A 60,948-nucleotide genomic window follows, 5' to 3' on the forward strand; every position below is an offset into this window, starting at 1 on the left:
TTCTGGTTGGAGATCTCGTCACATGGATGCCCCGTGTGTCTCTTTGGGATGCGTCTCGTGTCTGGGGATGGTTCTCGCTACCTAGAAGATGGTTCTGGCCTCGACTGGTGTTGGCAGCTGTTTCTCTGAGGACTTGACAGTTCGATAGTTCATACAAGTCTACCTGAGTTTTAACTAACTTAACTCCATATTAACATCAATTAACATCTACTGTTATGCTGAACTGTCTGCTAACTAACACACAGTATGAATGCAGATCAATTCCTGCTCTCTGTTTCACCCAGATGAGGATGGGTTCCCTGTTGAGTCTGGTTCCTCTCAAGGTTTCTTCCTATTATCATCTCAGGGAGTTTTTCCTTGCCACTGTCACCCTCGGCTTGCTCACCAGGGACAAACTGACCATTTTGATTCATACACATTCAAATTCCATACAAACTCAAATAATTCTTTTGATTGTGTAAGCGCTATACAAATAAAATTGAATTGAATTGAATATCGCGAGAAGAGAACACGGTGTTGAGAAGACAAACGTTTGGCGGGCGTGTGGAAAAGGTAAGCAGGAATTAATTCCCATCTTTCTAAACAGAAACGAAATACTGAACATAAATGTTACCTGCTGTTTAGCGATGTTTAGTCACGTTATTTTGGTTTAAGCTATTTCTTGTATTTTTAATCACACTTAAAATACCGACGGTTATATGCGCGTGCTTAATCTGCAGTTCGGTTCTGGTTTTGGTCTGTTCTCATGAGTTGTGAAGCGAGAGGAACAAAGTATAAATATTGTTCATTTGATAAATTAAGTATCATGAATTTTAATTGAATCTATCTCTGTATTTTTTCACAGCAGTTTGTGAGTGAAAGTGTCCTGTCTGCATCTGACTTCAGGAGTTTCCTGACCAACCGTCTCTAACGGTCATATTTAAAGGTCATAACGTACAGTTAAAGTACAAAACGTTTCTGTTGGTGTTTAATTTTTTTTTTCTATGATTAATACTTATTTGTGGTGTTTTATGTTTTGTACATCTTTTTAAATTGAGACCTCATTTGTAAGTTGCTGCTGGTGTAAAACAGGGTTTTTATTAAATATAAAATAAAAATCTCTGTTATATCCCGTTTGTCTTATGCTTCCTTCCTTCAGGGCTTGAAATATAGGGCTGAAAAATTTGTTGTACCAACCCTATTCATTTTTGTTAATAGTATTAAATTATGTTGGACGCAGCTGTAGTAAATAAGTTAAATGAACCTAATAGAATTAATTTGACTGATTGATTTTTTTAAATTAAAATTACATTAAACATTTGAATAATGTAAGCACTAAGAAATTGTTAGACCTTTTAATGATAATGGAGTATCATAGACATAATTCAATTACATTACAATTGCACAATCAATTGCTATTACAGTAAAAATGATAAAGATTATGTTAAGTCAACATGAATCTTTCACACTAATTTAACATGAATGAAATACTTTGGTTTAGCAGGTTTAGGTTGGTTTCAAATTTTGATGATGTGGGACCGATGTACACATTACAATCAAGTAAATTCAAAGGATTATTTTTTTCAGTGTACTTACCTTTAAGTTTATTATCAGTTTAGTATCAAAACTACTGAGCTTGTATTGGCTCACAGTAGCGTTAAAGTCAGGGTTCTTCAAGTCCAATCCTTGAAGGCAAGTGTCAAGTCCAGTTTGGTGATTCTTCTGCTTAAACACAGCAGATTTAACTATCCTGTTAATTGCTAGGTCATGTGGGTGTATATTTATGTGTCTGGTTGGAGAAATAGTTCTCCAGGCTTCCTGAAGGATGTTTTTCATTTCTCATTGTTTGCAAGTTTCTGTCTTCCATTTTCAGTCTAGTCCATGTACCTGTCCAGGCTCAGGATTTTTCTACAGTACTGCACCATACACATATCAGTGATGTGTTCAAATGTATAGCATTTGAAATAATATCACCACCTTATGACTTTATACATAATCTTGTGATTTTCATTCCCTCGTTGAAAAGTCCAATCATGTAGTAGGTTTGAAATCAGCATAGAAATATATATTTCTATTATATATTTAATAGGGCTGTAGTTAAGTAGAACATATACTGTAGTTACTTGTTGTGACTGTAGTGTAGTGGAGTATGTAGTGGAGTAAATATTCCCAGAAAATTAAAACTACCAAGTAAAAGTAAAGGTATGTGAAATTGTAAGTGTTATTTTTAAGTCTTGAGACCATGTTTTGCCTCGTATTTATTAAAAGTATTTGGCACTGTCTGTGGACTAAAAAATCAATAAAGTGGAGAGATGGAAGAGCACGGTTTCAGGATTTAGAAATCAATGTGGACATGCGTAGTGGACATGCCCTCACTTTGGGACTATGTTGCAAAAATAGTGTTTTGGAGTCCATCTCTCTGGCTGAGGTTACCATTACTCACGTTCTCTCACTTCCAGTATCAACCTTTTTTCTGGTCAGGGTCATGGTGTATCTGGAACCTATCCCAGGAAGACTAGGTATGAAGCAGTAATATAATTAAAATGATGATCAGTTCATAGCAAAATCTGAGGTTCTTGTGGCAGTTAAACACCTTTATAAAAGAAAGGGGGGATGAAATTTGGATTGGGTCTTTCAAGCCATGTGTTTCAAAAGTGTTCTGTTTTTGCGTTATGCAACACTAATTACGTTTTTTATTTTGGATTTTGGGTAGGGATTATTTCTTAGTGTCAGGTGTAGCAATTTTGATGTGTTTTTAAACATACCGAATATATTTGTATATTTATATACTGTACCTAGCTAGTTGGCCTGAGTGCCACTCAATGGTGCAAGTGAAGCAGTCGATTATTAGGCTTGAAAAACAAACATGTCAAACATGGTTGTTGATCCGGTCTCCAAATTCCCCAGATCTCAATCCAAACAAGTGTCCATGGAATGCACCAGACAAACAACTCCAATCCATGGAGGACCGACCTTAAAACACACAGCACTCAGGATCTGCTGCTACTGTCCTGGTGCCAGACACCAGAGTACATCCCAGAGGTCTCCTGGAGTCATGACTCAGTCATGAACCTCACAGGGTTGGCCTTTGTCTACTAAAGCTGGCACAATCTCCAGATGCCCCGGGATGGGTAGAAAAGTACAGAACAGATAGAGAGAATTAGCGTAGTTGCCATTCAGGATAGGTGTACTGGAGTATGAAGTTATGGGATGAGTTACGCGTATGCCAGATTAAAGAGATGCGTCTTGAGTCTACTTTTAAACTGGGAAACTGTGTCTGAGCCCCGAACATTGCCTGAAAGGCTATTCCAAAGTTTGGAGCTAAATTTGAAAAAGCCCTACCCCCTTTTGTAGAATTTGAAATTCTGGCTAACGACCAGAAGCTTAGCTCTAGCTTTTCTAGAACTAGCTTTTCTGCATCAGATACGGATAAGATGCTCCTAAGCTTTTTTATTTCTAAAATGGAAAAAGGCTGTGTTTGTGATATTGGAAATGGGATTTTCAAAGGACAAGTTACTGTCTAATATTACGCCCAGGTCTTTTACTGTCGAGCTGGTATTTACAGTACATCCCTCTCTGCAGGCCCACCCCTCACACACCCCTATACTCTTCCCATTACCACTACACTATTTAATATGGACTGCACTACAATGTACATACCTGTTCGAAAATACAAATATCCACGCACAATACATTTGTAAACTTCTGATTGAGTATATATTCGTCTATCTAATTTTAGGTGTAGTTAGGCGAGCCACTGTACTAAATAAGAACTTGTTTTGGTTTCTTGCTATCAGTTGGCTAAGATGCTTGGTCCTAGCAGTTTTTAGAGCCTGTCTATAGCTGCACAAACTGTCTTATACGCAATTCTAAAAACTTCTAATTTAGTTTTCCTCCACTTTCGCTCGAGGTTACGGGTTGATCTCTTTAGGGCGCGAGTATGACTGTTGTACCATGGTGCAAGTGTTTTATCTCTGCCTTTTTTTAATCTGATGGGAGCAACAGTGTCTAATGTACTGGTAAAAATAGTGCCCATGCTGCTAGTCACATTATGGGGTCTAATAAGGAATTGGGACAGATCCGGCAGATTACTTGTGAATCTGTCTTTAGTAGTCGGATTCATATTTCTAACAAATTGATAACGTGGGGAGACACAGCTAATCTGTTCTACGGGTAGAGTATATATCAGGAGGTGATGATCTGTGATATAATCACTTTGAGGTAAGATCTCTATATTAGAGACATCTATACCATGGGATATAATTAAATCTAGCGTATGATTAAAGCGGTGAGTGGCTCCATTTATATTTTGTTTAACTCTAAAGGAATTTAGCAAATCCATCAATGCTAGGGCTAAAGCGTCGTTAGCATCATCTACATGAATGTTAAAGTCTCCAACTATCAACACTTTGTCAGAGTTAACCAATAGGTCTGATAGCAGATGTCCAAACTCTCGATTTTCTCTTTAAGAAAATCGACATATGACCCCGGGGTTCTGTACACGGTGGCCATTGTAAAATATAGCAAGGGTTTATTATGTATTTCACTGAGTGCAACATTAATGATAAGCACTTTAAATGAGTTAAACCTGGGCCTTCACACTAAAAAATGCTGGGTTGTTTTTTCTACCCAAACGCTGGGTTGCCTCTGTTGGGTCATTTTTCTGGCTTATTTACAGATATTTGGGTAGTTTTTGTGTAACCCAGCTGCTGGGTTGAAGTTTGCTTGGCCCCTCCTACAAAGTTCACTGGTATATTCAGCGGCTGTCAGCTTCGTGTCTTCTCTTTTGAGCGCTGATGACGGTTCATCCTCCTCATGCATTTAAGGGAAAATGACTCGCTCACCTAAGTCACATAGGACTGAAAAAGTATTAGGTCTGAGGTATGATAATTTAGCTGACAATAGCTGCTACAGTTAGCCAAAGATCCCCACCTGTGTATGAAAGAAACAGCTAAGATGTCTGAGCTTTTTATCTTTCTCTGTAGAATGTTTGCAGAATTTAAAGATGAAGTGATGAATGAACGCTAAACTGTTAACTGTAGTGCTAGCATGACGCAGGCATTTAGTTAGGTTGCTAGCGTTAGCAACCACATTAACTAGTCTGACTTAAAAAAAAAAAAAAAAAAAAAAAAAAAAAATATATATATATATATATATATATATATATATAAGCTTTATCCTAAAAGCCATGCTTATTTTTCTTGTTTTATTTTTGGTAGTAGCTGTCCCCATAGTTTTGTTTCAGGTTACCCAAACCCTAGTTTTGTCATTTTTTATTTAGTATCAATCCTATTACACACTAAATTAATAGTATGATTCAGTTTAAGCTTTGCTATTCAACTATTTTTTTTCTTTCTTTTATTTCTTTCTTTCTAAGGTTGGCACTAACATGGTGGAATACCTCCACAGGCTGAAGTGTCAAGGCCGTACCCCTACTGTACATCCTGACGTTGGGAGAAAATGACCAGCGCTGCTCACAGGCATTCGTCATTCTGGTGGGACAGGCTCTGGAGCAATGCACACTACTTGGGGTGGTTGATGTGCGCTTCAAGGCATTTTATATTTTAGACATTAACTATACAAAGCAGTGTGCTCCTGTATAGGACTTTTTGTAATGTTGCTATGAAATATGGAGGCCTACTTGAAAAGTCATAGACAGTGTTTGTATGTTAAAACGGAACCAGGGCTGGATAGTTTTGTTCTGCAGAAAAGATATCTAATGTCACAAAGAGATCCTGCTCTGTAGAAGCTGTCTCAGCCTATCTGTGTTATTACTCCATTCTGCCCTTGTGAGTAATAGTATAGTAATGATGTCGCTGTTGATTATCTGCTCTTGTGCTTTTAAAAAAATAAATGTTTTTTCTATGAACATTTAATAGGATTTTGTTTTATTGCATATATGTATGGTTTGCAAAACTTGGAAGTTTTTTTGTAATAGACCAGTATATCAAAATAATTTAACTGTTTAATAGACATGGGTAGGAAAGGCATACATTTCTTCTATTTTAATTGACAATTTTAATGTTCCTCTATCCAACCAGGTCAAAAGCTTGGGAGTCATCTTTGATCAAACACTGTCATTCCAAGCCTATATTAATAGTGTTACCCGTTCTGCTTTCTTCCATATTAGGAATATCAACCATTTACGTCCCGCCTTTTTAACGAAGAGTACGGCTATTCTTGTGCATGCTCTTGTTACAACTAGAATTGATTATTGCAATGCTTTATTTTATGAGCTTCCTTCAAAAGTACTTCATAAATTACAGTTTGTACAAAATGCTGCTGCTCGGGTTGTATCCAAAACTTCTAGTTCTCAACACATCACTCCCATTTTACAAGATCTGCACTGGCTTCCTGTTAAATGCCGTGTAAATTTTAAAATACTACTTTTAACCTACAAAGCACGGTAACAACTTGGCACCTTCATATCTTTTGGACCTTCTCGATATACATATCCCGTCGCGTAACTTAAGGTCTGCTTCTGCAGTTACACTTGTTCTTTCACGTGCACGGACAGTTTCTATGGGGTCACGAGCTTTTGGTTATGCGGCACCTTTTTTATGGAACAGACTTCCTGTCGAGTTCTGCAACAGTCCAAGTCCTCCAGTTTTTAAATCTTGTCTAATGACCTGTTTGTTTAGACAGGCTTTTATGTAATTCTATGCAGTGTCTGCACTGTAAAAACTTATCTATAGAATTTACCCAATAATTTACCCATATGTTCAACAGCTACCTACTCATTAAAACTAGGTAAAATTATCTCTTCAAATCCAAGTAAATTAATATCAGTTAATAACAATTACTTATTCAGAGAAGGTAAAATGTACCCAGCAAAATGGGTTAAATATTCAACCCAAATGCTGGGTCATATTTAACTATAATGCTGGGTTAATTCTACCACATAAATTGGTCAAATGATCTACCCAGATGTTGGTTCATTTTAACTGGAATGTTGGGTTAATTATACCACACAAATAGGTTATTATTATTTTCATGTTTAACAGTGAATCTGTAAAAAAAAAACTAATGTCTTTTAAACAGTTAAATTACTTTAATATACTGGTTTATTACAAAAAAACTTAAAAGTTTTGCAAACCATACATATATGCAATAAACAACATCCTATTAAATGTTCAAAAAAACATTTATTTTTCAAAAGCACAAGAGCAGATAATCAACAGTGACATCATTACTATACTATTACTCACAAGGGCAGAATGGAGTAATAACACAAATAGGCTGAGGCAGCTTCTACAGAGCAGGATCATTCTGTGACTTCAGATATCTTTTCTGCAGAACAAAACTATCCAGTCTTGGTCTCATAAGGGCCATTATGTTCTTCTAAGGATTTTCTTTTTATTAAGGCCCAAGCACTATGAACATCAGCCCTGGTATACTACAGTTTGTGAGGGCCCCTTTTGTTTTTCTAAGAATTTGTTTATTAATAGGGCCTAAGCACTATGAACATCAGCCCTATTACGTTACAGTGTATGAAGGGTTCTTCTAAGGGTTATTGTAATTAGGGCCCAAGAACCATGATATCAGCCCTATGTCATCATAGTGTGTAAAGGAGCCTTATGTTCTTCTGTTGTTGTTATTGGTCTTTTGGCTGCTCCCGGCAAGGGGTCGCCACAGCGGAATACCCTGTCCGCACTACTTGGCACAGGTTTTACTAGGATTATTATTTTTTAAGAGTCCGAGCACTATGATATCAGCCCTATTACATCATAGTGTATGAAGTTGTTTTTATAAGGATTTTTTCCAGCCTCCAGGTCTTTTTGCTTTTCTAGCAAAGTTGCGACACTGTACAAACTATGAATAAAAACAGAATGCAATGAAGTAGAAGTTTTAAATTTCAATATTTAATCCATAATAGAATATAGATAACATTTCAAATGTTGAAAGTGAGACATTTAGATAGGGTGACATACAGTATAAGAGTGGAGGCAGAAGCACTCAGGTAGACTACATCTTGTGTCGACGTTGTAATCTGAAAGAGATCAGTGACTGCAAAGTGTTGGTAGGGGAGAGTGTAGTCAGACAACACAGAATGGTGGTTTGTAAAATAACCCTGGTGGTGAGGAAGGTGAAGAGGACAAAGGCAGACCAGAGGACAAAGTGGTGGAAGCTGAAAGGAAGAATGTTGTGAAGTCTTCAGGGAGGAGTTGAGACAGGCTATGGGTGGTCAGGAGGTGCTTTTAGTTGACTGGACAACTACAGCCAATATTAGGGAGACAGGTAGGAGGGCACTTGGTGTATCATCAAGTAAGGGAAAAGTGGACAAGGAGACTTGGTGGTGGAATGAGGAAGTCCAGGAGTGTATACAGGGAAAGAGGCTAGCTAAGAAAAAGTGGGACACTGAGAGGACTGAAGAGAGTAGACAGGAGTACAGAGAGATGCAGCGTTAGGTGAAGGTAGAGGTGGCAAAGGACAAACAAAAAGCATATGAGGAATTGTATGCTAGGCTGGACAGTAAGGAGGGAGAGGTGGATCTGTACAGGTTGGCAAGGCAGAGAGATACAGTAGAGATGGAAAGGATGTGCAGCAGGTTAGAGTGATTAAAGATAAAGATGGAAATGTACTGACAGATGCCAGGAGGGTAATGAGAAGATGGAAGGATTACTTTGAGGAGTTGAGGAATGCGGAAAATGAAAGAGAGCAAAGAGTAGAAGGGGTGACTGTTGTGGAACAGGAAGTAGCAAATATTAGTAAAAGTGAGGTAAGAAGGGCATTGAAGAGGATAAAGAGTGGAAAGGCTGTTGGTCCAGATGACATACCTGTGGAGGTATGGAAGTGCTTAGGAGAGGTGGCAGTAGAGTTTCTGACAAGTTTGTTTAACAAGATCTTGGGGAGTGAGAGGATTTCAGAGGAATGGAGGAGAAGTGTATTGGTGCTGATTTTTAAGAACAAGGGAGATGTGCAAAGCTGTGGCAATTATAGAGGTATAAAGCTAATGAGCCAGACAATGAAGCTGTGGGAAAGAGTAGTGGAAGCTAGGTTAAGGGCAGAGGTTAGCATTTGTGAGCAGCAATATGGTTTTATGCCTAGAAAAAGTACATCAGATGCAGTATTTGCTTTGAGGATGCTGGTGGAGAAGTACAGAGAAGGTAATAAAGAGTTGCATTGTGTCTTTGTAGATTTAGAGAAAACGTATGACAGGGTGCCAAGAGAGGAGCTGTGTTGTATGAGGAAGTCTGGAGTGGCAGAGAAGACGGAAGACGGAATACATGTGTGTTAATGAGAGGAGCCCAAGAGGAACGGTGAGGCTACAGGGAGCAGAGCTGAAGATGTTGAGGTTCTCTTTGGGAGTGACACGGATGGATAGGATCAAGAATGAGTTCATCAGAGGGACACCCCATGTTAGATGTTTTGGAGATGAAGTCAGAGAGGGCAGATTGAGGTGGTTTGGACATGTTCAGAGGAGAGATTGTGAATATATCGGTAGAAGGATGCTGAGGTTGGACCTGCCAGGCAGGAGGTCTAGAGAAAGATTTACGGATGCAGTTAGAGAGGACATGAAGTTAGTTGGTGTAAGAGAAGAGGATGCAGAGGATAGGGTTAGATGGAGGCAGATTATTCGCTGTGGCGACCCCTGAAAGGGAACAGCCGAAACACAAAGAAGAAGTATAAGTGACTTAAATGTAAGTGATAATATTGATAATTTAATGCGTCCACTTGGCCTCTGCAGCTCAGGTGGACACACATTTTAGAATGGATTTCGAGTCAATAGGTCACATGACCTGGAAGGTATTGAAGTAAAATGCATAATTATTAAATATTAATTATTAATAAAAATGAAAAGTGATCATATTAACAAAAAGAAAGTTGTGCCCTTTTCAGGACAGGTGGACACACATTTTGGAATAGATTTTGAGTTAATAGGTCACATGACCTGGAAGGTATTGAAGTAAAATGCATAATTATTAAATATTAATTAATACTCAATATGAAAAGTGATAATATTGACAAAAAAAGTTTGTGCCCTCTGCAGGACAGGTGGACACACATTTTAGATTGGATTTTGAGGCAATATGTCACATGACCTGGAAGGTATTGAAGTAAAATGCAGAATTAGTACATATTAATTGTTAATCAAACTGAAAAGTCATAATATTGTAGCGTTTTTACGCCGGGAAGAATGCTGGAGAGACGAGTGAGCTTATTTGCTACCCAATGCAATGGCTGGGAGTACTTTATTAAGCACACAGCATGTAAGGCATGAGCAGCACCTTCACTCAGGAGCCTACATCCAATTCAGCACTAGCTTAAACTGGAGCACATTTCACACGTCACACACCCCTCACACAAACAGGGCCGAAGCCACCAACCCAAACACCTTTCCCCATCATGGTGAACACACCGACATCCCCGCAAGGCATGCTGGTCGTTAGCCGCCGCCCCGCCCACGCCACACTGCCCCCACCCGAGCTGTGACCGTCCCTGGTCACCATGACGAACTCCGTTTTGGAGGCGTGGAGGCGGTTGGCGCTGGCGGTGGGAACGCCGGCGTCCTTTGGCAGGTGAGGGGTGAACGCGAATGTAGTCCTGAGGCGGTCCGGCCTCCAGAGTTCGATGGTTCCCCGGCGTGCGGCTGTGGAGGCGCAAGACGGTCCCGGTGGGGCAAAACTCGTGCCCGCCCTGCCAACCGCACCCGGTAGATGACATCGGAGAGCCGAGCTGGCTGTGAGTGTCCACGCCCATTCGCCCCATAGATGCCCCCACCCAAAAGTCTTGCTGCGGTGCCCGCGAGCGCTGGGCGGGGCCCTTCTGCCTGGCGATGAGCGGTTCACAGTTCCACAACCCGTGGGAAACAGTGGAGCCGGTGTCCACGAGCGCCCGCAGTAAGACGCCGTCCGGCACACAGTCGATGTAAAGCCCCGCGGGGCTCCCCAACCGTCCACCCGGCGCTAGTTTAGCGGCTGCTAGTGTACGCTGTCCCTCAGGCCTGAGAACCTTGCAGCGGTAGTCCGGCGGTCCCTGGCCTCGGCGTCGTCGCGGAATCTCGGAAGCGGTGTCGAGGCCTAGCCGCGACGGGTAGCCCCGCCCCCGGCTAGGTTCACCTACCAAGCGCCACTGAGCTGCGGGTGGTCTCTCGGCTCTTTCACCGTGATGTGCCGCCATTATGGGCTCAGCGCGCTTGACCTTGCGCAGCGCCTCCTTACGGTCACCCGCGCCGTCGCCTCGCTGCGAAACGTCGGAGAGCTGCTCGTTGCCTAGCCGCGACGGGTAGCCCTGTCCCCGGCTAGGTTCACGAACCGAGCGCCACTGAGCTGCAGGCGGTCGCTCGGCTCTTCCGCCGCGATGTGCCGCCAATATGGGCTCAGCGCGCTTGGCCTCGCGCAGCGGCAGTTCGCTTTGCCGGCTAACAGCGCACGGAGCTGTATCTTGCTCCGGCTCTTGCGCAGCGCCAGCCTCCGCCCCGAGATCCAGCGCCGGGATTTTCTGCTTCCCGCTCCGCGTTGGTTGAAGTGGTGTGCTCGCGCTAGCTCCTGTTCTTTTGCGCGAGTAGTCGCTCCGCTACTCGGCGGCCCGCTTGGATTTTTAAAAGGTCCTCCTTTGTGCGCTCGAACCCGTTATTCTCCATCCCACTTCTGACACCAATGTAGCGTTTTAACGCCGGGAAAAATGGTGGAGAGACGAGTGAGCTTATTTGCTACCCAATGCAATGGCTGGGAGTACTTTATTAAGCACACAGCATGTAAGGCATGAGCAGCACCTTCACTCAGGAGCCTACATCCAATTCAGCACTAGCTTGAACTGGAGCACATTTCACACGTCACACACCCCTCACACAAACAGGGCCGAAGCCACCAACCCAAACACCTTTCCCCATCATGGTGAACACACACCGACATCCCCGCAAGGCATGCTGGTCGTCAGCCGCCGCCCCGCCCACGCCACAATATTGACAAAAAAAGGTTGTGCCTTTTGCAGGACAAGTGGACACACATTTTAGATTAGATTTTGAAGCAATAATTTGTTTATTTGTTTTAAATACCAATGTTTATAATATTAATATTATCCGTATTTCAGTCGGACAGTAATTTGCAGACGGTCAGTGGTCAGTGTTTTGTAACACCCCAGCATTTTATTGTCTCAAACAGTGAGATTAATAAAGTTCTAATCTTAATGTGTTTGCTAACGCTAGTAACCTAACTAAATGCTAGCGTCATGCTAGTACTACAGTTACAGTTTCTTTACCCTGCAAACATTCTACAGAGAAAGATAAAAAGCTCAGACATCTTTGCCGTTTATTTCACACACAGGTGGATTTTTTTTTGTCTAATATAGCAGCTACTGTCAGCTAAATTATCTTACCTCAGACCAGCCTGAAAGTTTGAGTGTAACCTTCACACGGTAACAGTAATAAATCTTACTTATAGTAATAATTTTTCAGTCATATGTGACTTAGGTGAGTGAACATGTGTATACAGACCTTGTATTTAACGTCATTTTCCCTTAAATGAACCGTCATCAGCGGTGTGGGAGCTTAAGAGAGACACGAAGCTCTGACTGACAGCCGCTGAATCCACCGGTGAACTTTGGGGGAGGAGCCAATCAAACTTCAACCCAGCAGCTGGGTTACACAAAAACTACCCAACTCTCTGTAAATAACCCAGAAGAATTACAACCCAGCGTTTGGGTAAAAAAAAAAAAACAACCCAGCGTTTTTTAGTGTGTATGAAATACCCAAAACATAGTGCAGCACAACAGCTTTACACAACATTTCAAGTAATGAACCTGTTGCGGGCTGACGCATGCGCAATTTAAAGCAAAAAACATGGTTTGGGGGTATATTTTACTGCATTTTTCTATGTGATGGTTCTTACTGTTAACGAATGGGTAGCATAGATAGAATTTACCCATTACTTAAGGATTCGTTGGCTGGCTGCAATAATCATGTAAATTTTATATGGTTTCCACAGATTATATTTACCACTCTCCAAAATCACTTTTTTCAGTGTGTGTGTTTTGTTTTTAGCCTGCATATTGAACCCTAAAGTTTGTCTTAGGCTGAGCTACAGTTCATAAATGAACATTTATGCAAACACACACACACACACACCTTATAAGAAACATTTTTAGCAAAGGTAGTTTAATTCGATTTTATTTATTTTGTGTGGTTGACAATAACCATTTGGACAGTGTAGGAAAATTTGCACTCATTTCTCCTATGATGAAGTGAAAATAAAGGTAATGGTAGGAAAGATACTGAATGGAAAAGGATGATGTAAAAGGTGTCATGGCAGGTTTAATTTATACAGTAGCTAATTGAATCATATAGAAAAAAAAACTTCATAAAATGTCTAAAAAAACAATACAAATACTATCTAATTCCATTATTAGTGAATTAAATAATGTGCAACAGTGTACAGTAGCAACATAGGAAGCTGTCTGGAGAGATTTCTCCATTCCTATTCTGTAAGAAACTAGTGAGAGATCATTGAAAACTGGAAATACATTTAGGCATTTGGCAGATGCTCTTATCCAGAGCGACTTACATTTTTATCTCATTATACATCTGAGCAGTTGAGGGTTAAGGGCCTTGCTTAAGGGCCCAACATTGGCGGTTGTGAGGTTTGAACCTGGGAACTTCCGAACCGTAGTCCAATGCCTTAAAAGCTGAGCTACCCCTACATTGCGTTACAAAAACATTTGGTCCATGCAAGTTAATGATTTAATATTTAAAAAAGATCAAAAGTCTTTATTCCCTCAGATGAACTCCCAGAGTGATAAACATTAGTTGTGCTTTTCTTTACCATGCCATGTTCATTGGTTTCTGTTTTTCATCCTCACCTCCCTTGTCTTGTTCTGTTCCCTTTTGTATGCCCTTGTCCTAAGTTTAGTCTTAACGTGTTTGTCTATGTATCTCCTGCTGTTTCTTTATTTAATTTGAGTCTTATAATGCATTATTAGTCTTAAACCCAGCCCTTTTTCCTGTTTTCTTCTTAGCTACATGTGCATTATGTTTTTTTCTGTCTTTTTACCATCTAGTTCATATTGATGTTTCTAATTTGTTGCTGTTTACCTGTGCTCTGACACCTCTTGTATCTCTGAAAAGAATTATAGTTAAGCACATGTTGAATTTAGGTACTTCTGTCCTGCCTCATCACTGCCTCCACTGGGTGTCCCGCTCCCAAAGGACAGGCATTGGCTGGTGACCCAGCTGGAGTTTGAACACAGTTGGGGCCCCAAAAGAGGCCAGTGAAGTTGTGATATTACATTTTAATTAAACCTTAATTGAACAGAGGGTTTATTTTACAGTACTGTGCAAAAATCTTAATAATTTCCCCCCTCTTCTGTTCCACCCTCTCGGCATTCAGCATCACCAGTACACTAATCACGGCCCTGATCATCTGTCATCATCTGCACCTGTTTCTCACTGGTTCATGCTTCAAGTTAGATGATGTTTTATGTGTGAATGATTCATAGATCACTGTGTGGCCTAACAAATCAGGTTCAGGTACTGGACTGAAAATGAGAACCAAAAAACTGGCCAAAATTGATTACATTAAAAATACAAGAAAGTCTGGCTCTTTAGAAGATAGAGAAATGAGGGTTGGTTCATAATTTTTGCACAGTCCTGTATGTGTTTCAGTCTGATGTTAATGTCATATGTCTAATTACATAAATTGTGTTGAGTTTTTTCACTTTTTTTTTTTTGTTAATAAACCAAAGTGATTTAGTAGTTTTAGCAATGGCAATGGAGAGTGGTTATAAGAATGTCTTTACCATCTTTTAGTAGAGTAGAGTAGTGGTTGTGGTAGTCGTAGGAGTGGTGGTAATAGTAGATGTTGATCTAGGTGGGGTTGGTGTAGTTGTAGGAGTGGTGTAAGAAAAAAATTTAAAATAAGTTGTAGGCATTGAGGTGGTAGGAGTGGTGGTAGGAGTATTTGTAGGAGTGGTGGTAGGAGTATTTGTAGGAGTGGTGGTAGGAGTATTTGTAGGAGTGGTGGTAGGAGTATTTGTAGGAGTGGTGGGAGTGATAAGACATGACATAATTGTGTAAAGCAGAGGTCTATTGGTTGACAAAAAGGGGTCACACGTTAGTGGTTGAGTGGTTGGTGTAGTGGTTGGTGTAGTGGTTGGTGTATTGGTAGGGGTAGTGGTAGGGGTAGTAGTTGGTGTAGTGGTAGGGGTAGGGGTAGTGGTATAGGTATTGGTTGGTGGGGGAGTGCTGGAGAAACTTGTTGGTCCTGGATTCACTGTAAGAAGAAGACAGTGTTAGTATTTTTCATTATGATTATTTATTTTATTGTTTTGCACTAGTCACTAGACAAGTAGACAAGTTAGCATGGATTCTTACCCTGCATGGTTTTAGGGTTGATTTCCAGGCCGTTTATTTCATTTCTGCCACTGATGGCCTGTAGAAATACGTTTTTGATCACAATGGAATTGGTTTGTCCAGAGTCAAACCTGATGGTGGCCTGAACAACCACAGATCCAGCATTGTTACTAGAGATGGAGCCAGAAAGAAAATAAAACAACTTGTGTTACTTAAGGTTTGACTACAAGGAAGATTTAGGTGGAAATTTAGGGGGGGGGGGGCGAGGGGGTGGGTGTTAGTCCTTGCTTTCCAATTACAGTACTTTGAATCGAAAAAAGCAAACCATTTTATCATGTTTTATAACAGTTAGTAACTTTAATTCATCATTACAATATGACATTGGAGGGATGAACTGGCTCGTTTTTACACATAAGCTTTACAATATAGTGTTTTTATCTGTCAACCATCATTGGTTGGTGTACTGTAAAAAAAAACCAACATGATGCTAAAGGAAGAATGAAACATTTATTTAGGGTCATACCTGAAGGTCATGGCTGTTACACCTTGATAAAATTCATATGTGTCACAAGTGGAGCAGCCGTAGACTGAATAGAACTGGGATGAAAGAACAAGTTTAAATTTAGAGATTCTTTACATGATTCTAATTACTATTGTCTTGTATGTAAATATAAAATCCATTTTTATATTCAGTAATTTGGACATGTGGCATTAAAATTTGATAAGTACCCAGATTAGATAAAGCATAATGTGTGTGCATGTCTAATGTGTTTTTGATGTTTAGACTTAACAAACCTCTTAATGAGTAAAGCAACTTATTTTTCCTGTAAGATGTTAACATTGTGAATTACTCACCACACCGCTAACTTCCTCATACATTATGTTATAGTCGTTAGACAAAGAGTTGATCAGAGAATCTGTAAATATGCGGTTTGTGATGTCCATGGTAAAGTCATATGTGGTTAATGTCTTCATGTTGGCTGCTTTTAATGCCAGAAGACTTGCACCTTCAGTAGAGCCTGCCATGGTGAAAAAGAAAAAAATCAGAAAAGGAATACTTCCCTCTGTCTTTAATATGTAATGTAATGTAGATTTACTCTTTTATGTATAATGTATGAATTCAATTAAATTTAAACTTTATGTCTATTGTATTACAATGTAAATTGTTAATATTTATATGTTTATATGTTAATATTTAACGTTATATTATTTGATATTACCTATTTTTATTATATATTTTTATATGTACTATTTTTTTCATGTTAGTACAATAATATTTTGTATAATAATAAAACTACACCTGGTTGTTGTTATAATAACTTTTGATAACAAAAAATTCTAATCACAAATTACAGTTTAATAAAGTTAAATGTGCATGTCTGAATTGTTGCTTTAAGGAAATATTTTAGCATTAGAATAAGCCTGGTCTTGATTCTGCTATTTGTATTCCAAACACTTTAATACTTAAAATGAACCCCAATACATATATCACATTCATATATACATAAAATAAAATATCCAAAACTGTATATAGCATATAATTGAAAAATACAAAAATATAACATTTTAACATTTTGTTTTCGTTTAAATATTTTTCTTAGTTAATAAAATTTGTATTTGTATTTGTATTTTTTTTTTATACTATGTAGACTAATTAATAATGATTATCAGTTTATTTAACATTGAGGAATAACTAATGTTACTTACATGTACAACTACACTTAAAACAACTTACAGTCATCTATTAAAACATTGCACAAGCTTCCCACTAACCATAAGTCTTACCTGACATCACGAATATGGTGATGCAGAGAGCCACCCATGTGAGCTGCTTTGTGAAGACCTCCATCTGGATGAAAAGCAAAGTTAGTGTTGGATGTGGAGGTGAAATATTTCTGAGATGACAAAGTCTGTAAGTTCAGCTCAACAAATCACAATTATCACAAGTGAAGCAGCTGCTACAATATATTCGAAAATCAGAAACAGGTGTGGCTAAAAAGAACCACCTACGGCTAGGATTTTTTGGGAGGTGTGTTAGTGCGTTTTACTGTAACTATGACACATTACACAGAATCATAGCTATTTTGTTTGCTTGTCTACCTCAGCTTACATAAGTAATGTTTGGAGCTTTATTCTTTTTCCGTCCAGTTAGTTTGTGTTATTAAACAAATTCTATTTTCTTTTAACCATGTTATATACTTGATAGTTAGTCTCGTACTTTGCAGTATAAGATTTAAAACATTACATTACATTGTACTGAACTCCTCTTTGAAAAGATTTGGTCTTTCTAGACTAGGGTCACGAGTATATAAATTCACTTCCTTAACCTCAACTTCTTATCTACTATGTCTATAGACGTCAAGAAACACATTGTGTCGCAGTCAAGGTGAACAGATAAAAATGATAAAGATATAAAGACAAAGATACAGCAGTGGTGGGCAAAGTATTTCTGTAGTTGAATAAAAGCAGATATGTCAAATATTATTTAACTAAAAGTAAAGGCCGCGGATTACATTTGTACATGACAAAAAGTACAAAAGTACTTACCTTTAAATGTATTTAATTTTATTTATATCTAAACTACTGAGCTTGTATTGGCTCATAGTAGCATTAAAATCAGGGTTCTTCAAGCCTAATCCTGGAAGGCAAGTGTATAATATAATATATATATTTAAATTAATAATTTAAATAATATGGTGGTGATATTATTTCAAATGCTACACACCACTGCATGAACTAGACTGAAAATGGCAGACAGAAACTTGCCAACAATGAGAAATGAAAAATGTCCTTCAGGAAGCCTGGAGAACTATTCCTCCAACCAGACATTAAAGAAAAATAGCCTCTCGCAGCCAGGGGCCTAGAGATAATTGATTTCACCCAATTACACCTATAAAAAAAAAACAATAAAAAAACATTTATTTATTATTTGTTGTGGTATGTAATGGAGTAAAATTAAAACTATCTAGTAAAAGTAAAGGTATGTGAAAATTGTAAATCTTAGTTTTAAATCTTGAGACTATGTTTTGGCTCATATTTATTAAAAGTATTTGCCACTATCTGTGGGATAAAAAAAAAAATCAATGAAGTGGAGAGATGGAAGAGCAGGGTTTCGGGTTTCAGAAATCAATGAGGACATGTGTAGTGGACATGCCCTCACTTCAGGACTATGTTGCAAAAATCCCTAGTGTTTTCTCTAGTGAGTCTATCTCTCTGGCTGAGGTTACCATCACTCACTTCCAGTATCAACCTTTTTTCTGGTCAGGGTCATGGTGGATCTGGAACCTATCCCAGAAAGACTAGGTATGAAGCAGTAATATAATTAAAATGATGATCAGTTCATAACAAAATCTGAGGTTCTTGTGGCAGTTAAACACCTTTATAAAAGGAAGTCTACACGGAGGGATGAAATTTGGATGGGGTCTTTCAAGCCATGCATTTTGAAAGTGTTCGGTTTTTGAGTTATGAAACACTAATTACATTGAGTGATACACCAGGGAACAGCTGATCGCACTTAAGCCGGCCAGCATGAGAGATCCGATTCTGTTTAGAACTCTTTACATTCCAGATGAGATATGGAGGAGGATGTTGAGAGGATGCAGAGGTGAAATAGTACGTGGAGAGAGACCGGTAAGCCCCCCTGCTGGCTGTTTACATCAACAACATGTAGTGTAACCCCGGCCATGTAACTGTTAAAGAGCATGTTTGTAATCCTGATATTAAACTGCTGGCTGTCAGACTTCGCCCATATTATTTACCAAGAGAATTCTCTCATGTGATAATAAGTGCTGTGTACATTCCCCCATCTGCGAATGCCACTGCCGCGTGTGACATCATCCCCTTGGTAACTGCCAAACTTCAGATTCGCCACCCGGATGTCTTTCTCCTGATATCCGGCAATTTCAACCACTCATCGCTGACCAAGACTCTTCCCACTTTCACTCAATATGTGGATTGTCACATTTGGAAGGATGGGACACTAGACCTGCTGTATGCTAAAATTAAAGCTGCTTAAAATGCTGCAGCACTAACCCCCCCGGGGGGGTTGGATCACGACCTAGTCGAACTCCTGCCAATATCATATGCCTCCTGAAATCTTGTGCTCCACAACTCTGTGGTCTCCTTTCTGCATTATGAAAAACATCGTGCATCGTACCAGTCCCCAAAATACCTCGTGCCCTGTGCCCAGAATGACTACAGGCCTGTCACTCTGACACCGCATATCATGAAGGTGTTCGAGAGACTGATTCTGAATACACTTTGTTCCCTGGTGAAGTCCTCTATGGACCCTCTTCAGTTTGCCTACCAGCCTTTTCTTGGAGTAGAGGATGACATAATACACCTGCTTAATCAAACCCACTTCCACCTCGACAAACCTGGGACCTGTATAAGGAAGATGTTCTTTGACTTCTCAAGTGCCTTTAACACCATTCAACCAGCAGTACAGGGGGAAAAACACTTCCTTGGTTTCCTGGATCATGGACTATCTGACCTGCCGTCCTCAGTATGATCAACTGCAGAACTGTGTATCCGAGACTGTGATCTGCAGCACCGGAGCTCCTCAGGGAACTGTACTGTCTCCTTTTCTTTTTTTTTTCTATACATCTGACTTCAGATATAACTCAGAGTCATGCCATCTGCAGATGTTTTCTGACAACTCTGTAGTTGTATAAAGGATGGCAACATCCCTGAGTACCTGTCTGTGGTGGACAACTTTGTTTCCTGGTGTGATCGTAATCACCTTCAACTGAACATCAGGAAAACAAAGGAGATGGTGGTAGACTTCAAGAACAGTAAAACCCCTGTGACTCCTTTATCTATCCAGGTGGAGAGAATACAGAATACAAATATCTGGAAGTTCATCTGGACAATAAACATGACTGGTCACATAACAATAAAGGACAGAGCCAGTTGTATTTTTTTTAGAAGGCTCAGGTCCTTTAACGTTTGCAACACCATCCTTCGGATGTTTTATGAGACTGTTGTGGCATGTGTCATTTTTTATGCCGTGGTCTGTTGGGGCTGCAACATCAAAGTGTCAGACAGAAATAGACTGGACAAAGTAATTAAAAGGACCGGATCGGTTCTAGGAATAGAGCTTGACACTGTGGTGGTTGTAACGGAGAGAAAATTAGAATTCTGTCCAAAACATGATCCATCATGAACAATCCTTCCCACCTACTATTCAGTGTTCCCTCTGACCAGAAGAGCAAATTTAGCCAGAGACTTATTACCACCAAGTGTTCTAAGTGTCACAGTAACGTGGACACTATAGAGAGAGCCTTCAGTAACAATAATATTATTACGCACACTCTAAGCGCTAAGAAGACTCTTAAAGTAAAAGTGAAGTAATTACTTTTCTATGTGTGTTTCTCGAACTGTCCCTTAGGAGTCTTCTTAAGTCGCTGCATCTTAAGTCCGACGTTACAAGGCGCTGTCTACAGTGAAGGTACTAAATTAGCTGACATCAGTTGCTCAGGAATAGATTTTTGACTCTTTTTGCATGACAGTGTTAAGAAAGACGGCACTTTTTATGTAAATTAAACTATGCACAAAATTCTTCCAATGACGTTCATTACGACATGGGTTAACTTATCAATAGCATGCCATAATAGACAAATATATAAATTAAAACACCAAACTGTCGATAATATTTTCATGTAACCTGTAGTGTCGGTGAAACGAACGCTGTGCTGATTGTATACCCAAATCATAGGTGATAGACAAACAGCTGCGGTCACTTATGTGCAACGCACTCTTAATTGCCATTGGTTGAAACCTTTAATAAAAGCAACCAACCTACACTAAATAGAGAGACGGAGAGGATGGAGAAGATGGCAGACAAGGAAAAATGGCACCAAGCTTCTCATCAGATAAACTAGAAATTTTGCTGGACGAGGTGCTCACCCACAAGGCAATACTCTTCGCCAGGTTTAGAAACAACTAGTGCAACAGCACTAAAAAAGAACTCTGGAGTGAGATTGCAAGAAAGATGGCTGCCTCCAGTTCAGGTGCTCCCAGAGACTGGCAGGATGTCAGGAAAAAATGGCACAATTTTTTCGAGCCATGCCAAGGTGAGAGCTGCTGCAGTCCGAATAGACCGGGCAAGGACAGGTGCTGGGTGCTCCACTGGAGGAGAAGGCACTGGCAGTAATGGGAGAATCAGCCTCTCATAGAATCCCTGGGGGATTGATGTGAGAAGAGGTGATGCCGAGCATGCCTCATGCTCACAGGCCAAACCATCGCCACCTCCCAGTACACCATGCTCCCCGGTTACTGCAGCACCCTCCTCTCCTGGTACCAGCAAGCCAGAAGAGTGCACTACTTCACCGCCTCCTAAATGCATGTACTTGCCAGGTTGACATCGCTACAGCACAGCACAGTGTAGTGAGGAACTCGTAAATCTAGAACATAAAAGATTGGTAGTGTTGTATAACATTAAGCAAAAGTTGCATAACATTGAGCGTCAGCTGACCGAAGGAAACGACCTCGCACGCCATTCACTGGAGCTGAAGAAGGCCAAGCTGGAGCTAGCCAAACAACAGCAACAGCAAGGTGGACGTTTATTTTTAAAGACTCTTTTTTTAAAGCCGGAGTCTGTGGGTTGGATCCTGGTGTGAAGAGGTATGTTCTGAGAGGGTATTCACTGTCCCCGAGGAACTTGCACTGACAAAATTCAACTCTTTCTGCTTGCTCACTTACGTCAGAATTGGCCCAGACAAAACTGTCATGGGTGCTGCCAGGCCACTTCACCAACAGGTCATTGATTAGACCCCTATGGTCCACCTCTACCTAAAGGTTTATTGCCGCACATGTATGCCTGATCAAGCACTGATGGAGTGGAGATTAGGATTAGTGTTCCATCCACTAAGCCTAGGACTCTAGGAATGCCAGCAATGGCATGGCAGCCCTGGTGCACCTCCTGGCGTGTTGCTGGCAGTCGGATCCAATCCCCAGCATGGGGCAGAAGGGCGTTGGAAACAGCGAGGACGCACCTCCACACGGAAGGTTTGCTGAGGCTGTAGCCTTCTCCTACGACATCCACGAAGCTCCTGGTAGGATAAAATCTTAGTGCTGCAAGCAGCTGGGCATCAGGATGTGAAGCGTAAGAACAACACGTTGGCCTGGCAAGAGCAGGTCGGAGCAGGTCAAGAAGTTCCAGAATCTGTTGCCTTGGAAGGCAAAACTTTTTTAAAAAGAGCCACCTCAGACAAAATATGAAGAGGGCTGAAGATTTGCTGAAAGAAAAAAATTACGTGCACCACACGGCTCCACTTCGTCTTTGGTTTAGCACAAGAACACACTGTATCACTGGCATATCTGTTGCTTTCTTGACGCCACCATGATTACCCCTTTATGCAATCTTAACCACTTACAGCCAAATTCTTTGCCACCTCTTCAATATTAAAAGTGATTTTCACTTTTGATGCCTTAGTCACATTATGAAATAGGCTAATTAAAAGTCACTCTATTAGTACTGATATAAAAAACCTCCTTACAGTATATTCCATAATTAATATGCCTTTGATAACGTGCCATAATGTGCTTCCATACACCGCTGATTTATAAAGACTGCTGCACAAGCGGCGACTAGCGTCTTGAGCTAAAACTACGCTAAGAGTGAGTTAAGGTTGATCCAGACCATCCTTACGAACGTGTGACTTACCTAAAAGATACTTAGCATACAAACATTTCGGGAAATGCACCATAACGTTAAGAGAGAGGTTAAGGTACAACTTAAGAAATACTTAGCAATAAGAAGCTTTCGAGAAACCGGGCCCTGGACAATTTGGGAAATACCAACCAATGCTCTGAGGTCATGCCACTTTTCAAGTGCAATTTCTGATTTTATTTACACATATAATTTACCAGTGCAATGTTTACTTAACAGTGATCTTCGGCACTCCACTCTGCGATTACCATAGCAAACCCTGAGTTACCCATATACAGTAATAGCACATATTGCTATTGCACATATAACTGGTGCAATATCTTTCCTTTTTTTCTCTCACACGTGCAATATCTGTATATAAAATTATGTTTAGTGTGCAACTAAGGATTTTTTTTAATTGTTCTTTTCCTTAGAGTTAGAGATGTGTGGGTGAAGAGCAATATGGCTGGAACACCACTGGGTTGCTGATTGTGTTCACTTGGCAACATCCAAAATGGACCTTTCTGAGTTTATAACATACACTCAGTAAACTATCATAGGCAATAAAGACAAGATAAAAGTAGTTAACTTTTTTTTATCAGATTTTATTAGATTATAAAGAAAAAAAACAACAACAATATCTAAGAAAACACCAACGTTTTTAAATCATACTACACCAATATTTATTTACTTTTCAAACTGCCATAACAAATGATTTTTTTTTTCCATTTTAGTTTTAGGAAACCAATATCTATACTATGTTATTATTTTTGTAGGCAGAATCAGTTAGTAAAGCAGAATTTGTAGTGATGAGTCATTGTTACAGAAATGGTATGAGTGGTGGTGATAGAGGTAAAGGTGGGATGAGTGAAGGTTGGAATGGTATGAAGACTGGTGGGATGGGGGGTAAAGCAGGAGGAAGACTTGTGGGATAAGTGGTGGGATGAGTGGTGGGACAAATATTACATATAATATTTTTTAAGTGACACACTATACCAGGTTGTTATGACAAACCAGGTTTACAAAATTAAAATGAATAGCTGGGGAGGAAAAAGAAGCAAAATGAAACACTGAGGCAAAGAAATGAAGTCAGAGTTATAGGACCTTGATAAAAAAAGGAAGCGGCAGCATTGTGGTGTGCTGGTGGAGGAGGAGGAGGACGATGTGGAGGAGGTGGAGGACGATGAGGAGGAATAGGACGAGTGGTGGTTGTAGTGGTTGGACGAGTGGTGGCTCTAGTGGTAGTAGTTGTGGGAAGAGTGGTTGTTGTGTTGGTAGTTGATCCTGATGAGGCTGTATAAGGGCATTGGAGTTATATATAGTATTTGAAATAGGATATGATACTAAATACATAAACATTAGTCCATTACTTACTTTGTGTGAATTTAGGGTTGATTTTAATTCCATTTATTTCATTGCCAGCGCTTGCTTTGTTAAACAGGTTTTTGATTATTTCAGCGTTGATTTGGTTTGACTGAAACGTGAGCATAGCCTTGACAAGCACGGTTCCAGTTTCATTGCTAAATACACAGAAAGAGAAATAATAAGTGCCTTGTGTTCAGGCATACTGTACATACTAAGTCCTGTGTCCTTTAAAAGTAAATACACAACATTTATGTAAAACAAATATCATTGCAGCAAGACGAAGTGGAGTCATACCTGAAGGTCATCGCTGATACTCCATGATAAATTGTGTGTGTGGTACAAGTGTTACAGCCATAGATGGAGTAGAGCTGAAAAGAAATACAACTTAACTACAACATCTCTTAATTAAGAAAGCAATAAAAGTTAAAACATTTACATCTGAAATTTTGACCTTTCAGACTGAGACTTTCTTCTTGTTAGTGCATGAATGAAAAATGGGTCTTGATTGGGCTACTACGATACCACCTGTCACACTGAGCCGTGTTCCCACTATGTCCACAAAAAAAGGTAAACACAGTAAGAATTTGGCAGGAATGTAGTAGAAACCAGTAAGTATTGTCCCCATTCATGTGGAGCTGCCATGATTTCTTTGAGGCATGTTTAAAAAATCCTGATGAGGACAAGGTCAAAGCAAGACACAGGAAGAATTGAATAAGGATGTATTAATGATGGCATTAACCAGTTAATGGCGTATCTAACACCTCTTAGTGACTTTCCTTGAAGTACTCAAGCACATTGTGGTAGACCACATTAAGTTTATAGTACATTCTTCTAGTGCTTCCCACGTTTATGTTGTGCATGCAGCAGGTTATCAGCATATCTATAAAATGTTGTATTTATACCTTCCTCACACATCACTCTGTGATAAAAATTACTGCGCATGTCATAGTATTAATACATTTAACTAACCTGGTAAGAGTGTGGCACAATGTAACTGGAAATAGCAATAACTCATTTTGATCTCAATGGACCTGGAGGCGGCATGATCATGTACGTGATAGAAAATTAGTGACAACATGATGGACGCATTGAGAACCTGACAGGGACATGGCTAGGAAGTAGTATGAACTTTATAAATGCACATATTTTCATTTTGACCCCTTTCCTACTGCATTGTCTGATATTCTTACGACTTATCACAAGAACCTTTACATTTTTTTATGTATCATATTTCATATTATTATTATTATTGCAGTCAATATCTGTTTACAATTATTTGTATAAAAAAAACATGATAAGCCAGTTCATGTGCCATTTATTATTATTATTATTATTATTATTATTATTATTATTATTATTATTAATAATAATGTTTTACTTTAAAAAGATTCTCATAGTTCCCAACTCTAATGAGCATTGCTTAGAGTTTAAACATTCTAATCATAAGCAAAATAAAAGTGAAAAACTCACAATGCCGTTAACTCGTGTGAACAATAACTTATAATCGGGAGAATCGTGGTTGAGTAGAGAATTGTTGTAGATTTGGTTGGTGATGTCCATGGTGAAACCGTACGTGACTGAAGATGAGATTGTAGTCGCATTCTTTCCCCCAGATTTCTCCAAAGTCATACCTTTAAGACATTTGCAAATTTGCAAATTAACTTCACTAAAGTTTATGTAATAATAATATATAGAATGGAATAAGGAGCTTGTTGGTAAAACTGTGCTTTGTCTTAAATATTATTTTCCATTTAGTAAATTATATCAAAAAAGATAGCAAGATAGAGAAAAGAAAAATAGTTATATGGCCATAAGAAAAGTATGATTAATATAATATTAATTATTTTAATCTTAATATTCACAGCTTATTTGTTGTATTTTCTAAGGTTGAGCAAAAAATTCAATTAATATGATTCTCTTCATTCCTATCATTAAAAATTAATACAAACATGCACTGAAAATGTGCACAATATAACATGAAGTAATTATTGCCAATTATAATGTTACCAGGCAGTAACATTTTCTTTAAATAATTTCTAATGATTTTTATTTTACCTGACATCATGGACACGGTGAGGCAGAGAGTCGCCCAGGTGTATCTCATCATGGAGACCTCCATCTGGAGGACGCGTGAGTAATACGAATAATCTCAGAGCGTTGAGGCAAAATAATTTCAAGAGTCAGAGTGTGAGATGTGGAGAGTGTACTTAATGGAGTCTATAAGGGTATAAGATGAAAATGTTGAAAGTGTTTGTCTTTTTGCCTCCTTGTTTATCAAGTGGCCAGCTGATAAGCTTCATACCAGAGCCAGGGGCGGTTAATATTAGCAGCAAACCAGAAACCTAGATTGGTAAAAGTTTTTTTTTTTTTCTTTATCCCCCCTGAATGAAATCAATTTATTTAGTCTTATGAGAAATATTTTACATTTAATGTCTCTGAACAATTTTAACAGGTGTGTATCAACCACTGTGCGAAGGTTTCAGAGGTACATAAATCATGTGTTGAATGTTGAATTTTTTTTAACTTAATTGCTTATCAAACATTTTTCATCCTCTATTTTTGCATCCTTTGACTGTAAGAATTTCCATGGACCAAAATAATCATAGATATAGGTTTATTATGTAAATGTATATACTAATATTTTGTCTATATATAAGAAAGAGACCATTATTATTCCTGAACACATTAAGTCTAATGCATCGTTATTTCTAGGATTCTTTGAGTTAAATACATTTACTTTAAGTAAACAGTAAAGCAGGCTAAAAACTACAAAACTCAATAATTATAATAACTTTCACAATGATGGATTTCTGTCAGGAATTCCAAATACACTGCAGACATTATGTGTGTGTATACGTCTTATCATGCACTTGTATTATTAAGTCCAAGTCTTATTTTCTTGTCCATGTTGTGTGTGATGAATACAATTTTTATTTTAATTTGAAGAATATAGGATCACAAGATGAAAAAAAGTCCAATATATAAAGACAAGAAAGACACAAAAATGAAAAGTATTATATATTTTAGTATGTTATAAGCTAATAAAGTTGAAATAGATCAATTTGTATGCATTTCATTTCAGAATATTCAGTCAATCATGTAACATCATTATTTACCACAAAATTACAAGATAATAAAAATCAATACAATTTTATTTCCATTTCATTTGTACCATAATATTATCTTAGTGACACACAGTATATTGAAACTTGGATAAGCAGTTTCGCCAAATTAAAAAGAAGAGCTGATAAGGAAAAACAGGCATATATATAAAGAAGAAATATTAAATGTTGGGCCACTGATTGTAGGTATAGTAATAGTTCTGGTTGTAATGAAAAAATAAATGAAGGTTAGTTAGGAGGGGGATTACTTGTGGGATGAGTTGTTGAATGCTTGGCGTTTAGATGTAGAGTGGGATGAGTAGTGGTTATAGACGTTGGTTGAGTTGTGGGATGTGTTATGGGATGAGTGGGGTTTATAGAGGGGATGAGTGGTGGTTGTAGTGGTGGAATATGTTGATTGATGGGATGATTGGTGGTTGTAGAAATGAGATGCGGTGTAGGTCACGTGGTGGTGATAGGGGTGGGATTAGTGAGGGTTGTGCGATATTTGTAGAGGTGGGATGAGTGACTGGTTATAGAGGTATAGTTGAGATAAGTGGTGAGATGAGTGGTAGTTGGAGAAGTTAAATGAGTGGTAGTTGTTTAGGTGGGATGAGTGACTGATTATTGAAGAAGAGTTAAGATGAGTGATGGGATGTAATATTGGATGTAATATTACTCAGTAACCTTCTTATATATGACACTATACCTGATTATTATGACACACTGGATTTATAAGATTAAAAAGAATATCTGATGTAAAAGAAACAAAATGAAACACAATAGCAAAGAAATGAAGTCAGACTTATAGGACATTGATGTAACAAAGAAGAGGCGGCATTATGGTGACCTGGGGGCTTAGCAGGAGGATGAGGTATACGACGAGTTGTGGTTGTAGTGGTAGGACGAGTGGTAGTTGTGGTTGTAGTGGTAGGACGAGTGGTAGTTGTGGTTGTAGTGGTAGGACGAGTGGTAGTGGTGGTTGTAGTGGTAGTAGTGGGAAGAGGGGTGGTTGTGGTAGTCGTGGGACGAGGGGTGGTTGTGGTGGTAGTGGTGGTAGTCGTGGGATGGGGGGTGGTTTTGGTGCTAGAAGCCGTGGGACGATGGGTGGATGTGGAAGCCGAGGGACGATGGGTGTTTGTGGAAGCCGAGGGACGATGGGTGGTTGTAGTTTTGGTTGTGTTGGGAGGACTTGTTGTTGGTTCTGATGTGGCTGTATGGAGGCATTAGTTTAAGTATATTGTAAGTAAGTATGATATCCAATACCTCAAAATTATTTTATACATTTTAGAAGAAAAAAAAAACCATAATGCATCCTCACCTTGTGTGAATTTAGAGTTGATTTTAAGACTGTTTATTTCATCATTGGCAGCAATGGCCTTCTTAAACAGGTGTATAATTACATCACTGTTGATTTGGTTTGTATGGAACTTGAGAGTTGCTTTCACAAGCACAGTTCCAGTTTTGTTACTAAAAAAGAGAAAGAGAAATAATAAGTGCTTAAGGCATACAGTACGTGCAAAGTCGTGTGTCCTTTAAAGTAAATATATGTTATATTAAATAAATATTTAAAATAAATATTAGGAGGAACCAGAGTAATACCTGAAGGTCATCGCTGATACCCCTTGATAAAACGTTTGTGTGTTACAAGTGCTACAGCCATAGATGGAGAAGAGCTGCAAACGAAAAGGAAAAAAATGACTTACTATGCTTTAAAATGCTTTGGCTTTATAGGTTTTATATGATTCTAACTTCTATTTTAAGAAACTAATAAAAAGTTTGACATTTAGTACAAGAAGACCCTTTCTGTCTGCATTATTATCATGATGCAAGGCAAATGCAAGTTATTTTATTTTTAAAATACATAATTGCTCCTAAACAAGCTATTGCATTGTAAACTTAAAAAAATATATATACATAATTGTATTAAATTGCAATGAAACACTTATTATTATTGCACAATTGTTGTTTTTTTCTTTCAGACTGAGGTTTTAAATCTGTTTTTTTTTCTGGCCAATTATATATGGATCTTGATTGGCCACAGTTTCATCTGTGTTTCATCTTTATTCTGTCTCACGTTTGCTTGAGTCACGATTGCACTGTACTCAGACATTAACAAAAAACAAAGGGAAAAACTCACAGCGCCGGTAACTTTAGTGAACAATATCTCATAATCTGAAGATTCACTTTTGAGGAGGGAATCATTGAAGATCTGGTTGGTGATGTCCATGGTTAAGTCATATGTGACTAAAGGCTCGGGAGACTCATTATTTTCCACAGGTTTCCCCAAACTCATACCTTTATAACAATTTGCAGGATTAAAATAATAATAATAAAAAAACTTAGTGATAATAAACAAACAGTGTCAAATCACTCCATTATATAAGATAATATAAGAATCTTATGCTGTTGACTTCATCCTCCTTTTTTCGTATGTCCTCTATTAAAAAAATAATAAAAAATATATAAATGTCTATATAGATGTCAACTATCTATAAAAACTAAAACTTAAAACATCTTAATTTATACTTAAATACAATATTCATTCAAATATACAAAAAAAAAACAAGCATTTCACTGTTTATCATACTGTGAATAAAATTTTAATTTAATTGATTGGCAAAAGAAACAGTAATTTTTAGCCTTTGTTATTAATAACATGTTACTTTGATCATTTTCATCTAAATCATAAATTAGCAAATGTTGAGCTAAAACCTTTTTTTAAAACCAAGTTAAACTTCTTTCATAAAACAAAACTAAATAAAAAAAAAACTAATTTCAAAAATGCAGTTAGTATATCACACACAATTGATTTTTAACATAATTGAATTATTGATAAATCTAAATTAACTGTTAACTTTAAAGCATTAACATATTGTAGCATGAACATTAATGTGATTATTTTTTTTATTTACCTGACATCACTGACACAGTGATGCAGAGAGCCGCCCAGGTGTATCGCAACATGGAGACCTCCATCTGGAAGAAGCGTTAATAATAGGAATAATCTCAGATGTGCAGCGTAAAATAGCTTCAGGAGTCAGACTGTAAGATGTGGAGAGTGGACTTATTGGAGTCTACAAGAGTATAAGACAAAGAAGGTGAAAGTATTTGTCATCTTGCGTTTATCAAGGGGCCAGCTGATAAGCATGATACCAGAGCCAGGGGGAAAATATTATCAGAAAACCATAAAGATGTTAGATTGGTAGAAGGAAGTGTTTATTTATTGCATGTTGTCCGAGCCATTGCTTTTTTTTTATAAAAAAAAAAAAACCAATTATAATAATTAATAAACCAGAAAACTCAATTATCTACATCTTCAGTAAGCTGCTTTAATGGGCCAAATTTTAGCACATTTTCTTCTGGAAATATGTGTATAGTATATTTACATTTTGCAGAGAATATATACTATAATATAGTAGAGATTGGACAATGATAGCATGATCCAGGATATCTAATCTCCATATTAATATTACATTATATATTCACATAGTAGTGAATGAAATCAATTAGTTTAGTCTCATTAGGGACAGAAATACTTTACATTGAATTTTTTCTAATAATCTCACTGTGCTGTGATGCGTCACTTACTTTGTCTGTAGCTTTATCCTGTATACAGGGTAGCAGGGGCTTGGAGCCTAACCCAGGAGACTTAGGGCCCGAGTCAGGGTACACCCTGGATGAGGTGCGAATCTAACAGGGGAGAAACCAGAGTGCCAGGAGGAAACCCACCAAGGATGGGGAGAAAATGTAAACTTCATGCGCCCAGACCCCAAGGCGGGAATCACACCCAGACCCTGAAGGTGCAAGGCGACATTGCTAACCACTACACTACCGTGCCACCACTGTGATCTATATGTAAGAAAAATGAATGCTTCCTTCCTCCTCTATACCTTAGAAGGGTTTATAATGTACATAGATCATATGGTGAAAACTAGTTGATTCATTGAATTTTTTTTCATCCGTTTTTTTCCCCACTCTTCATCCCTTGACTGTGAAATCAATTCCATTCACCCTCTCCTAACATAAACCAACTATTCCACAAATTGGCACATTGAAATGTATATACTAATAAATTATGTTCAGGATATTTTAGATTAAACCCATTCAATTTAAGTGAAGAGTTAATCAGGGCAATAAGTATAAAACCAAACTGCAGTTCCCAACATGAGTTAAGTGCTCCTTTGACATTCTATGTATGTAATTCCTTTTGTTTTTCCCCCATCACTGGTTGTTGACCTATTGTGTTCACCTGTACTGTGTATAGTCCTTGATTTTTATATTTATTTTTTGCTTCTGTTTCCTTGTCCTTTATCGAAGTCTTATCATGCATCTTATTAAGCCTTATTTTTAGTTCCTTTACTGTGTTCGTTGTTTTTTGACCGTTGCCTCTTGTTGACTTTAGTTATGGGTCATTTTGGTCTCTTGCTTCCTGCTTGTGGTTTGACCCCTGGAAAAAAAAAAAACCACTGAAATCATGGAAACAGAATAACCCTGGTCCCCCGCTATGCTTCATGAACCCCACTTTGAGAACTACTGGATTAAATTCTGATAAACAGAATAGGGATCTGAAGTTTATCATTAAGTCCAATGGACTCAGGTTGAGAAATTTGACAAAGGTTTATTCACTGTAAAATTCTGCGCAGAAGGCCAGGAGTTGCATGTGTGTTATGACTTTACCTTGGAAGTTTTTGTGCTCATGGTTTCTCATTCTTGAGAAATCACAGTTAAGGGTCGGTAAACAATCTCTGAATGGACAGAAAATCCAACAATGATATTCCAAAATCTAGTGAAGTGTTTAGCTAGACGAAAAAAGGGAAATAACTAGCCAGAAACAACCAATGCAGTGTTAATGCCTATGGTCTCTCTGATAGGTGCCTTCAGCTCTTCTGCACTGGTGTTTCGCATCTTCCTCTTCACAATACTCCATAGATTCTCTATGGGGTGAAGGTTGGGCGAGTTTGCTGGGTAATAAAGCACAGGTGACCATGGTTCTTAAACCAAGTACAGTATCAGTACTTTTAACAGTGTGGGCAGGTGCCAAGTCCTGCTGGAAAATGAAATCAGCATCGCCATAAGGCTGGTCAGCAGAGGGAAGCATGGAGTGCTCTAAAACTTCCTGGTAGATGGCTGCACTGACCTTGGCCCTGATATAACACAGTGGACTAACATCAGCAGATGACAGGGATTCCCAAACACCCACTGACTATAAACGGATAAGACACCACAAACATACATATTCTTACACACTCATTTACATTTATCGTAAATATCATCAAACATGCTGTTATAGAAAATGTTTCAACACGTTTTGACGAGCAAGAATGTACAATAATTAACAGTAGAACATGGCAGGTCGAGAAAGGATCATAGAGATAAACATTAGGTAAAGACAATCAAGCCACAAAACCATATAATTTTATAAATTATGACTTTATTTGTCACACATTATACACATTACTGCAGAGTGAAATGTATTCTTTGTATATTCCAGCTTGTGGGCTGTGGTCAGAATACAGGATCACACATGATATAGTGGTTAGGGGCCCTGCTCAAGGGCCCACCCACAGCAGCTTGGTGGAGCTGTGGCGTGAACCGTCCAGATGTTTGTAGCATTGTATGAGTATAAAACTCAGAATCTGTGATGGTAAGTTTGAAACTCCTAAAGTTCATTATTGATCATTTTTATGCATTTCAATTCAGAATATTTGGTCAACCGTGTAACATCATTATTTACCACAACAATAGAAGCTTATAAATTTAAATACAGTAAGTTTTTTAAATATCTTGTAAAATATTTAAAGCAAAGAACCAAAAGGGGGGTGGGGGGGGGATGTTTTACCAGCATGCTTTTTTGACAGATGAAAAGAAACCTGGAGGAAACGTTCTCATGGACAACATGATAACTGTTTTAGATGAGTTCATATTATAAATTTCGGGATGACATTATATACAGATCTTGTGGCATCCCTATGGGCAAGTTTGCAAAATTAAAAAGAATAGCTGATGAGGAAAAGCAGGCAGAGTGAAACACTATAGCGGAGAAATGAAGTGAGAGTTATGGGACTCCGATTGAGTGATGAGGCGCCGCTGTGGTGTTTGGTTGTAAGATGAATTCCAGGATGATCAATGCTGGAGTCAGTTGGAGCAATGGTTGGTAGAGGTATGACTGTGTGAAAACAACAGTGTTAGTATTTCTCAGTACGTTAACCCTCTAAGACCAAAAAACTAATGTTGTGTGCCTTGTAGTTTCTTTTTAATATTTTTTGTTTATTAATTAATTTATAACTATTGATGTTTTCAAAACAGGAAGATGTTTGTCAAAAAAAGTTATACAGTACATAAGGATCAAGTTGGGAGAAAATGTGATGTCCTGATATGAGTGTGGTCCCATGAGGTTACATTGAAAATAAATTAATAAATAAAAATTTCACTTATATACAGCTCTCATGCTTACCTTGTGTGAAGTTGTGGTTAATTTTAAGGCCAGCTATTTCAATACTGTGTTCTGTCGCGTTCATAAATAGGTCTTCGATCACACGAGCGCTGGTTTTGTTTGACTGGAACAAGAGTGTGGCATTTACGAGCACACTTCCAGTTTTATTACTTAAGAGACAGAAAAAGAAATCGCCATTAGCAGGGTTGATTAGACTCCCTTAGCTAATACTTTGTGTTTAGTCACTCATACAGTAAGTCCTTAATCTTCCTAAATAAACACTATAACCACATGAGGAACTAAAATTATATATTTAAAATTGTACCTGAAGGTCAGGGCTGATACGTTGTGATAAAACGAGTGTGTGTGACAACGGGTACAGCCAAAAATGGAGTAGAGCTGAAAGAAGAACAGAGTCACATTCAGAGTTTTTGCAAATAATTGCAAACAAAAGAAAAAAAATGTTCATGATCTATATGGCAGTAATGTTTATCATTAAATAGAGAAATAAAATCCTTCTGCTCTGATACTCTTAACACTTACTTTATATTTTTTTAAAAGATAAAAGGAGAGAGATTGAGAAATTCTGCTAAATAATCATAATAATAATAATAATAATAAGTATCAAATAAGTGGTAATAAAAAAACTCACCATATTATTAATATCTTTTGACAAAGCGTCATAATCAGTAGAGCCAGGCTTGAGTAGGGAGTCGTTGTAGATACGGTTGGTGATGTCCATGATGAGCTCAAAAGCTGATGAAGAATTCGTAGCCTCCTCAGATTTCACTGATCCTTTAAAAGAACCGGCATTAAAATAATCAGTAGACTCAGATAATACAAAGATAAACAGATTATTTTATTTTTCCTAACTATTTCTAGTTTCACTTATAGATTTATGTTGTTTTGTAGGTTGGTTTTCATCATTGAGTCTGTAAAGCGTAATCTCAAATTTTCTAAAACATTGTTTCAGGCATGGCAATTACAACCCTTAGAGTTATTTATGTCAGCTCCCATTTCAATAAAAAATTAAATAAAAAGGTTTTGAGATCTGAGTTCTAGCTCCAATGCATAACAATACAGTACAACACTACATTATACGTACATACACACCTAAAGGAAATATGCTGATGATCTGTGTGTATGTGATTCATGATTATAAAACAGCTGCTCTGTGTTGTCATGTTGTGATTTTGAGCTAAATGTTTCATATCAATTTAGACCAATTATAAATGTAAACTTCTTGCAATATTAACAAATGTCTTAATGCATAATATTTGCAGTTATTAATATAATGAATATTGGCATGGAAATTGGACAGCAGTTTAAAAATTCGCTACAAAATATGAGTACTACAAAATGCTGAATATAAAAAAATACAATTAAGTTTTATATTATATGCAAAAGCTGTTTAACCAAATCTCCAGTGATTTAAGACAATTGGGATTTACAGTTTGCTTTGGGAATACAAAATCCTAAATGCTGAAAAAAGAAGTAAAAAAAAAACTTTGTTGGACTTAAACCAACAAATTAAACCCCACTCTTCCAAAACAAATATAAATACACAGATAAAGTTAAAGACACATATATTTAAGCATAAAACTATGATTCCAAAAATACAAAAATATTATTTTCCACAAATTTGTGTTGTTTTTTCTTTGTCTATGTATAACAAATATTAAGTTAATAAATGCGGTTCTTTGTCTGATTGAGGATAGGGATTAAGGAGTCTATAAGATTATGATAATCTGTGCCTTTTTCATTTGACCCCTCCAATAAATGTGTTGTTGCAAAGTGTACTAGGAACCAAGCTCATATCCATTAAAAAAAAGTCCTCTAGAGAGAAGCCCCAGCGTTCTCGGCAGTGTGGGCTGGAGCTCCACCTTTCTGGAGGATATAAATTGGGCTCATCAACTTGAGTTCAGTCAGAATGGGAGTCAAGACCTGCCTTTTTGTGTTATACAGTTGATTCAAATAGCAATGGTGGGTATGCCAGAGGTAGTATTACCAGATTGATTGATTTAAATTTTATTTTAATTGGCCTAATTGCTTTTTTTTATTTAAAAGTAAGGGGTTTGAAAATAAGTTTTATTCATTTATTTATTTTGGCCCATATACATATCACAATACGGTATCCTCTAAAACAAATATATATATATACACAAAAGGGCCTCTACCTTACATTATGCAGTATATATTTAACATATATTTTATAATTTACTATATATAATGTATTCTAGGTTGTTCCTAAAACATTTGAAATATAAAAAGCTTATTTAAGACGCAAAAATTAAATAAATAAATAAATAAATAAGCTGCCTGAGACAATACATTGATTTAAAAAAATCATTATTTTTAAAAATTTGGTTTTTAATAATAAATTTTTACAATTATGTATATATATATTTTTTGCCTTTTTCTTAATATCTGTAAATGTATATTTTTCTCATTTCAGATTTCTGTTGATGATCAGATGATTAGTAGTTAAATCTTATTTTTAAAATCCAAAAAATATTTTTTTTCTCATTTATTTCAGGTTTTTGAGATTTTTTTTTTTTAACATAACAATTCTGTGACTCAACTACAAAGATAAAATAATCAACTTTACCACAGAATTTAGAATTTTATTGCTACAATAAATTATTATTTCATCACCGTTTTTTTGTTTGTTTTTTAGAGTTAAAATGTTTCACAATTTTTTAGAGCTGGAGTTCTTTCTAGCAATGTAATATGGCAGATTATTTCAGCTAAACAAAGGGAGCTTCATCTGAATTAGATTTCTTACCTGGCATCATGAACACGGTGATGCAAAGAGCTGCCCATGTGTATCGCATCATGGAGACCTCCATCTGGGAAAAACAGTGAAGAATATGAATAAATCTCAGTGTTGGAAGTGAAATATTCTGAGGAGTCGATGTGCGAGAGAACAGCTCCGTGCCAAAATGAAGGAAAGTGATATGGGGAGGCTTTTTATTGACGTCTATATTAGGGTGAGATAAACAGTGGAGAGTGATTAGTCATACCAAAAGGCACAGGGTGTGGTTCAGGACACCAGAGTGTGTGTGTGTGGCATCAGTAGAAGCTCCACTACCAATATGTAATTATTTGGTTACAAAAAATATATCATACAGTACATATTCATTATTATTATTATTATTATTATTATTATTATTATTATTTACAATCAGTATGTATTGTTTCAGCATGTCTTGGTTTTATGCTATTATTGGTGATCATTATTATATTATTCATATTCATATTATATCATTATTATAAATCTGTGATCATTTTGCCCTGAGATGGACTACTGTCCCATTCAGGGTCTATTCCTATCTCATGTCCAGCTTTTTTTATGATAATATCATGATCCACTACAACCATAACTGAGGATAATAAATCATTATTGTATTATAGTATTATTACTGAATTGTATTAATTCCCATTTTACAAACCAGCATAGGACCTCCGGTCAACATTCACCCACTACAGGCAATTTAGGAACACCAATTAGCTGAATCTGCATGTTTTTGGACTGTGGGAGGAAACCCACCAAGCATGGGGACTCCATGCCCACAGATGCTGAGGCGGGAACTGAACCCAGACCCAGTGGGTGCAAGGCGACAATGCTACAGTAGCCACTACACCACCGTGCCACATAACAGCATTATAGTTAAAGAAAATAGTAAAATGTTAGTGAAGTCACAACCTTGTTAACATGGACCTTCTGAAAGAAGAGCAATTCATTAAGAAGAACAACTCTCATTTTATTTCTAGGGGAGTTAAAGTTGCTAAAGGAAAGTCAACAAAGGGTTAATGATGTATTATTAGCTAATTATCATTGTGCAGGCATTTTAACTAGGAGCTATTTACCTCTTCTACCTTTTCCAACACAGAATGTTTTTGTCATGATATTCCTCCATGGCACTAAGCTATACTGTATATTAAGCTAAGTTTAGCTTCCTATATCATTTATTTTTTTGTAGCATTAGACACATCGGGAGTCTTAAAGTAGGTTTTGTCATGACAGTAAACTGAAGTCCACGGCTGCTTTCCCACTAGGTATGATTTATTCCACTGATGCCCAGGTGAATTGTTCCCCCTGCCCTGTCCCCTGATGGTCAGCTTTCATATAAGTAATATTGTTCTGTTCTTTTGTACGCTTGTGCATCTACACTCTCCCACATATACAATATATATGCAAAATACAGCAATGATAAATACAAAGAGAACATCTAGAGCATTTATCCTCATACTTTATCAACTAAAGATGTGCCTATGTGGAGATTTCAGAGGACTGTCATTGTCATTGTCATTGATGACATCACATTGTAAAATACAGTCCATATAGATGTTTAGGTCCATATAGATATTTGATTCAAGCCATGACTAAGGACATCATCCTTTGCTTGAGACCACCTTTTCTCGACTTGAGCACAGTATGCTGATCCTTCTACATCTCATTATAGTATACTCACACTGATCTTTTTTTTTTTTTAAACTTTGCTGCTTGTACTGTATGTCGATGTATAATCTGTGAACTGGCTGCAGTAATGTTACAATTTCCCTTAAATAAAGTGTTTAAGAAAGTATTCTATCCATCCATTCATACATCTCCCCATCCATCCATCCATCCATCCATGGATAGATAGTGTACCGTTAATAGATAGATAGATAGATAGATAGATAGATAGATAGATAGATAGATAGATAGATAGATAAAGTTAATAAGTATTATGAGAAAATCCATGTATAATTATCACATGGATTAATATGCAGGAAAATAAAAACCACAAGCACTAAATGTCTCTTAGGTGTTGAGACAAAACATAATGTGTGTGTTGAAAAAAAAAAAAAAAACCCAGCAGGAAATGTGTGATATTTCGGTAATAGGAATTTCACATGGCCAATTATTTAGTTATTATAAAAGTGTTGGAGATAATCTAGTTCCCATGAGATATGTGAAACTTGGTTTTTACTGTTACACGAATCGTTACTCTATAAATAATTAACCAGGCTTCTTTTGTTCCTCACAGTATTGACTCATGTGGTAATGATTCATTTATTTCTGCCTTCCTAGTTATCCCTCAACAAGACACTGTCTGACCATTTAGGGGCTTTGCTTTACCCATAAACCCTGTTATATACTCTTATAGGTTACAGCTATATTCACCTTATTTTAGTGTTATTACTGTATTCCTCCTTTCATTGTTTAGGATAAACGGAAAGCCAAGCTACAGAAGATTGATGATTAGATGTGGGAGGGGAAAGCACCATCCATTGTTTGACATCACTGTGCTTGTAGAATGAGATTTTAATTTCTGTTTAAATATTTGTCCTAAAAGCGTGCAAGCTGTATGAGTACGTCTAAGTGCCGGTAAATCCAGGATCTACCCAGCTAGCTCAAAATCTGCTTGTAGAAATAAAAAAATTCAAAGAATAATTAAAACATGAGACAAAGGGTTGACAAGACTTTTAAAAAAATGGTTTGAGTTTGTTTTATTTATGGTATAAACAAGAATTATGTCGTACTCTTGGGAGAGGTGGCCTCTGCTGGTGGTGAGGTGTAATGTCCTGAGGTGATGTGACAAATCATTAATCTAATTCCTAAGTACACTCACCAGCCACTTCAAGTAGGTACACCCTTTCAACTGCTTGTTAACACAAATGTCAGTATGGCATCTCACTCAGTTCATTTAAGCATGAACACATGGTCAAAACAAACAAAAAAGATCTGCTTAAGTTCAAACCGAGCATCAGAAAGGTGATTTGAGTGACTTTGAATGAGACATAGTTGTTGGTGCCAGACAGGCTGGTCTGAGTATTTCAGACCAAAAACTGCTGATCTACTAGGATTGTCATGCTCAACTATGTCTAGGGCCATGCCAGGTGCCACTTCCTAACAAAAGAAAACTGAGGCTATAATTCACATAGGCTCACCAAAACTGGACAATAGAAGATCAGAAAAATTTTACCTGTTTTGACGGGAATCAATTTCTGTTGTGACATTTAGATAGTAGGGTTAGAATTTGGAATATAATGTACAAAACATGAAAGCATGGATCCATCCTGCCTTGTATTGTTTCATAACGGAGATTTTCTTGACATGCTTTTGGGCTCTTTTCTGTTCTGGCACCTAGGTGGTGGAATGAACTTCTTCTAGATGTCCGTACAGCAGAGACGCTGTCTATCTTTAAACGACGACTCAAGACGTCTGTTTCTCCAGCACTTGGACTAAATGTAAATGTATTTTCTCGCCAATAATTTAGAGCCCTAGTCCTAGTGCAGGACACTCAATAGCAAGGACGAGTACATTTTGTGCCAGGATGCCCATCCCATGTCCATAATACATCATTGTTTTCCTTCCTACATTCACAATGTTTCACTGTGATCTAACAGAGCAGGATTATATATCCTCACCTTATCAGATCTGAGGCTCTCAGCTAGAATTCTGTGGTTCGGTGTAAAACTCAGCATCACACGTCCTTATGACTTTGACGCCATTGCTTTCTGTGTGAATTAAAAGAAGTATTTAAATGATGTAAAATGAGTCTACATATTGTAGCTCTTGCTTGAACCAACAAATGTTTAAAGTTTTGTTTATCTATATTTTAGATAGATATCTACGTTATTCATCCTGAACAAAATTCCATGACTGCAGAACCACAGCACCGACATCATCATATCTATTAGGACCTTAGCAAGAAAACTTTCCATGCTCATACCTTATGTACACGTATGCCTTATGTGAATGACTTTATGAATCTTTAATGAACTACTAATTGCATCAATAAAATAGCAATTGGGGTGGTCTTTTTTTTTTAAAGCTTTAACATTATGTAATAATATGACTGTTAAAAACATATCATGGCATGAATACGTCTTCTCACAGGAATTCAACAATTTAAATTATGCAAACACATTCTTTGAAAAATGGAAAAGAGAAATGTACTAAATGTTTCATGCCCTAACAAGAGCAGACAAAACCCATCGTGTTCATTTCAAATTATTACTGAGTCGTGAAATCAAAGCTGGTAAAAAAAAAAAAAAAAAAAAAAAAAAGTCACGAGGCAAATAATGTCAACCGCAAGCCAAAAAAACAAGGGAGGCATGATTTCCTCCAGGTACTCTGGGTTCTTCCCAAAGTCCAAAGACATACCGATTAGTCTAATTGCTGTTCCCAAATGACCTGCAGTGTGTGAATGAGTGTGTGAGTGTGTATTTGTGCCCTGTAATGGATTGGCACCGGGTGTACCCCACCTTATGCCCTAAGTCCACTGGGATAGGCTCCAGGCCCCCTTTATAAAGAATAAGGCGTAATAGATGATAAGTGGGAGTGAGTGAGACGAGGCAAAGTCGTAGCCATTTTTCTTATGCAGTTACAAGCAGCGTCCACAAGATGACAGCAGAGTGTTTATTCTGGTTTCCCTGTAGGAGGCGTCTCAAACTATTTGGAACACGTCCAAAATGGTAGCAAGGATGGTACACACTATGTAGGAGTTCTAGTTAAAATAAGTTTATTACAGATTATTACAAATAAAATGAAAACTCACTTTTCTGACCAGAGTTTCTCATACGTACCCTGGTGTTGTTATGTTTCTGTATTTTCTCTAAAAGGTGCTTCATATATCTCACTCCTGTAACTGTCTATGTTTGTTCTTTCTCTAAAAGACATGACTGAGTTGATCTGAGATAAGGTCTGTTAGTCAGAGATAATTCTATGGTCTGGGGCCTAAGGACAAAATATTCAACATATTCAATTCAATGTTATTTAAATAGCGCTTTTAACAATTGTCATTGTCGCAAAGCAGCTTTACACAATCAAAAGAATTATTTAAGAGAGAACAGAAGAGAGGAGAGAAGAAGAGGAGAGATAACAGTTAGGTATGGTCACAGTCACACAATGTATAATGTGAATGTATATTAACTGTAGAGTGCAAGCAGAGACTCTGGCAGGACTAACTATGACAGCATAACTAAAAGGGAGGAGCCAGAAGGAAACACAGACATGAGGGCTTCCTGACATGTAAAGTAAACAATCACCTCACCGTCAGCAAACCTGAGTGATCAATGAGAGTGAGGAAGACAGCATCCAAACATACCAGTTCACCATAATACTCTACGTCCATGAGTCCCCCAGATCTGCTCCTTTACCTATGGCAAATCTATTTATAAAAATGCTTGGCTAAATAAATAGGTTTTTAGCCTGGACTTAAACACTGAGACTGTGTCTGAGTCCCGAACACTATTTGGAAGACTATTTCATAATTTTGGGGCTTTGTAAGAAAAAGCTCGGCCCCCAGCTGTATTTTTCATAATACGCGGTACTGACAAGCAGCCTGCATCCTTTGATCGAAGTAGACGTGGCGGATCGTAAGACACTAGCAGTTCGCTCAGGTACTGCGGCGCGAGACCATTTAATGCTTTATATGTCAAGAGTAGTATTTTAAAATCAATGTGAAATTTCACAGGGAGCCAATGGAGTGAAGATAAGATAGGGGTGATGTGCTCATATCTTCTGGTTCTGGTGAGGACTCTCGCTGCTGCATTCTGGACTAGCTGAAGCTTATTTATGCATCTAGCTGAACAACCAGACAGTAAGGCATTACAATAATCCAACCTAGAGGTGATAAAAGCATGAACTAGTTTTTCTGCATCGTTTAGCGACAATATATTTCTTATCCTGGCAATATTTCTGAGGTGAAAGAATGCTATCCTGGTAATATTATTTACATGAGCTTCAAATGAAAGGCTGGAATCAATAATCACACAGAGGTCTTTTACTTTTGCACTTGATGGAACAGAAAGGCCATTTAAAGTTACAGAGTGATCTAAAATTTTACTTCTACACTCAAAAAAATAACTTGTTGAATGAACGTAATTAAATTATGGAAAGAATTTCCACCTGATTTAATGGTTTTCTTTTAGCATTAAGCAATTTTGTTGGCCCAACTTAATGTTCTTAGGTTCGGTTAAATTAATTTTATTAGGTTCATTTAACTTATTTACTACAGCTGCGTTTAACATGATTTAATACTTTTAACATAAATGAATAGTGTTGGTACAACAAATTTTTCAGTTAAGTTGATCCAACTCAAGTAAATTTAAATTTCAAGCCCTGGTCAACAGAATTCTGTGAAGGAAGGAAGCATAAGACAAACGGGATAAAACAAAGATTTTTATTTTACACCAGCAGCAACTTACAAATGAGGTCTCAATTTAAAAAGATGTAAAAAACATAAAACACCACAAATAAGTATTAATTATAGAAAAAAAAATTATACACCAACAGAAACGTTTTGTACTTTATGTACGTTATGACTTGTTAGATACGGTTGCTCAGGAAACTTTTGAAGTCAGATGCAGACAGGACACTTTTCAGTCACAAACTCCTGTGAAAAAATACAGAGATAGATATTTAATTAAAATTCATGATACTTAATTTAGCAAATGAACAACATTTATACTTTGTTCCTCTCGCTTCACAACTCATAAGAACAGACCGAAACCAGAACCGAACCGCAGATCAAGTACACGCATATAACCGTTGGTATTTTAAGTGTGATTAAAAATACAAGAAATAGCTTAAACCAAAATAACGTGACTAAACATCGCTAAACAGCAGGTGACATTTATGTTCAGTATTTCGTTTCTATTTAGAAAGATGGGAATTAATTCCTGCTTACCTTTTCCACACGCCCGCCAAACGTTTGTCTTCTCAACAAACTGTTCTTTTTCTTGCGATGTTTGATCTGATATTGTAACAAGATCTCTTGGTTTATCTCAACATGATTGAATCTAATACATGGTAAATTTCATGCAAATACAACATAATTTACAGTATTTATGTTCATATTGGAAACATAAAATTATTATGTACAAAACACATATTACATTTTGTTACATTCAACAGGTATCCATGTTCATTTTTTGAGTGTAGCTGTATGCGGTCCTATGACTAGAACTTCTGTCTTATGAGGATTAAGCAGAAGGAAGTTAATTAGCATCCAATTTCTTATGTCCTCTTATGTCCTAGAGAACCTGCAGAATAATCACCATTTAAGTCTACATACTGATAACGATCGGTCAAATAGGATCTGAGCCAGGAGAGGGCTGTACCCTTAATTCCTACTACATTTTCTAATCTGTGAAGAAGAATAGCATGATCAATGGTGTCAAACGCTGCACTGAGGTCGAGTAACACAAGCATAGTTACACAACCCTGATAAGAGGCCAATAGGAGGTCATTTACTACTTTAACTTTTTACTTTATATATATATATATATATATATATATATATATATATACACACACAGTGGTGTGAAAAACTATTTGCCCCTTCCTTATTTCTTATTCTTTTGCATGTTTGTCACACTTAAATGTTTCTGCTCATCCAAAACCGTTAACTATTAGTCAAAGATAACATAATTGAACACAAAATGCAGTTTTTAACTGATGGTTTTTATTATTTAGGGAGAAAAAAAATCCAAACCTACATGGCCCTGTGTGAAAAAGTGATTGCCCCCCTTGTTAAAAAATAACTTAACTGTGGTTTATCACACCTGAGTTCAATTTCTGTAGTCACCCCCAGGCCTGATTACTGCCACACCTGTTTCAATCAAGAAATCACTTAAATAGGAGCTACCTGACACAGAGAAGTAGACCAAAAGCACCTCAAAAGCTAGACATCATGCCAAGATCCAAAGAAATTCAGGAACAAATGAAAACGAAAGTAATTGAGATCTATCAGTCTGGTAAAGGTTATAAAGCCATTTCTAAAGCTTTGGGACTCCAGCGAACCACAGTGAGAGCCATTATCCACAAATGGCAAAAACATGGAACAGTGGTGAACCTTCCCAGGAGTGGCCGGCCGACCAAAATTACCCCAAGAGTGCAGAGACAACTCATCCGAGAGGCCACAGAAGACCCCAGGACAACATCTAAAGAACTGCAGGCCTCACTTGCCTCAATTAAGGTCAGTGTTCACGACTCCACCATAAGAAAGAGACTAGGCAAAAACGGCCTGCATGGCACATTTCCAAGGCGCAAACCACTTTTAAGCAAAAAGAACATTAAGGCTCGTCTCAATTTTGCTAAAAAACATCTCAATGATTGCCAAGACTTTTGGGAAAATACCTTGTGGACCGACGAGACAAAAGTTGAACTTTTTGGAAGGTGCGTGTCCCATTACATCTGGCGTAAAAGTAACACAGCATTTCAGAAAAAGAACATCATACCAACAGTAAAATATGGTGGTGGTAGTGTGATGGTCTGGGGTTGTTTTGCTGCATTAGGACCTGGAAGGCTTGCTGTGATAGATGGAACCATGAATTCTACTGTCGAACAAAAAATCCTGAAGGAGAATGTCCGGCCATCTGTTCGTCAACTCAAGCTGAAGCGATCTTGGGTGCTGCAGCAGGACAATGACCCAAAATACACCAGCAAATCCACCTCTGAATGGCTGAAGAAAAACAAAATGAAGACTTTGGAGTGGCCTAGTCAAAGTCCTGACCTGAATCCTATTAAGATGTTGTGGCATGACCTTAAAAAGGCGGTTCATGCTAGAAAACCCTCAAATAAAGCTGAATTACAATAATTCTGCAAAAGAGGAGTGGGCCAAAATTCCTCCAGAGCGCTGTAAAAGACTCGTTGCAAGTTATCGCAAACGCTTGATTGCAGTTATTGCCGCTAAGGGTGGCCCAACCAGTCATGAGGTTCAGGGGGCAATTACTTTTTCACACAGGGCCATGTAGGTTTGGATTTTTTTTCTCCCTAAATAATAAAAACCATCATTTAAAAACTGCATTTTGTGTTTACTTGTGTTATCTTTGACTAATAGTTAAATGTGTTTGATGATCAGAAACATTTTGTCTGACAAACATGCAAAAGAATAAGAAATCAGGAAGGGGGCAAATAGTTTTTCACACCACTGTATATACACACAGTATATATTATACACATTTATATATACACACACAACTAAATATTGAACATTAAAGTAGGAAAATTTATTTAATGGTTGAAAGTACATAGTATATTTTCTGAACATAGAAAACATATCTGTTATTTTAATTTAAATGATTTTGGCATTACTTTTCACAATTTTTGTAGAATGACCCACATAATAACCAAGTTTGTCAGGCCTTTTGGGTCCCCCAATGGGGCCAAGCATTTGCCTGCCTGGCCGGTTGACAAGCAGCACTTTTTAGTTGAGCAATGTTGATAGAGAACTCTGCTTGCTGGCAACTCCCTCAAATTCTGGCAGCTTAGATGAAAGCTTGTGCAAGAAGTGCAAGCCCTTCTGGATCACATGTAGAATGCACTGCTTGCCTGAAAACTTCATATGACAGTTTATCAGAACTATCTGAGTGATTTTCAACTGACGTAAAGTAAGGCAAGACTTGATGCTGATTGGACCATATTCAGAGAAGTATTCAGACTACTGTAACAACTGTAACGATGACAGATAATGTGATCTCTTCAACCCTTTGGTGCCACATCACCTGACCACCATAAAGAACAAACTTAAAATGAATCTGTTTAACATAAATACCATACAAACGGCAATGTATTTTTGTTTTCAAAATAGTATTTAATTATAAAGATAATTCTAATAACCTACACACCTCAATTTTTTTTAAATGGTGGATCCCTTCTTAAAACCTGTGGAAGCAGTAAACTAGCATATAGTATTGCCTACATGTTTTTTTTTTACTTCTTTTTTTTTATTTTTTTATTTTTATTAAATGAATTAATAATGTAAAACAGTAAAAAATGTTAGATGTTTGTCTGAGGTTTTATTTGCACAATACTAAGACCCATTCAGATAAGATGTTTTCACACAAAACTACATAGACTTAAAAGACCTTTTAACATTACTGTGTACCTCAATCAGTTATGCTTATGCTTTTTGACCAATTGATGGCATAATTGTTTATTTTTTTATGTGATTAGTGATATTTTTATGTGAGATGTCTAAGTGTTATCACAATGCAATATGACAGGAAGTGGGGGGGTAGTACAGGTATACAAAAAATGTTATATATAATTTTAATTGTTTAAATGTTCTAAAGATTATTTCCAACTGTTAAGAACTTCTATAGATCTACAAAAGCACTTACTATTACTATGACTTTAATGTTCTAAAGAGGATTCAATTATTTCTCTAGAACTTGATGGAATTTTAAAGATGCTTTGAATGTTTTATTGATGTTTTCTTTTAAACAAAACCCCATCAGATGTATGTGTTATAATTCTTTTATTTCTAAACTGCTGTAAAAATATCCACAATTTACACAAACCTCTTCTTTCGGTATTTTCTGCTTTTCCGATATATTAATAATTGTTTCCTATGCTGTAATGCATTATACATTCTCCTTAATTATCCATTTAATTGAAGCATGGTGAGAATCATCAACCCTAAAGGTGCAATGTGACAGCTATACAAAACCTAAAGATAACAGTTTCTATCTATTTCCATTCATTTTTTCTTAAGAAATTTTTATTTATTGCATGAAATTAATGTGTTCATGTCACATTTGCAATGAACTACATTTCTTTTTGATCCTCGAATGCAGGATCAAAAATGTCACTGAACATACAGCAAATAATGTGTGGTAAATAAAACTGTAATGTCTATAAAACACTAGTTTGTAGTAAAACAAAAAAATGTATTTTGAAAATTGAACAGACTCAAACTTTAGCGGTAGATCACTCATTTTTATCATTGGGGATACGTTATGAAGAGATTTATGGAGAACCAAGGTCACAATGATGAATTTAAATTGTTGGTGTAATATAACATGTTTTTCAATTTTATGTTATAACTCTAGTAAAAAAAAAAACAGGGAAAGTTCTTGATATTTTAATACTTCCTTTTATTTTTATTCCACTGCTCTGTTCCACTTGCATTACATGACTATGAAACACAGTGCTGTTGAATTCCACAGAGTGTGATTGGTCAGGAGGAGCTTTTTTGCTGCGGAAAGCTCTACTTTATCAGTATAAACATAAACCACAAATCATGCAGCTTCCGAAACCCAACCAGAACTCATTCAGGACAAATATTTAAACAGGAATAAAAGCCGCATTCCTCACACCCACAGCAGCAAAGAGACGTCAAACGCTCGGCATTCTGTTTCTCCTTAAACACACATGATTCAACTTATCAGCTAATTAAACCTGATGTTGAAGGTGTGTTAAAGCAGTGAAAACATGCAGATGCCGAAGTTTTTTTTTTTTTTAAAGGTAGAAAATTTATGCATACCCTCATCTCTGACTAAAAACAGCAAATAACATATAATAAAATTAACATGTCAGGATTCACTAAATTTGTTTGGGATGAGTCTGTGTTCTTCAGGAGTAAGCAAAAATTTAAATTTTACTCCAAGTTAATTGAATAACAGGACAGCAAGAACAGTAACTGATGCTGAATTCAACTAAATCTCCAATTAGAGAGATGAACTAAAAATGAACTCTGAATTTGGAATTCCTGTTTGGAAATCAGGAAGGTCTCCTCGACCCCGAGTTCAGCATTTGGCATCAGGTCACAATGTCCACTTACAGCATCAACAGGAAATAAAATGTTATTGAATGAGTTTACAGTAATATTTACTTTACATTAAATCAACATGTAGACAGAACTGTGCAAAGGTTAACGCCCCCATATTTTGGTCCCTTGCAAATATTTTTATTATGAATATAGCATTACTACTGAGCCTTGATTACCAGCTACTACTATATGTGATTACTCTGAAAATAATTGCATTCATGTTTTTTTTTTCTTTCTTTAAACACCTCCTTTCCTATGAAGAGACTTAAAGTCTAAAATAAAAATGAATAAATAAGATCCAGAAGACATAGAACACACACTACACTCAACAGATACCTGGCAAAAGTGGAGAAAAGAAACAAGGAGGAAAACTGGATTTAAATAAGTTTACTCGTTAAGGCAAAGGTGAAGCAGGTGTGAGTGTTTAAAGGACACATGATGGAGTCGGGTGATTCAGGCTGCTGGGAAATGTAGTGCTTATCTGTCATTTTTAAACCCAAATTTCATAAGGAGAACTCCATGCACATTAGACACCATGGCAGTAATCAAAGCCGATTTTGTTATGAGAATAACAACTCATTTTATTTTATCTATATAATCCCTTGCTTTCACTAGTGCTTGAATACCATCAAGGTAAAACGTTTATGTATATACATAAATAAGTTTATGATTGGACATGCCATAATTAGACTGTCTGTCTGATTCATGTCTAAAACGCTGGCCTCCCAGGAACTCCCTTAGTGACTTAATCATGTGGAAATAGCTTGGAGTGAGGTAAGGACTGTACAGGGGATGTGGCAATAACTCCCAGCAGATTTCCTGTAATGTGTAAGTGGATTGTCGATCATTGATTTTCCAGAATGTTCACGAGGAACGACTGCATCTTCTGTAAATGTCAGTTTAGTTCCTTGGGTTATTTCATCATATGACTTATGATCAGAGTTACACACATGACTAGAGTATTTAACAGGTTTACATGCTTGTCTTAAACATGCTCATATACATTCTGTTCTCATGGCACTATGTTCACATCCTTCATACATTACATCCTCTTTTTCATTAGTATTTGCTGATTACATGCTTGCTGGTTCATTCTCTACTACATGCTGGGGAACCTTGGGATCTCACGTGTAATGTGTATGTATAAAAGCAGTATTTTCATATTCATATATTATTTGATAGCATTTTTCTACATCCTTATGGTGCCTTAAACTTGGCACAATTATTACCTTGTTAATGCACCTTAAATTTTTAACAGTGTTCAATACTCACTCACTCACTCATTTTCTATAGCGCTTTATCCTGTATTCAGGGTCGCGGGGGGACTGGAGCCTCTCCCAGGAGACTTAGGGCACGAGGCGGGGTACATCCTGGACAGGGTCCCAATCCATCACAGGGCACACACACACATTCACACACTACAGGCAATTTGGATACACCAGTTAGCCTAACCTGCATATCTTTGGAATGTGGGAGGAAACCTGAGTACCCGGAGGAAACCCACCAGGCACTGGTAGAACATGCAAACTTCCTGCACACAGAGACGGGAATCGAACCCTGGCCGGGAATCGAACCCGGACCCTGAAGGTGCAAGGCGATAGTACTAACTCTAATCTCCTTTTTTTTTTTTCATTGCAATTTTTGTTTGCTGCTTAAATGTTTTACATTATGTGAACTGGTTAATAAACAAGGTTAATAAAAGGTTCAACTAAAGTTTATGTCACCAGGTTTAAAGTAACCGCCAGACCAATGTTCTGCATTAATGTGATTTCAGCTGGAAATGTTGAGTAATTTGCGTACATTTGGGCAAATTGAATTAGAATGTATTTAGTAAAAGGATGGAAAAACCCAATTTACTTAATACAGTGGTGTGAAAAACTATTTGCCCCCTTCCTGATTTCTTATTCTTTTGCATGTTTGTCACACTTAAATGTTTCTGCTCATCAAAAACTGTTAACTATTAGTCAAAGATAACATAATTGAACACAAAATGCAGTTTTTAAATGAAGGTTTACGTTATTAAGGGAGAAAAAAAAAACTCCAAATCTACATGGCCCTGTGTGAAAAAGTGATTGCCCCCCTTGTTAAAAAATAACTTAACTTTGGTATATCACACCTGATTACTGCCACACCTGTTTCAATCAAGAAATCACTTAAATAGGAGCTACCTGACACAGAGAAGTAGACCGAAAGCACCTCAAAAGCTAGACATCATGCCAAGATCCAAAGAAATTCAGGAACAAATGAGAACAAAAGTAATTGAGATCTATCAGTCTGGTAAAGGTTATGAAGCCATTTCTAAAGCTTTGGGACTCCAGCGAACCACAGTGAGAGCCATTATCCACAAATGGCAAAAACATGGAACAGTGGTGAACCTTCCCAGGAGTGGCCGGCCGACCAAAATTACCCCAAGAGCGCAGAGACAACTCATCCGAGAGGCCACAAAAGACCCCAGGACAACATCTAAAGAACTGCAGGCCTCACTTGCCTCAATTAAGGTCAGTCTTCACGACTCCACCATAAGAAAGAAACTGGGCAAAAACGGCCTACATGGCAGATTTCCAAGGCGCAAACCACTTTTAAGCAAAAAGAACATTAAGGCTCGTCTCAATTTTGCTAAAAAACATCTCAATGATTGCCAAGACTTTTGGGAAAATACCTTGTGGACTGACGAGACAAAAGTTGAACTTTTTGGAAGGTGCGTGTCCCGTTACATCTGGCGTAAAAGTAACACAGCATTTCAGAGAAAGAACATCATACCAACAGTAAAATATGGTGGTGGTAGTGTGATGGTCTGGGGTTGTTTTGCTGCATTAGGACCTGGAAGGCTTGCTGTGATAGATGGAACCATGAATTCTACTGTCGAACAAAAAATCCTGAAGGAGAATGTCCGGCCATCTGTTCGTCAACTCAAGCTGAAGCGATCTTGGGTGCTGCAGCAGGACAATGACCCAAAACACACCAGCAAATCCACCTCTGAATGGCTGAAGAAAAACAAAATGAAGACTTTGGAGTGGCCTAGTCAAAGTCCTGACCTGAATCCTATTGAGATGTTGTGGCATGACCTTAAAAAGGCGGTTCATGCTAGAAAACCCTCAAAGAAAGCTGAATTACAACAATTCTGCAAAGATGAGTGGGCCAAAATTCCTCCAGAGCGCTGTAAAAGACTCGTTGCAAGTTATCGCAAACGCTTGATTGCAGTTATTGCTGCTAAGGGTGGCCCAACCAGTTATTAGGTTCAGGGGGCAATTACTTTTTCACACAGGGCCATGTAGGTTTGGATTTTTTTTCTCCCTAAATAATAAAAACCATCATTTAAAAACTGCATTTTGTGTTTACTTGTGTTATCTTTGACTAATAGTTAAATGTGTTTGATGATCAGAAACATTTTGTCTGACAAACATGCAAAAGAATAAGAAATCAGGAAGAGGGCAAATAGTTTTTCACACCACTGTATATGTAGTGAACTCAACAGTGGCAAGTCCATGTGCATGTGAGTCGTTTGAAGAAATAATGTTCTTGTTAAACACATATATGATTACTCAGTGAAAATAATTGTTTTCTTTTTCTTCTATTTTCAATGACCTTGTTTCTTTTAAATACCAAATAAATGAAAATTGCTGGCTTGATTTCTTTTTTCCTGTCTCAAACACAACAAGAATAAGCAAGAACCATATATTTGAAGAAAAAAAAAAATCTAAAAGAAATGAGGCATGGGATACAGATACATAATACACACTTCACATGACAAAGCCCAAGCAAATACATTCAGAGAAAATGAGACTTAATTAAGGTTACTCATTAGGGCAATCACGAAACAGGTGCCAGTGTACAGAAAGCATGCCATGAAGTTACGTGATTTTGACTGCTGGAAAATTAAGTCCTCGTCAGCCATTTTGCGTCTGAAACTGGTACTGATGTAACACTTAATCCCCCTCTACACAGTATATTATATAAATGTACGGTGTTTAAGATAAAACTTAATTTTCTTCTGATCTACTTTTTCAATTTCTCATCTGTGATTCACTCTCCGATTACCAAACAGGGAGTGTATTTGGCTGACGATGAAAGAAGTACAACTTAGTGTAAACAAGGTGGAAGATACTCAAAATTAAAAAAAAATTGTATTAATAAGTTGGATAGAGAGTTCTGTCATACAGAAAGACAGACAGACATGTACGTGGGCTTCAACCTGAAATAATAATATCACTGATTACATTAAAGCTCATCAGATTATTTTTAGCTTTAACCTTACCTTTGACTCACATATGTTTAATGTTAAATTAAACAACTGCAATCTAACATTTATGATAACTTGAAGTGAGTATTTACATCTTTATTGGCCCACTCTTCTTTGCAGATTTGTTTTAATTCAGAGTTCGTTTTCGAGCATAAAAGGCCTGTTTAAGGTCATGCCAAAGGATTTAAGTCCAGACTTTGACTAGGCCACTACAAAACTTTCATTTTTTTTTTATACTTTTGAGCTATTTAAATGTGGATTTTGTGGTGCGTTTCAGATCATTGTCCAGCTGCATAACCCAAGTGCACTTGAGTTGAGCCATAAACTGACGGAAGGACATTCTCCCTTAGGATTTTCTGGTAGAGCGCAGAATTCATAGTTCCATCAATTATGACAAGTCGTTCAGGTCCTGAAGCTGCAATGCTGCTACCACCACCATGTTTCACCGTTGTTTCATTGGCATAAATCTAACTGTGTTTGTTCTAAATGTGTTAGTTTTATGCCAGATGGAAGTTGACCTTCAAAAAGTAAAACTTTTGTCTCATCATATTTGACCAAAAACGCTTAGGGGATCATTACGTTTTTTTTTTGTAGCACTAATATGAATAGATTTTGGAGCCTGGGCAATACTAAACATATATTTATATTTTCATATACACTACTTTTCCTCCAAACAGAATAAATGATCTACAAATGTGTCCATGCAAAGATGCTTTTCCCATCAAAGCTACCTCTGGTTTGTTCACTGGGGTTCTAAACCTCTATCCAGATTTCTGTAAAGCTGATAAGTAACCATGTCTATTGTTAGAAGCACTATAAATACACCTGTATAAAGCAGAATTCTGTATTGTAGTTGGTGTAATACCCAGGTTTCCATCAGAACACACCCTGAGAAATGAACCATTTCGGATAAGGTGCAGCAGGTTATTGACGTAAAGCACATGCAGATTATATCACAACCATAATTCATATATCGAGGATCAAACAATCCTGCTGTAACAGTGTCATGAATCAGAGTTATACACCGTACTAGAGTATCTAACAGCTTTACGTGTTTGTGTTATGATTAACCGCACCTGGTCCTGTACAGAGTGGACCTCCTGATAAGGCCAATTACTTTTCGCATGATTAATCACGCTGCCCTCTTTTTTTCTTTTATCAAACACTTATCGACTCCATAAGCAGCATCTCTTCGTCACTTTACTCCACTCTGATTCTGAGCAGCGTGGCAACACATCAGCTCCTGAGAACATTCCACTTCAACATCACAGATTAGTAATATTATTCAGGTTTCTTCCAGATGGCGGTCTCTATGAAGCGCTGGGTTACAGGGACAGCACTCTGCATCACCGCGTTATTGATGTCAGGTAGGAAATGAGACATTTTTTTTATTATATATTTTTAGGTAGATTATTTTATATGAGTGATTATTTTTATTTATATTAAAATTACTTGTCCAGTAAAAAAATAAAAACAAAAAAACTGTTGATTTGGAAACATGTTAAAAATGCATTATTTAATTTTGTGTAAAAATATACATTTTATAATTTTTTTAAATGGCACAATACTAAGCCAGTTATACTGTTTCTGTATTTCGCTTTTTTGTATTGTTTATTTATTTATTTATTTACTATCATTTTATGCAAAAGTAAATACAAGAAAACAGACAATAGTATAAAATGTATTTGTATATTTTGGGGGAAAATATGCAGTCTGTTCATATGGGTTTGGTTTTCAGACCCTGTGCTGGGCTGTAGGTTTGAATTTCAAAATTTCTTTTGATGTTATTGTTTTATTAGTTTTAAATTGTTTGGTGGTTTACGGCATGGTGCTCAGTGGTTTGCACTGTCACTTTGCTCCTCCAGGGTCTGAATTCGATTCCCGCCTCGGGTCCCCATGCTTAGTGGGTTTCCTCCGGGTACTCCGGTTTCCTCCCACAGTCCAAAGACATGCAGATTAGGCTGTGTGAGTGTGCCCTGCGATGAATTACTACACTGTCCAGGGTGTACTCTGCCTTGTGCACTAAGTCTCCTGGGATAGCCTCCAGGCTCCCACGACCCTGAATACAGCAATAGCTTTCCAATTATAGAGTGAGTGTATGGTGGCTTTGGAAAACTTTTTGTCACCCCACCCACACACACACACACACGAAGCCTATAAATATTTTTTAAATCCACCTTTTATTTATTTATTTTTTTGCTGTTTACCAGAATTCTGCTCAGAATATCTGTGAAGATATTTTCATTACTACTAACATGGTGACATAACAAATCCTAACATTTCTACATTCATATAGTAAAAGATAGTTATTTCATGCTGTTTATCACTGCAGCCTCTGCTGAAAGTGCAGATATAAAAAAACCTGAGACGCTTGTTGTGGATTCACTGAGTTATTACTTCAGCATTGAGATCATGAACCGCGTCTACAACGATTCTCTCCAGGACTCCAATTCTCCAGACTATAAGAGGATGTTCAATGAAGTTAGCGGCGCAGTGAGTGTTCATATATATATGAATATGTAATATATATATGCAAAATGAATATATTACTCTAATCAGCTGCATTTTACCTTAATTATAATTTTGTTTACCTTTTAAAGGTCCTCCTTGCCTATGGCTGCCCCACCTGTCCTAATAATGCCGCTTATCAGGGTGTGACAGACATGAATTTCAGGTAAAAATACAGCAGTACCATGTGCACCGAAAACAGATCACTAAAGAGTTTAATAATCACCTCATATTGTTGTTTCTTTTACGTCTCTGCTTAACAGAAAGGGATCAGTGATTGCAGACTTCATCGTTCTCTTCAAAGGCAGCTTTACCAATCCTGTATTACTGAAATTCGTTTTTCTGAGTGCCCTTTCAAGCAATAATGAAATAAATGGGCTTATAATCAAACCTACATCTGTACAGGGTATGTATGTGCATACACGTGTAAACACACACACAAACAAAACAACACATAGTGTACATGAGTATCAAAATGTCTGTGAAATCTAAATGTAAAAATTAATGCTGCTCTCTCAACAGACTCATATGTAACAACCACAACTTCCACACCAACCACCAGCACAACAGCCACTACAACAACAACCACCACCACACCAACAACTACCACCACCACACCAACAACCACCGCAACCACCACCACACCAACAACAACTACCACCACCACACCAACAACCACCGCAACCACCACCACACCAACAACTACCACCACAACCACCACCACACCAACAACTACCACAACCACCACCACACCAACAACCACCCCCACAACAATCACCACACCAACAACTACCACAACCACCACCACACCAACAACTACCACAACCACCCCCACAACAATCACCACACCAACAACCACCACCAGAACCACCACGACACCAAAAACAAGAACACCAAAAACACCCACCACAATGCCTGATAACACTTCAAAATCTAGTGAACAAAGCTCCAGCCTTCCAATTTTCCTCCCAACACATGCTTCAGAGGGCCTTACGTCCAGCAGATCCATCACCACCAGCAATAAGTCCTCTACCATCACCATAAGCAGCCATTCAATAGGCAGTTCTTCAATCCACACCAGAGGGACCAACTCTTCCTCCACCAGTGACAAAGATAGCAAAACCAGCAACCCACCACCTTATCCCAGCGAAGGGGTCCCTGGCTGGGCAATTGCTTTACTTGTGCTGGCTGCCATTGCCATCCTGCTCCTCATCATCATAATCATCATCCTGGTAAGAAGTCATTTATTGCATCTACACAAGCTGATATTACAAGAACATAAGGATTAGGGAGAAAAATAACTACATTCCAAGATCCATTGATCCACATCTAGCACAACTTTAAATATTTCAGTGATATGACATTCTTAACCTTGGGTTTTTTGATTAATTTCCAATCATGGAATCAATGTTATTCATCTTTTTTTGTTCTATCTGTCTCTGTGTTTCCCCAGCTGGTAAGATGGTGCTGTGTGGATAGTGAGGACGACGTTCGGTCTCTACCACCACAGGAACACACTCCCTACATGAGAACCACCTTCAGAGAGCCGCTGTCTGTTCCAGCTTATAGCCCTCACACACCACAAAAGAATGTCTATCCTTTTGTAAGAGTCTCTCTTTATATTTAATGCTCTTGGTTTCCACATAGAACAGATAACACAAACATTCAAAATACTTTTCACACCATCTGAAACCTCCTTTAAGGTATTAATTTTAGCAACTCTGCCTGGCCAAAATGGACTACATGTGCAAACATTTTGTCTGACCCCTTTCAGCTTTGATTATGGTGTAAAATCTGGTGTCCAGTTCGTGTATGAAAATGATTCCTCATGCTCCCACAACCACTCTTTCACACTCTGATTACTAGAATATGGCCTGAGCAACTGAAACAACCCCAGATCATAACACTGCCTCTAGAGGCTGGTAAAGTGGACACTATGCATGATGGTTGCATCGCCTCATGGGCTTCTCTTCTTCTTACCCCGGCACATCAATTGCTCTGGAATAGGGTCAGTCTGGACTCATCAGACAACATGACCTTTTTCAATTGCTCCAAAATCCAGTCTTTATGCTCTCTGAATTGAACCCTTTCTTAGTCGGATAAGGCTCAGTTACAAGTGGTTTTCTAATGGACACGCAGTTTCACTATGAAACATAGCTCTGATTTCTACTGAACAGTTTTGAAAATGCAATTTCACCAAGCATTTATGTTCTCTCTGATCATGGTCATTCATGATTTTTTTCTGACGACATAATGTTGAAGGGGTTCTTAACCCAATTCCAGTATTTTTAAGTCTCCTTAGTTGTTTTCTTTGCGTGACGCAGGCCAATAATTTGACGCTTCTGAAGCAGTAAAATGCTTTAGTCCAGGCAGTGTATGATTTTACTTCTGTTTGGATAACTGCAAAAACACATTAGGAAATGTTGAAATTTCACCATGTACAAGGTTCTTTCAGACGACAACACATATAAAACCATATCTTAACCTGCCTAATTAACCATCCCCCCACCAGATAATCCCTAATATATACAATGATTAATGAGATATTTGTGTCTTTCCATTGTTTTTTCGTCACCAGGATGATTTGCCTCAAAGCCCCAAACCTAAACCACCCCGAACAGGAACCTACGTGGTCAACCCAGAGAGATGATGAAGTAAGTGAGTTACTGTTTTTTTTTTAACTATATATATATATTTTTTCTTTTAGTCTATTGATGGCAGAACAACTTATACGGTGAAGTGGTCTATGTTTGAGCCTTGGATTTCCATTTTCTTTCCCCAGCCTGTTCTGCAATCAGGCAAAGGAAAATGGAAAAAAAAAACAAGACACAAACATAGCCTTGAAATTACATGAATATGTCAATATGACTATAATGAAGCTAGAATCAGCAGGATCCATACACACAAAATAGTCAAAGAGTAAACAAAACAGATGTATACATTTGGGGTACCAACCAGTAATATGGTGATGATAGCCTGAGACATGAAAATAAAATAGATTTCTTGAGGCAAGGCCACAGAAAAAAATCGATTAGTCCACAATCTTACCATATGACTACCCATGGTTAATCATAAATTCGTGAACTTGGCCTGGGCAAAAGCTAAACCAGCCTCCTCTAGTGCAAGTCTGTATTGATAATTTCACATTAACGTACCAGGCAAAGTTTTAAGCCTGGTACGTTATGAAGTTAATGGTATCTCAGCATCTTGTCAATCAGTTGACGACCAATCAAGAATCATGCTAACTTTCTTTTCTTTACAATAACAAACAAAAGCTTTAATAGCAAACAAGAGGCTGTGGTTATTTCTATATGCCTCAGTGATTTAGCTGTGAAAGCGATCAAAGCCATTGTATATGACGTCTCTAAGTACGGCATTTATCAACTGCTTTGCTATTGTTTGTATAACACCCAAACGCTACTGTTATACAATCCTTATTGAACACAGCCAGACAGGCCATGTTTGACCCGCAGACAGACAGGATTACTAAGAGCAATTTTAATTCTTTACATCCATGATAAATTGATACTTCAGGACCTGACTTGTGCGCGGCATGTCTGATTCTGAGCAGTAAATGGGAGTGGCCGGTGTCTTGACATACTATAGAGACACCCAAATAGTTAACACCGGCAGACTCTATTTACAAATTCGGAAGCTTTTATTCAAATCGAGTAAAAATTCAGTTAAAACACAGAGCAGAGCAGCTGAAGCTAGATAACAGGCCACCGAAATTCAGGCTTATGTTACTACTGTTTACAAGCTACACACATTTATCATTTCATCAACCTTTACACTACATAATTGATTTGACACATTAACCAAATAATCATCAGATATTAACAATCCATGGCAACCAAATACAAACAAACAAAGCCATAAGCTTATTTATACATTCACCATCTCTAATGGTCACACCTTTGGCAGACACATCCCTGCCCTGTTTCTCAGTCAGAATCCAAATTGTGGTGAGAAAATAAGCTGGTCAAGGGCTCTTGCAATCAAAGATTTAGCAGTCACTCCTACAGCATTCTTTATGACTCAGAATAGCCAAAATGTGCACAACTGACTCATTGCACTATGGGTTGGTATGTGTTGGTCACATGAGAGAGGCCGAAGAAAATTGCAGAAGTCAAATGATTCAGAAAATCTGGACAAGTATATGATGGACCAACTGTATGTTCATCAAATATGAGGGTCTTTATACTGTATTGATTTACAGTTATTCATTTTTATGCAAATGGTGAGTGAAATTCCAATCCAATGGCATAGCTGAGCAGTTGAGGTTTAAATGCTAATTTAAATTACTTATTTGGCCAGAAATAAAATGTATCTACATACAAGCCTAAAATGTGGTTGATTCACCAGGATAAGTTTGAAAATTTTAGGTGGGCTTCAAGTCAAACTTGGACTGGTAAGGTCAAGTAAGCTGATCAGACTCTTAGCTTCAGTAAAACATTTGAATGGTGCAAACGTTTTAAAGTGGGCTTCATGCCTGTCAATGACTATCCTGGTCGAGGTGGTATTGCAGTCGTTTCCAATGAGTGGCACACCTCATCTAAATAACCTGCAGATAAGATGGATCTTCCTTGGGAATTGTACATACAAGCTTTCAATACAGTACAGGAACTCAGGAGAAAGTTATTGTCACATCCCCCACACAGTCTTGACCTCGCTCCAGCAAGGAGATTAAATATTATATAGAAAAATAAAGAGAGTTTTTACTTTCAAAACTGTAACTGTGACTTGAAGCCTCCTTGTATTTGAGTTCATCTTTCTAAAGTAGTTCAATGGCCTTAACGTAGCTCTGAAAAACCATGACTTGAGTTTTTGCCATGATGCATTGGCTCAAACCAATAGGAAATGAAGACAATAATTTCCTCCTACATGCCAGGCTTTCTGCTGGGCAACCTTTAGACCAAACGTAAAACATTACGCAAGAATGTTTTTGGCCAAATTTCAGCAAAATGCTTTTAAATATGGAATTTTATATCTAGACCACTTTTGGCACACATTACTCTAATGGTTGAAATAATTTATCTAAAATCAATTAAATTTATTTCACTGTTGGTCAGAAATGTTCATTTTCACAGTTGTGAAATTGTGTTTAATTTTTTTTTCTTATTTAAAACTAACGACTGTTGTGTTTGCTCTTACAGATTTTAGAGACATGAGACTTCTTGTGAATATTCGTGGACTGAAAAACGGTGTGGATGCCACCTGCTCATGACGTCTGCTTCACAACAGAACTAATGTGTGTATCGCAATCTCAGGAATATGTCTTCTAAGTATTATTGCCAAAATATGAAAAGTGGTATTTTACTAATTGTGTATGTAAAGTGCTTTTAATCTTATCCGTGGAAAAAATCCACCAGTCATGATTTATAGTCATAAGATTCCAAAACTAGCAAAAAATGGCAGGATTCAGATTTTTTAAAGAGATTACTATGCATGTAACTTATTTTATCTGACTTATAAATAATAACTGTAAAATATATAATTGTAAAAAAATATATTGTAAAAATATAAACATATATTTTATATTGTTTCAACATTTTAATGGTTCGGGAAAATAAATAAACTCTTGAAATAAATTTGTCTGTTGTCAATTAGAATAAAGTCTAATTAATTAAACTGCTTTGGTTTTGTCCTAAGCTCTATTTTTTCACGACTGTGTGTCAGTCTTTTGCTTGTTTAAAATACGTTTTGTGACATACACTATTTTAGATTTATTACACCAGTCATTTTGTATCAGGCTTAGGGGGGAAATAAGACAAGAGGGATGAAATGTGGAAAATCGAAGCAGGAGATATCTGAAAACATTTTCAACCCCAGC

At 37.4% G+C, this 60,948-nt stretch overlaps 4 protein-coding genes across 4 annotated transcripts; 1 reads left to right on the forward strand and 3 right to left on the reverse strand.

The window, feature by feature from the left end:
• Window positions 1-14,544: 14,544 nt before the first annotated feature.
• On the reverse strand, window positions 14,545-17,182 carry LOC128516055 (G8 domain-containing protein DDB_G0286311-like). Its single transcript, XM_053490351.1, has 5 exons — window positions 17,051-17,182; window positions 16,121-16,284; window positions 15,789-15,862; window positions 15,287-15,435; window positions 14,545-15,185 (listed from the first exon to the last, which is right to left on the reverse strand). Exons 1-5 carry the CDS (start codon window positions 17,112-17,114, stop codon window positions 14,719-14,721), a joined length of 918 nt encoding a protein of 305 aa, XP_053346326.1. The 5' UTR covers window positions 17,115-17,182; the 3' UTR covers window positions 14,545-14,718.
• A 6,351-nt stretch (window positions 17,183-23,533) lies between these two features.
• LOC128516039 (large proline-rich protein bag6-B-like) lies at window positions 23,534-25,908 on the reverse strand. Its single transcript, XM_053490333.1, has 4 exons — window positions 25,752-25,908; window positions 24,576-24,649; window positions 24,291-24,436; window positions 23,534-24,209 (listed from the first exon to the last, which is right to left on the reverse strand). The coding sequence occupies exons 1-4, from the start codon at window positions 25,839-25,841 to the stop codon at window positions 23,944-23,946; spliced, it is 576 nt and encodes a 191-aa protein (XP_053346308.1). The 5' UTR covers window positions 25,842-25,908; the 3' UTR covers window positions 23,534-23,943.
• Window positions 25,909-26,454: 546 nt separating this feature from the next.
• On the reverse strand, window positions 26,455-30,458 carry LOC128515605 (G8 domain-containing protein DDB_G0286311-like). Its single transcript, XM_053489689.1, has 6 exons — window positions 30,298-30,458; window positions 29,523-29,680; window positions 28,985-29,058; window positions 28,704-28,852; window positions 28,233-28,595; window positions 26,455-26,498 (listed from the first exon to the last, which is right to left on the reverse strand). Exons 1-6 carry the CDS (start codon window positions 30,359-30,361, stop codon window positions 26,455-26,457), a joined length of 852 nt encoding a protein of 283 aa, XP_053345664.1. The 5' UTR covers window positions 30,362-30,458.
• Window positions 30,459-53,837: 23,379 nt separating this feature from the next.
• LOC128515606 (uncharacterized) lies at window positions 53,838-60,674 on the forward strand. Its single transcript, XM_053489691.1, has 8 exons — window positions 53,838-53,974; window positions 54,940-55,100; window positions 55,208-55,281; window positions 55,379-55,521; window positions 55,638-56,347; window positions 56,569-56,718; window positions 57,694-57,769; window positions 60,272-60,674. Exons 1-7 carry the CDS (start codon window positions 53,908-53,910, stop codon window positions 57,763-57,765), a joined length of 1,377 nt encoding a protein of 458 aa, XP_053345666.1. The 5' UTR covers window positions 53,838-53,907; the 3' UTR covers window positions 57,766-57,769; window positions 60,272-60,674.
• Window positions 60,675-60,948: the final 274 nt, after the last annotated feature.

The sequence above is a fragment of the Clarias gariepinus genome, chromosome 28, assembly GCF_024256425.1.
Source record: "Clarias gariepinus isolate MV-2021 ecotype Netherlands chromosome 28, CGAR_prim_01v2, whole genome shotgun sequence".
In the NCBI taxonomy this organism is placed as follows: Eukaryota; Metazoa; Chordata; class Actinopteri; order Siluriformes; family Clariidae; genus Clarias; species Clarias gariepinus.

What these genes read in the sequence shown, in the direction of transcription:
- LOC128516055 (XM_053490351.1), bottom strand. Translation starts at nt 17,114, where the DNA reads ATGGAGGTCTTCACAAAGCAGCTCACATGGGTGGCTCTCTGCATCACC. An exon ending in ATGAGGAAGTTAGCGGTGTG is followed by an intron (nt 15,863 to 16,120) that starts GTGAGTAATTCA and finishes CTTTCATCCCAG; the next exon opens with TTCTATTCAGTCTACGGCTG. An exon ending in GTAACAGCCATGACCTTCAG is followed by an intron (nt 15,436 to 15,788) that starts GTATGACCCTAA and finishes CTCCATCTCTAG; the next exon opens with TAACAATGCTGGATCTGTGG.
- LOC128516039 (XM_053490333.1), bottom strand. Translation starts at nt 25,841, where the DNA reads ATGGACATCACCAACCAAATCTACAACAATTCTCTACTCAACCACGAT. An exon ending in TCACACGAGTTAACGGCATT is followed by an intron (nt 24,650 to 25,751) that starts GTGAGTTTTTCA and finishes ATTTCTTTTCAG; the next exon opens with CTCTACTCCATCTATGGCTG. An exon ending in CAACCCTAAATTCACACAAA is followed by an intron (nt 24,210 to 24,290) that starts GTAAGTAATGGA and finishes GCCCTTATACAG; the next exon opens with CCTCATCAGGATCAACTACC.
- LOC128515605 (XM_053489689.1), bottom strand. Translation starts at nt 30,361, where the DNA reads ATGGAGGTCTCCATGTTGCGATACACCTGGGCGGCTCTCTGCATCACT. An exon ending in CAACTCTAAATTCACACAAG is followed by an intron (nt 28,596 to 28,703) that starts GTGAGGATGCAT and finishes GCCTCCATACAG; the next exon opens with CCACATCAGAACCAACAACA. An exon ending in TCCTCCTGCTAAGCCCCCAG is followed by an intron (nt 26,499 to 28,232) that starts GTCACCATAATG and finishes ATACCCTTATAG; the next exon opens with ACTCCATTAAGTACACTCTC.
- LOC128515606 (XM_053489691.1), top strand. Translation starts at nt 53,908, where the DNA reads ATGGCGGTCTCTATGAAGCGCTGGGTTACAGGGACAGCACTCTGCATC. An exon ending in GTGACAGACATGAATTTCAG is followed by an intron (nt 55,282 to 55,378) that starts GTAAAAATACAG and finishes TCTGCTTAACAG; the next exon opens with AAAGGGATCAGTGATTGCAG. An exon ending in CAAACCTACATCTGTACAGG is followed by an intron (nt 55,522 to 55,637) that starts GTATGTATGTGC and finishes CTCTCTCAACAG; the next exon opens with ACTCATATGTAACAACCACA.